We start from the raw sequence: 55,754 nt of genomic DNA on the forward strand, positions 1-55,754 counted from the left end.
TATTCTTCCTTCCCTTATATATCAATGACTGGAGTAATAACCATTTTGTACTTCTTAGAAACAAATAATATAAATTCGGAAGTAATACATATATAATAAGATATATATTATGATATATAATACAAGTAGAGAAGTTTAAGCAACGAATAATCACATCATATTTCTACTTGTTCGAGTCAGTTTAATGAATATATAATTCTACCGTAGTGAGTTTTAGCTCTGCCAATGTTTAATCTTGGGAGTAGGTATATTCATTTATCCGAACCAGTCCAGAAATGAATTACATGAATATAGTATAATTTACTGCAATTCCTAAAATCTGCCAGTGATCGCAGGTTTTAGAATATGGTACATATCCACCACTGCTACGAAGGTTAGGTGTGCAGCTGTAGTCGTGTTCCAATTCTTCCAGTGCTAATTGCAAGATATCCCCGCACCGAATTTTCAATCACCTCGACTTACGATCGAAGTTGGGGACATAGGCCTCCCGCTCCTCCTGTTCATACTACTAACACATAGTCAGTACACGATTTCAAAATTACTGTGAAGATCAAAGGACGTTTGATGTCACTGAACTCCGAGTTGAAAACATTTGCGATATAAACATTTAGCTTAATTATTGACAAGTGCAGTAAATCTACATAAATACAAGGACCTTAAATATTACTTGTGAGTAATGTTCAACACACTAGAAGAAAATGTAACGTGTTTCATTTTTCATCACCTTTTCTTTTTGTGATACGTGGTATTTTTCATCTGAAGATTTTACTTCCATTTGATATTGACAAAATAATAATTACCTATTATCTGATGATACATTTATAACGATAAAAAATTTGATTTTGAAGTCCAACAGAGGGCAGAACTTCCAATACTCTAGTGTGTGGGACCACCTCACTAAGTACAATAATATTTTGTTTACAGTTAATATTACATGTACCTATATCAGTATATAAATTAAAGAAATTTCAAGTGGTTGCCCCCAGGATGACCAGCTCACCCATTTTTGGTTGTCCTGCAGTGGAAAGTAAACTGATTCGAGAACTCCCTAAATCCTGTGACCTTCTTGTTCATTTCTTATTGGGAGCGACAATTTCTTGTGAATACAGACAATTACTGTGAAGTACGAAAAGTGCACGCATATGTCATCCACTAACCAAAATATACATTGACCTTCAGTTGATGGAAAATTCCTGTATGATGTGTAGTATACATGTGTCAACTGTCAATCTTATAATGCATTATACGATCTAGGTTTGGAACAACCAAACATAATAAAACAGCTACAACTTGAATTTATTGCTTAAAACATTACTTTTAAAATTGTTCAACATAAAAGACAATATTGTTATACTTTTTCTATCTCTCAGAAATGGATCCGACAAATAGTGCACACTGAAACAGTGAATCCACAACACAAGTTTCTCAAAAGCAAACAGAGGAACTCCAGGAATGCATAACCGACCATCTGCAGGAGGAAACGCCTGATGGGAATCTTTCTTTTGAAAAATAATTACCCAGTTAAGTCTGCAGTGTCGATAATCTAGTCGGGTGTACTACACAGGTTTCCAATCAACATCATGAGTTTAAACACGACCAATATCTAGAAGAGAACAGCCCTAGGCTGCATTCCTCCTGGGACATACACTCTCCAACTGTTGATGACGCAGTTTCACGACTGAGTATGATGGTGATAAATACACCTGAATCCAGTGTGGTAGAGTTTCCAAAAGATCGTGCCCTCTCCCTTTGCATCCAGGCAGCAGATCAGAATGTTCAACTCCATGTACAGCTAACTGATAATATATATCAGTTAAAACATCAACAATATTGAGAACCAGAGTATAGTCAGTTTAGTAAAAAGCTTCAATTTGGACAATGACATACCGTTACCATTTACAGGAACTGTTTGATTGATAAGACTGTCATTCTCGTGATGGACACTATTGACACAGTGCAGGACTTAAGAAATACGATCCAAACAAATGCACACATTCCTAGAGGGGAGCAAAGTCTTCTGTTCAATGATGAGTGCTTACGAGAAGACAAATTACTTTCAGAATACAATATCACAAATGATAGCAACTTACAGTGTGTGCTAGTAAAGACGGATGGTGTGCAAATTTTTGTCGACACACTGATGGGTAAGATTGTTGTTCTTAATATTCAACCAAACGAAACCAGAGAGATTGCTCAGATTAAAACGTCAAGGTATATTAGGAACTTTTCGAGACAAATGCCTTTTTCTACCAGAACAGCCAACTAGAGAATTATAAACTTTAACAGACTGCAACTTTGTCAAAAAACTGCCATTATGGCATATAGTTTGCAGCTCATTGTGAGCAAAAGTTCTGGTGCAATAATTTCTCTTTATGCTGAACCTTCAGATACTATAAGAAGTGTGAAATCTAGAATTCGAAAAAAATATGGAATTCCCATTGAGGGACAGAAGCTTGAGTTTGAAGGTGTGGAGTTACATGATAAAAGAACAATTTCTCACTACCATGTGCTGACACGGATGGTAAATGTATCCTAGATCTATATTAACGCAAGTCTAAAGAAATATCTGTTCAGGTAATTGGTATGCATGGGATACGTGACAAGGTTATTGTAGATATCTTTAGTACAATTGAGCAACTGAAGAAACATCTTTACTGGGGAAAGGAAAGGTTTTGATGTTTAATGGCAGAAATCTGGACTATTCCGCTACCTTTTCAAATTACAACATAGATGACAAGTCGGTACTTTATGCACTTGAAATACCAGAGAATCACATGAATATCAAAATTCGAATATCCACAAAGGATGTTGCTTCTGTATTAATTCATAAGTCTTGACAGAAACGATTAAAACCTTAAAATTGCTGATTAGACAACAAACAGACATCCACGTCGATCAGCAGGAACTTACGTTCTGCTTGAAGACAACAAAACATTGTTAGAATATTTCCAAGAGGACGGTCAAATATTGACACTCTCACTAATCCATCACATACGAACACACTAACTGTTTGTATCAATATGTTCAAAAGTAGTGACTACGTGGTTCAATCAGTGAACCTTCTAGGATCTGATACAATCGAAATGTTAACACAGATCATTTGCCAAAGGGTATTTATTCTCCCAAAACAACAACAGTTGAAGAAAAATGGTCAGATACTTGAACATAGCAAGACCTTGTCAAAGTCTAACTTAAAAAACGGAGATATTATTTTCGTAGACATCCTACCACTTTGTAAGATCACAATTAACACAGGTAAAGGACATAAGCCAGTCACAGTTGAGGTTCTGCCAAACGATACTATCAGTGAAGTGAAGGATCACTTACAAAAGGAGAGTGGGCTTTCAATGTATAATCGATGTCTTATACATGAAGGAGCTGTTCTGGAGGAACACAAGTCTGTCGACGATTACAACATTAAAGACGGTTCAATTCTGTTCCTTTTCCAGAGACCACCAGAACTTGTTGCATTAACTTTCCAAAGGACTTCAGGGGAAGTAAGTGAACTGAAATTTAATCCTCGTGATCCTGACTCAGTTCAGTCTACGATACAAAATATCATCAAAGATGAAAATGAGTCAGCTTCTAAAAGCCACGTGTATGAGTGTAAACAGTTTTAACCCATAACATGACAAACATCGCGCTACATATTTACCTCACAGATGTTGTCACAAACAGATCTTTCAAATGAATAATTCTCTACTTAATATAAGGTGAATGGAATTACTGCAAGTAAATGTGTGAATATTTCTATAAAGTTGGCTTTTTGTGACATCAGTGATTTTAATAAAGAGCAAATGTTTTTTCGTTTATCAAACTATTCTATGTCATCATTAAATTAATCAGATTCAATACAATGTGCGGCTTTAAGTCAATAAAATAATTTAAGTGCATTTCATGAATCAACATGAAAGTAACGTGAACCTTGAGTTAATATGTTACCTTTTCTTAAACTTCAAAGTTCTTGTTGGTGTTTCGTGGGAAGTATTTTAGGGTATATATAATTTTCCGTACATTGTCATTTTAGTAACAGCTTTTTCATACAACGTTGTGTACTATTACAAGGAACATGTAACATTTTCATGTCCAATAGAGACCTACAATGGATGTTGCTGATGCATTGTCATTTTTTGTCAATTAATATTGTATATTTGTTATAATTTCGTGGGAAGTATTGTAGTGTATAATATTCTGTACATTGTCATTTTAGTGACAGCTTTTTTATACAACATTGTGTACTATTTCAAGGTACATGTAACCTGTTGATGTCCAGTAGAGACCTACAATGGATGTTGCTGATGCATTGTCATTTTTAGTCAATTAATATTGTATATTTGTAAGAATTTCGTGAGAAGTATTTTAGTGTATAATTTTCTGTACATTGTCATTTTAGTGACAGCTTTTTTATACAATGTTGTGTTTTTAGTGACAGCTTTTTTCATACAACGTTGTGTACTATTAACAGGTATATGTAACCTGTTGATGTCCAGTAGAGACCTACAATGGATGTTGCTGATGCATTGTAATATTTAGTCAATTAATATTGTATATTTTTAATAATGTCGTGGGAAGTATTTTAGTGTACAATTTTTTGTTGATGGTCATTTTGGTGACAGCTTTTTCATACAACGTTGTGTACTTTTACAAGGTACATGTAACCTGTTGATTTTTAGTAGAGACCTACCATGAAAGTTGTTGGTGCATTTTCTTAGTTAGTCAATTAACATTGTATATTTGTAATAATTTCGTGGAAAGTATTTTAGGGTAAAATATAATTTTCTGTTCATTGTCATGTTAGTGACAGCTTTTTTCATACAAAGTTGTGTATTATTACAAGGCACGTGTTACATGTAGATGCCCAGTAGAGACCTAAAGTGGATGTTGCTGATACATTTTCATTTTTATTCAGAAAACGTTGAATATTTGTAATCATTTCGTGGAAAGTATTTTAGGGTAAAATACAATTGTCTGTAAATTGTCATTTTAGTGACAGCTTTTTTCATACAACGGTGTGTACTATTACAAGGTACAGGTGTAGTGACCGCACTGCAAGCGAGCCTATATAGTATTCCCTCTCGCAAAGTGGAACAGCCTACGTATTTTGTTTACAAACATTCTGTTGCCCAACTTTCTTGCTTATCTCCACTCCCATTTATAGTAAGCTTGAACAAAGAGGACCAGTGTCCAACGAGAGAAAGTTTTGGGGTTATAAGTTCAAGTGTACAGCGACATCTTTTATCAGTCACTTCGTTCAGTGAATTGGTCAGCGAAGGTTGTTTTCTAAGCCGTAATATTACTTTAGCACTACCATATATACCATCGCCTACGCCACAGCGATAGCTGGCTAAAAAGGCCGATACTTCGTATATTCTTCGGGAATCCACCGGACATTTTATGTGTGGGATGTAGCAATGCAACGCACCAATTACTAGCGGATTCAGTTATTCAATTATTCAATATTAAGGATTATTTTATATATACGGATCTATCCTGGAACTGACAGTTCAAGCTCTCTGGACTGACGACAAGGAGGGTTAAACTCGACAGAACTATTATTAGAGGTTGGTAGTATTTATTATTATTAACAAGACCTCTAAACAGGTAACCTGTTGATACCCATGGATGTTGCTGGTGTGTTTTCAGTTTTAGTCAATTAACATTGTATATTTGTAATAATTTAGTGGGAAGTATTTTTGGGTAAAATATAATTTTCTGTACATCTCTGTGATTGAATCTTTAGAGCAAAGTAAAAATAAAGAATTATATTTGTAGGGGTAAGTGTTCGGTCTAGGCCAGCAGGAATGAAGGTGGTGATTACTTCGAAATATATTTTCTGTGTGATTAAATGTTTGGATCAAGGTGTTGCTTGATTGTTATATTTTTAGGTTATGTGTGTATTTTAAACCATTCAAGAGGCCGACTCATTATCTATCACAGTAATCTACCTTGATTGTTTACAGTTAGTTTCTAATCCACAGAGATTTTGTTCAGATCTAAATTTGTTCTCGAAATTAAAGATCTCATAAAAATCATATTTTTATCTACAACGGGTTATATAATTTCACTTAAAATTTTAAATTATTATTCAACACTTATTTGAGTGGGGTGACCGTTTATTTTGTAAGGTCGTGTCATAGGTTTACCGGGTTATTCTAGACACAATTGAGCAACAGAGCTTTATTTTTACCGAGACAGGCAAGTGTAGGCAAAGAAATGCAGTAAATATAATTCCTCTTTACCCTCCATCATGCAACACCATGGAACACAAGTTAAAGGGGTAAAATTCATAACCACACCTAAGTCTTTGTTTTTTTTTTTTATTTCACAGAGGAAATTAGATTATTACTATTTCGACAGAAGAGTTGCATTTAGATCATTCTTATTTCAGAAAATGTTAAAATCTAAGCATACATTCCAAATTGTTCAAAGTAACATACATTAATTATAATCTCGCTAAATCAATGAAATATTAAGATGAGGTTTTCAGCTAACCGTGTTTAATATTTTTTCTTTAAATGAAGTGTTACATTGTCTGTCACAGGAATTTCGCTGTTAGACAAAAATCCTAGGAAGCTACAACCTTCTTATTACACTATAGACCAGTCATAGTTCGGTACAAAGTTATCTTTCTTATAAGTAGTTGGAGAATTGACTCACAGAACATAAGCTTACCATACTAATCCTGATCAAACCTATAAATATAATATGAAGAGCACATGTCCTCTTTTATAGGCACTAGAAATGGTTTGATGGATGGTTGTAGTGATTCTAGGCTGCATGTAAATTCTCTACACTGAATACAGCGCAATTTGCAGAAAAATAGCCAATCATGTAGTGCAAGCGACAATGCCCCCAGTGTCGTTTTGCACAACATATTTGTCTTATTATATGTTTTCAACACGATGACTTAAATTGACTATATATACAAACAATCAGTTTGTAGAAATTTGTTAATTGCAATTAACATTTAGTTATTTGTCTCGAAAACCCAATCAATCGCTAATCTGTCGATATGATTAGATAATCGATGCTTGGAAATAAATAAACATTTGTAACATTTCTTGTTGGCCCATGTCTTGATATTTCTGGTCTCTATGCGACGAGTGCCGAATTGTAAAATGTGAACTAATAATTGTTGACATGAACGTTGACACGAAAATAAAAGCGGTGGAATGATATTTCAATTATATGCTACTTAAGTTACACCAAAACGGAAAAGAATTAATATTCCTCCGCTAAATTTGATAACACTTTTGTTTACAAATGTTGCATGTGATAGCACAAATAAGTTACCGGTCCAAGTTTTGTAAGGTAACACCGATTGTTGACTGGCATGGGTGTTATTTGGAACGTCAAATTTGATTTCAGGAGGATAAGGAGTGTTCGTGAATTCTGCTGATTTGCACTACATGCTTTTCATAACCGTCACTTTATTGAAACCATCGCCAAAATAATGTTTTAATAGTGTCTACTCGTTACTTGCTTGCAATTGGTATGATAATATCAAAACAAGTAGGCAATCCATGCAGTTGTAGATCTCATCCAATCATGCTGGTTTATAGACAAAAATAAAAATTTATTTTAAACAATGCTGTCACTACAGTACTTTCTCATGGGTACAACAAGTTCAGCTCTTAGATCGTACTCCGTTCATATAGAAAAAAAAGAGTTCATTTTACTAAGTAAATGATCTAGCAATGTTGTTAAGCGATCAACATCTTGACTGGAAATAGGTTAATCTGTGCAATGTTTTTCATAATGATACATGCATAATTTCTTTGGGGTCACCAGGGGTCAAATTTTGAAAACCTTGTAAAACGATATCTCAAGAAAGAGACGTGTACCAATTTCATATTTCGTATGTAGCTGTGACACGTTTAGTACAAGGAGCCTATTTTGGGGGTCAAACGTTTAAAGCTTTGTTTTATAATCTACCGTATCTCCCACTGACCAGCCTATTAGATAACATGTGGGTTACGCCTCATAACAATAGGAGAGGCTGTTGGCAATTGGAAATTAAAAATGAAAACTTCAGGTTTGGACGTAGAAACGTTGGGGAAATGACCAGGCGCCCTTTATGAAAATTAACTGTCGCCTGGTAAGATATTTTAGTGTGCAAACTATACGCAAAATCTTGAAGCTGAGGGTAAAAATCGCCGGCGCCTGATTAATGTACGGCTTCTAGATGTACTACATTGAATAGAATAAGTCTGTTGTCTTTGGTAGAGATCAATCGGTAGGCTGAATACAAGTAAAGTTTCCATCTCGGTCATCATCTGCTAATGTGGATATTGTTTGTCATATCTCAATGCTCTTTGCTGTACTACTTGGATTGAATCATGTTGTTCATCCCGGCTATACTCTATACACCCTGGTGTGTCACATCTATATACAATTACTCATATAACATTAGAAAAACCACGCTGCAGTTTTGCTATCTTTTATTACCCACTTTCCTAATAACATTGATATGGACTGGTGTGGTGTGGTGAAACAATACTTTAAGACATGTTGAACTGGAATCGGTCAGGAAGTTGATTCTTCTGGGATTTATATGAAACTATGATAACAAATACCTATAATTGAATGAGAAAATATATTCACTTTAAGACCAATATTATATATCCCATCCAACAAGAACTACACAAGTTCCTTAAATATCATATGACTAACCTCTTTGGAATGTGATTTGATCATTTAGGGCAAACTTTATTCGAAACAAACAAGACAAGACTTTACGTTTTACGTAATTGTTCTTAGTTGCTGTTGATTCGTCTTTAAAACTTTAATGCACAACCCTGAGCTTGAAATGTAGCTTCATCTTGGGATCCAAGCCTATATTAGTTTCATACTGTTGTGCTGTAATATATAGATGTCCCCTGCCAAAAATATCATAAAGTTAACAGAAAGGACTCCTTGATATCCACAGCAACGGTTATGAACCTTAAAGTTTGCCAAGTGAGACAGCTAACAAGAAAAAATGAGATAAGAAGCACCAGCAACACAAGGTTTATGACTCTGAAACGTAATGTGACTATAAGCTATTCTTGAAAACTATGAACCGCAAACAGCTTTATGAAAGCATACATAACACACATACATGTTCTGCAAGCGCTTCAAAAGCCAACTGCACTTAATTCTGTTCAGTGTGGCAACGTCTTAGTATTCTATGTACTAGATTAGATACAGAACTTTTGTCGAGGTGTCGAATTGTTGGAGTTATGGACTACCGACCTTGCGGAGGGGTTTAATAGGAAGGGATAACCCCTCCTCTGAAATTGTGTACAAGTAAGGGTGCAAAAATACGATATCGTCCCACCCTTTGCCAAACTTACACAGATGTTTTCAAGTAATTTATATATGTTCAATCTACAAACATTTTCTTAATCTTATTAAAATTAATTAAGTTGTCAGATATCAATTCTGTACATTCAATTATTTACATAACAAACATACTACCATGTACAACAAAGTGGGGTGCAATTTGTCTTGTTTAAAATGTTTTGATGATGATGGACCAAGTTTAAACTTCCCCGACTGATTTAAGCAAGGGATCAACTCTTATTTAAGGGCATGCGGCGAATGAAGGGATGTTATAAAGAAGGAGGTTTCCCTATGGTCATTTGAGCCGACTGCTTGTTTGTGATCTTGTGGTCCTCCCCGGATTTATTGAGATATCAAATGATGCATTCTGACGCATAGTTAAATTACTTTCAGTTCAAATGTTCTCGGAGTCTGTCGTTCGTTATATTTGACTTATTACATATAACATGGACCAATAACCCAACGGTGTGTGACAGGACTTAATTGTAAGGTATGATCCAATTAAATTTCATTGAAAAATCAAAATGATATTAATTTGGATTTCCTGTTTTGTGCTCCTAAATGTATCGGTGAAAACCAATAAGCACCAAGTAAATGTTGATTATTTTCCATGTATGGCTTCAATCATTTTGCAATGTTTCTTGAACCAGACTCGATCAATTTCAAATGTTTATTTATCAGCAACGGAACAAGCTACGTATATGGCAAGCCACATGTGCAATAATTCGTTCATCGCCGTTAAACTCTGTTTTTCGATCGATAAACTGAGTATATCGACAGGATAACCGTGTTTTTCGCGATCAACTCAGTTTATCGAGCGATAATCTGAGTTAACGGCGATAAACTCGGTTCATCGTATTATTGCACATGTGGCCTGTCATATCCAATTCGATAAACTCAGATTATCGAACGATAATCTGAGTTTATCGATAAACTCAGTTCATTGATCGAAAAAAGAGTTAACGGCGATAAACTCGGTTTATCGAATTATTGCACATGTGGCGTGTCATATCCAATTCGATAAACTCGGTTTATCGAGATATAAACTGAGCTACCGATAACTTCAGTTTATCGATAAACTCGGTTTATCGATAAACTTAGTTCCCATTTGATAAACTCGGTTTATCGCCGATAATCTTAGTTTATCGAGGTAACCCTGCTTTTCGCTCGATTAACTGAGTTTATCGCGAAAAACACGGTCATCCATCCGATACACTGAGCTTATCGATCGAAAAACAGAGTTTAACGACGATAAACTCCCTTTATCGAATTATTGCACATATGGCTTGCCATATACGTACAGTTTACGTCGAGGTCAAGTTGCACAAGCGGGGGATCCCCGCCGTAAGCCACGTTTCATCAGTATTGCAACATCGTTGGTCATATGCAAATACATCATCACGTGATGTAAGTTGGTAACAATGCAAGACCAATCCAGTTAGCCTTGTTAAGTAGCACTTATTCCGGTCTACTTGCAGGTTGACATGTAACTGCCTACTTGGGAATCACATACATCGTAAAGACTTACGGTCAGCCTTAATTGGAGCTTGAGCGGTTGAGCCTGACTCAACGGATTACATCGGGTATCAGACTAAAAAATGAAGGTAAGCCTATCGTTGTTGTTTTTCTATAGCACAACCAAACATGTGTACAATCACTGGCGCTCCCAACGAGGCATACGTTTCCTTACGTGCATTTATATGTTTAATGCTGTTATGGTGTATAATGGGCACAGCAAGCTTATAAGTGTAGCATAATATTTGTCTTTGGCACGTAGGACTGCCATATTTTCATTTTATAGTGATAAACTTCGACCTGAAACTGCTTCTTAGAATGTTGGTGTAACAACAACAACCATCCCTATTGTTCATTTCATTTCATTTCATTTATTTGTTTCCACATTCAAAATATATAACACAATTATAGAAGAAAATGCATGTGGCAAGTGGAGGAGGTCTGAGAGAGCCGAGGCTCTTACGAGGCAGACACCCGTACAAAGACAATAAGAAAAGGGAAAAAAATGAACAATGCATGCAATAAAACAAAAGTTGCACACACAAATAAACCATGTAACTGTACTTACATTACATATGATAACATTACACAATTGAAAGAATTATCATATATGTAATGACAAAAAGAAAAAAAGGAAAACGAAAAAACGAAAAAAATATGTAGTACCTTAGCCAACTTAAACTTTTCAGTATTTGGATAATAGTAAATTCTTCAGATTTTTAGAAAAGATTGCAAGTGATGGGACATTTTTAACCGTGTTATCAAGATAATTCCATAACTGGGTACCTGAGAAACTGAAAGATTTTTTTTGAATGTTAGAGCGGATACTATACAATTGTAAATTACTCGAGTGTCTTGTAAAATGGTCATGTATGTCTGAGTTTAAGCTAAAGTGTCTGCATAGCAGGGAGGGCAGAAGGTTATTGTTAACTTTATACATGAAAATACCTAGTTGAAAACTATGAATGTCAGACAAGGTGAGAATTTTTAAATCTTTAAAGAGGTGCGAAGTGTGAGCTCTATAGTCTGACAGTGTGATTATACGAATAGCTTTTTTCTGAAGAATAAACAAGCGATTAAGGTAAGTGGGATGAGTATTACCCCATGCAATATTACAGTAAGATAGGTGCGAGTAGATAAGAGAATGGTAAAGCGTAATGAGAACATTCTTTGGTACAAAATGACTTATTTTATAAAGGACTCCTATAATTTTTGCCGTTTTGTTGCATACTTAATTAATATGAAGTTTCCAGTTAAGTTGAGGGTCAAGATTGAGTCCAAGGAATTTGACAGAATGAGTCTGTGCAACAAAGGTGTCATCAATGCATATTTTAAGATTTTTAAACTTGTTGTGAAGTTGATAAAATAACATGAAGTTTGTCTTTTTAACATTAAGGGACAATTTGTTTGATTTAAACCAGTCAGAAAAGTGCGTGAGTTCATGATTGATTAAGGAGATAGAGGAATGTGGTTTACTTGTCTTGTAAAGAATACTGGTGTCATCGGCAAAGAGAGAAAAAGATAATTTCTTAGAACATAATGGAAGATCGTTTATATATAAAATAAATAACAAGGGTCCAAGTATAGAGCCCTGGGGCACACCACAAGAAATATCTCTATGTAAAGATGAGCAATCGTTAAAAATAACAAGTTGTTTACGGTTGGATAAATAATCAAGAAACCAATCATGGGCAACACCTCGTATACCATAGTGAAAAAGCTTACTTAAGAGTATGTTATGATCGACAGTATCAAATGCTTTGGATAAATCTAAGAAAATGCCAAAGGTATATTCATTGTTATCAAAACCTTTTGAAATAAAATTGGAGATATCTAACGCTGCGCGCCATATATGTTGAATACTTTTGACGAAATCCGAACTGACGATCGCTAATGATATTATGCTTATTGAGAAAAGTAATAGTTCTATTGTAAATAATCCTTTCAAAAATTTAAGCGTCTATAATCCGCGCACTAGTCTGCCTGTTGTTTACGACCCTCCACACACGCTATTTCAACTGCTGTTGGTGAACTACAGAGATACCGTTCATGCACTTTTTCTTCGAGAGTATCAAACTTTGCAGGGCGAGTTAAGTCCAAAGGTAATTATTCGTATATTGAAGACAATGTGCAATGTTTGCCAAGTAATTTGTATGTATTACGTATTAAAAACAAGCCCACAGTTCGATAATAGCTTCAATGCTCACACTGGCGTTTTGTCAAGTTTCGCTCGCTTAGCGTAGGCTGGTCTATTTAACACTGTGCGCGCTGTGTATGGGCTGCTGGTCGATTACCGTTAACGTTAAGTGTATGTAGGAATCGTAGCCTTTACATCGCTTAAGTGGGTGTAGGAACGTGGCTTTTACATCAAATTAAGCGGCTTGAAGTCTGTTATTTGTCATGCTCATTCCTGTTGTAACAATTAAGAGTGTATATATATTGTGTTCGCATGATTCTCATGTGAGTACACGTGTGGAAGTTTAGACTGACACGTTGGGGAAGTACTTAGAATTGCGCCCTCCTTAGTAAGATGGCGGTAGTTAAAATGGCCGCCCCCATGTACCGTTAGTGTTTACGAAGGCATATATAGCTGTATTTAAAGGTGGCCACGTCCACTAACCGTTAAAGTGCATATGTCTGTATGTATATTGGTATCTAGTTATGTCTTGTTTAATGAACAAACGACATTTTTTGGTTGTATGCATTTAGGAAACCCAGTTTACTTGAGTATAATACTTATTTTACAACAGTTTTACTACAATGTTCACCCATGTGAGTTACACTAGGTTAAGCCGGTACCACATGGCTGTGTCGTTGTTATTCCTACCGTGGGGTTGACTTGCTGAAGTCTCGTTGTTTAATGAATGAAATCTACACAGGATATGAGTAGGCAGACGTGTCCCATTACAGTCGTAAAGATCCTCTGTTAATGTATTCAAATTAAGTAGATGGTCTGCGTTGATAGTAATTCTTATTCTCAGTCATCGTTGCTATGTTGTTGTGGAATATTTAGGCAACTGTTGGAAGCTGTATACATACAACTGGTTAACCTTTTGTTATGACTGACCCAATTTACACATATTTTTAATGCTTTTCTGGTTATGTTTCATTATAGATGCACTTGTAGCTCTGAAAGCCCTTAGTGTGGTCCACCGTTCTCTTTTTCTTTTCTGCAAATTGTCTCTAAAATATTTTAAGTCGCTGGCTCCAATACCCAGCGATACTTGTGAGACACTGGAATAAAATGATGGAAGTAAAAGTTGTTGTTCTTGAGTTTTAATGTTCATGTTTGTTGCCATTACATCTTTCTTGCCATTACATATTGCCATTACATATGTGCCGGGTAGTCTATCGTTAATATGAACTAAATTCTTCCATGATTAAAAGTAAAAAAATCCCCCGACTGAAAATGGAGGTTACCCATCCTCCTCCTTCCCCTCCCCTTTCGCATGTCATTGCCTACAGCCCAATTAAACTTACAAGTTGGAATGATAGAAACTGCAAAAACTGAAAAATGGATGTAAAATGGTGCATTGTGTAGACCTATTTCGAATATGAATTAGATGTCTATAAGTAGCTCTATACGCAAGGTTTTGGTAATAAATACTTGTGTTAGAATATAAAAGCGGGGTGTACAGCTGTAGTCGTGTTCCAATTCTTCCCCTGATGAATGCAAGATACCCTTGTACTGAACTATTCACGTCGACTGACCAACGAAGGTAGAGGACATAGACCTTACGCACCACTGACACATAGTCAGTACAAGATTCTACAAATTTCTGTGAAGATCGATGGACGTTTGAGGTCAACAGAACTCCGAGTTGAAAACGTGTGCAATATAAACGTTTAGTTAATAATTGGCATTTACATTAGGTCTACATAAGTGCAAGGACCTCAAAGATTATTTATAAGTTATGTTCAACTAATAAGGGGAAAAGTTGTAAGGAGTGTGATTTTCTCATCTTTGTCATAATTTGTTTGCGTGAAACGTCGTATTTTTTATCAGAAGGTTTTACAAAATAATGATTTACCTATTATCTGATCATACATTCATAACGATGAGAAATATGTTTTTGGAGGCCAACAAAGGGCAGAACTCCTAATACTCTAGTGTGTGGCACCACCTTACTAAGTACAAGAATACTGTGTTTACAGTCACCCGATACACATAGAGAATACATTAACTACTGTAAATTTCTAAATTTTGTACCACTGTAAGAGCTGGTTCGTGCTCGTTATTCCGTAGTAAGTGCTATGAGGTACACAGTAGCAACTGCAATCCTCGTATCACGGCGTCCACATACTAGAGTTCCTTTATAGAAAATGTAATGCTATGAGCCTGTAAATTAAGTCTAAGCTCAGACAGGACGGTCAGGTCCCAGAGAGTAGTGGCATCATGTTGAAAAAATTTTGGTCATTACTTGCAAAAACGTGCAAACCTGGGGAGGGTGTAGAAAGCTTTAACAAACCACAATTTGATCAGCAAATACCTTCAACCTCATGAATTATGTAACTCTGCTTCCCTGCAAAAATATTCGGCTGCCTGCCGTAACGTTGTTCCGGTAAAATCTAGTACTAACTACTATTTGAAGGTGCGTCAATTGTGAAGCCTTTACTTACTTGTAGTCAGGCATCCTAACGTAGCCCTAGATCCACCATTCGATCAGTTTCTCAAGTAGCTTAGTACTACATTGCTAACTAGCCTAAAGAAGTAAGCCGCTAACACTAGGGCACATTTGAATTTGTATCGTTAGGCTGCCATAACTGTAAGTTGTAAAGTTAGTGCAAGCCCAACGTTTGTCTTTGGGCCCAGGCCTAGTCTAGAAATAATTATTGAGGCCCTACAGTACACCATGTCTAGGCTACCTCAAGTACACTAGGCCTCTCCTGTAACTAAAGTAAAATCATTACTAGCACAGTATTAGTAGCACTGTCTTCTTTAAGCCTCTGGTAAAGACTAGACCTCCAATTACAATTGTTTAGGCTGCCACAGACTGACACTGTAGTATCACTAATACAAAACTTTACAACTTCTAGTACTAATAAAAATGGAAGCTGGTCACTTCGCCCAACAACCATTTCGCCCAACTGCCATTTCGACCAACCTTACCATTTCGCCCAACCTTGTTGGTCATTTCGCCCAACCAGCATGGTCATTTCGCCCAACCTTGCTGTTTCGACCAACATTGATTAAATATTATACTTCAATATAACGGACGGGGATACTTCTATGGGTTTGGACAATTAAATAAGGAAACGTTCGGGAATTGTTAACGTTAAGGGATACGAACCGAATATTAAGGAAACTTGAAGTCCTGGTTACAGTTGGTAGGATGGATCAGTGTTTAAGGGGTTAGGTTTCATAGGTTTTATGGAGACCGATTCCCCTTTGTTTGTATAACATTAGATTAACACTATGTAGAACTAGAGGAACACCTAACTGCTGTGAACAATACTCTTGATTAACGCCTGGCGGAATTGATAACCGCTTGACCGAAGTCATCAAGCAGAACAAAATAAATCAAATTGAAATAGTGAAATAGATGAAGGGATATTATTCTGACTGAATATGAGTAAAAAAATGATTGGTCGAAATGACCAACAAGGTTGGGCGAAATGACCATGATGGTTGAGCAAAATGACCATGCTTTTTGGGCGAAATGGCAGTTGGGCGAAATGGTTGTTGGGCGAAGTGACCAGAAAGCAATAAAAATTAGCCTTGGCCTAAAGAGTGACTGTTGAGTAACTGTCAGTCATATAGACAATGCTAAGTCTAGAAAGACTCAGGGGGAGAGGGGGGAAAAGAACCTGGAGCAGGGGATAAGGACCCCTGTTAATCTAACATAATGCCTTCAAGTCGATTTTATTACTGGCTAGGTCAGGGATCTGAATCAAAGCTTTGTTGAGTCAGGGCTGTTACCTTTGGACAAACGCTACCCTTCCTGAAAATTCAGCAATTTGATATGATATATGAGAGCGAAATTGACACTTGAAAGCCACCGTCACACTGGAGGAGCGCATTCCATAATTTCTGGCACCCCCTTTTTTGTTGCCCATACCCAATATTGCCTACTTTTATTGTGTGCAGAAAATAAATGGTTTTGCAACAACCATAAAACCTTCAAAATGACAACCTAAAAAGATGCTTTTGGAAAACTCAAGGATGAACCAATTTACTCAAGGCGCAAAGCATACATGTACGCTTCTATCTATTAAAGTTCTGCATCGATCAGAATACAAAATTATGGATTTCTTACAGATTCTTTGTCTGCAATGTGCATCCAGTCATCAGCAACTTTGGAAGGGAGCTTTTGAAATATAGCCCTTCATAGTTTTGATGATTTTTGAAGGACACAAACTTAGATGCCCTCACATAATACTTACAGTATATTTACACTCTCTGCACTCTCTCTCTCTCTTTGGCTGGAAGGCAGTTGTATTTTGTACAAAATGTGACAGGTTTGTAGCCAACAATCCCATGGAAACGTTACATAATTTGATTGCTTTAGCTTAGGGCGTTGCAAAGTTAAAATCTAATTCATGGTTGAGTGAGGGGGTGAAACCGGGCAGAAACCCAAGCCATCGATCGAGTTTGAGCTAACGACCATCTGGCATAGGGTCAAGGGCTCAGCCTTAGGGCCCCTGTGGAGTTTAGGGGAAAAGACCCTGGTGGGGGACCAGAGGGCGAAGCCCCCTAGAAAGTGATTTTAGCCATTTTGAAGCAGTCAAAACTCTTGAAATTTCACGCTATATCTCCGAGCTATGTCTCACAAAAATTAAAATATTTGGCAATAACCTTTATTTTATTCTATATTTATATTGATGTTATAAAAAAATCCATGTTTCTTTTTGCACTTTTCAACATGTATTTTTGGCTCCTTGCTTTAGCAAAAGATACCTATGTAGTCAGGTTTGTGTGGGTGTGTGTGTGTCTGTGTCTGCATCTGTGACACTTGCTTGGGTACGCTTTATCTCAATAAGGGAAAATTGGATTGAGGCCAAACTTGGACTATAGATCCGCCATATGGAGAAGGTGTACCCTATTGTTTTTGGTGCCCACAAAGGTCACCAAAGGTCAGTTATGGTCCAAAAAACGAAAATATTAAAACTGCAATAACTCCCAGTGCCAATGTGTGACAAGGTTGATATTTTGGGACAAGTTGTGAACTGGTTAGGGGAACATTTTTAAATTTAATATTCATGTGATTCGAGGTCACCAAAGGTCAATTAATGATAAAAAAAACTAATATTTTTGCAATAACTTGAGAACGAATTGTCTGTTAGGGTTGGGAGTTGCTTCAATATAATCCAATTGTCGACCCGCATCTTGGTGACCCTTGACCTCAATTTGACCTCTGGTGACCTTTAAGTGTTTGGGGGATTTTTACAGTTTCGATGCTATTTTCAGATGTCAAAGGTACCTTCTGATCATAAATGTCAATAGGTTGACCCCGTGTGACCTTCATGTGCGAAGTTATATGGGGTCAAAGTTTTTCGGTCGGAGTAAGGATGGCTGTACAGACTTGTCGTGTTGTTTTTTGGAATCAGGAGATCAAACTACATCTGAAACCAAGGTCAAAAGGTCAAAGGTCACATTAGAAAAATGTGCTTATTTTGGGAGGAAACGGGCGAAAAGGAAAATGTTTGGTTTTCATGCTAGATTTGGATATCAAAGGTACCTTCCGATCATAATGTCAATGGGTTGATACCCGGGTGAGCTTTGTGTGTGAAGTTATACGAGGTCAAAGTTAATTTTCAGACATTTAATGCAATAACTCCCAGTGCCAAGGTGTGACACAGTTGATATTTTTGGACAAGTTGCAAGTGGTATAAGGAAATATTTTCAAACTTAATGGTCATGTGATCCGAGGTCACCAAAGGTATATTAATGTTAATAAACTAGAATTTTGGGGGGAGAAAATGGGCAAAGAAAAAATTTGAATTTTTATAGTTTTGATGCTATATTCACGTCTCACCGATCAAAAATGTCAATGGGTTGACCCAAGGTGACCTTTGTGTGTGAAGTTATATGAGGTCAAAGTTAATTTTCAGACATTTAGTAAAATAACTCCCAGTGCCAAAGTGTGACACGGTTGATATTTTAGGACAAGTTGCAAATGGTATAGGGGTATATTTTCAAACTTAACGGTCATGTGATCCGAGGTCACCAAAGGTCAATTAATGATAAAACACTAGTATTTTTGCGATAACATGAGAACGAATTGTCAGTTAGGGTTGGGAGTTGCTTCAGTGCAATCCAATTGTCGACCCGAATCTGGGTAACCCTTGACCTCAATTTGACCTCTGGTGACCTTTAAGTGTTTTGGGGATTTTTTACAGTTTCAATGCTATTTTCAGATGTTAAAGGTACCTTCTGATCATGAATGTCAATGGGTTGACCCCTGTGTGACCTTCGTGTGCGAAGTTATACAAGGTCAAAGTTAATTTTCAGACATTTATTGCAATAACTCCCAGTGCCAAGGTGTGACACGGTTGATATTTTGGGACAAGTTGTAAATGGCATAGGGGTATATTTTCAAACTTAACGGTCATGTGGTCCGAGGTCACCAAAGGTAAATTAATGTTAGAGAAACTAGTATTTTAGGGGGAGAAAATGGGCAAAGAAAAAATGTTTGAATTTTTATAGTTTTGATGGTATATTCACGTCTCACCGATCAAAAATATCAATGGGTTGACCCCAGGTGACCTTTGTGTGTGAAGTTATATGAGGTCAAAGTTAATTTTCAGACATTTTAGTGCAATAACTCCCAGTGCCAAAGTGTGACACGGTTGATATTTTGGGACAAGTTGCAAATGATAAAGAGGAATATTTTCAAACTTTATGGTCATGTGATCCGAGGTCACCAAAGGTCAATTAACGTTAAAAAAACTAGTATTTTGGGGGAGAAAATGGGCAAATAAAAAAGTTTGAATTTTTACAGTTTTGATGCTCTAGTTGGGTCTAACCGATCAAAAATGTCAATGGGTTGACCACCGGGTGACCTTTGTGTGTGAAGTTATGTATGTATACTAATTCAAAGTTAATTTTTAGACATATAATGCAATTAACTCCCAATGCCAAGGTGTGACATGGTTGATATTTCGGGACAAGTTGTGAATGGGGTGGTGGAACATTTTTCAAACTTAACGGTCATGTGATTTGAGGTCACCAATGTTATCATATCTGTTGACCCGCTTGTAGGTGACCTTATATTTCTTACATTTTCGACGCCATATTCAGCTCTCAAAAGTGCCTTCCGATCACAATTTGTGATCACAAAAGTGTTGGCTATAGTGTTGGTTACTTTATGGGTACATGTAGGACCACAATTACTTGGACTATTTGAGCCCAATCTTGCTTGATAATAGTATGTGTATTGTCATATACTCCTATGCAAAGAACCACAGTGCCCTTGGGCTCTTGTTCTCTTCCGTTTTCTTCTTTATTATCTTTGGTTCCGTTTTGAGTGTACATCCGTCCTCAAGACATCATAGTTTTGTTTGCGTTTATCCTTACGTGAGTCATATATATATAAAACCTGAATCTGGTAGGTCAATAAAACTTCGATATGCACCACAAGATACATTCGGGACATTCAAGAAAAAAGTGCAGGAAATACTATTTTTACCACTTAACTATCAATATTTAACATTTAACAACAAGCAATTGGAAGAAGGGAATACATTCTCCGACTACCAGATTCAAGGCGGATCAACTCTCTATCTTTACCATCAAGGGGCAATTCCAGTGATTGTAGCTCACCCAGGAAACGACACTCTAATTGTACATTGTCGAAGTCGTGACACTGTGCAAATCTTGAAAACGGAAACTACTTTCCCAGCAGTATTGTCTCAGTCTTTCCGGTATCGAGCTTGAAAACGATAAATCAATATCTTCCTACAACATTAAGGCCAATACTATTCTTCGGCTGGAGGAGGGAACTAACTTAAACAACAATGCTAATCTTGCCGTTACCTTAGGTCAATACAAAGGAACAACAGTAAGTCGTGGCACCAAACGGGCTTTTCATAAATGTGCGAATGTTGGTGCGAGCCAAACCCTTAATGAAGCTCGATACAACAATTCCAATAGAAACGATGGATACATAGTTGAAGTAAATTTTGGCATTAGAAATAAAATCTTTAAATTTCCACTAACCGACGTTGAAAACTTAATTTGAAAGAGAAGGTCTATGCAATGGAAGGAGATGTGCACCCTGACCAACAACGGATATACGGACGGGGTACTGAATTGATGGATGCAGAAGAGCTTGTATCATCACATGTCCATGATGGTAAATGTATCCTAGATCTATATTTACGCAAGTCTAAAGAAATTTCTGTTCAGGTAATTGGTATGCATGGAATACGACAAATTGTAGATAACTTTAGTACAATTGAGCAACTGAAGAAACATCTTTACTGGGAGAAAAAGTACTGTTTGGAAGGAAAGGTTTTGATGTTAAATGGCAGAAATCTGGACTATTCCGCTACCTTTTCAAATTACAACATAGATGACAAGTCGGTACTTCATGCACTTGAAATACCAGAGAATCACATGAATATCAAAATTCGAATATCCACAAAGGATGTTGCTTCTGTGTTAATTCATAAGTCTTGGCAGAAACGATTAAAACCTTAAAATTGCTGATTAGACAACAAACAGACATCCCCGTCGATCAGCAGGAACTAACGTTACATGGCACAGTGCTTGAAGACAACAAAACATTGTTAGAATATTTCCAAGAGGACGGTCAAATATTGACACTCTCACTAATCCACCACATACGCATATCACTAACTGTTTGTATTAATATGTTCAAAAGTAGTGACTACGTTGTTCAATCAGTGAACCTTCTAGGATCTGATACAATCGAAGTGTTAACACATATCATTTGCCAAAGGGTATTTATCCTACCAAAGCAACAACAGTTGAAGAAAAATGGTCAGATACTTGAACATAGCAAGACCTTGTCAAAGTCTAACTTAACAAACGGAGATATTATTCGTGGTCATCTTACCACTTTGTTAGATCACAATTAACACAGGTAAAGGACATAGGCCAGTCACAGTTGAGGTTCTGCCGAACGATACTATCAGTGAAGTGAAGGATCACTTACAAAAGGAGAGTGGGCTTTCAATGTATAATCGATCGATTACGAGATTAAAGACGGTTCAATTCTGTTCCTTTCCCAGAGACCACCACAACTTGTTACATAAATTTTCAAAGAACTTCAGGTTAAGTAAGTGAACTGAAATTTAATCCTCGTGATTCTGACTCAGTTCAGTCTACAATACAAAATATCATCAAAGGTGAAAATGAGTCAGCTTCTAAAAACCACGTGTATGAGTGTAAACAGTTTTAACCCATAACATAGATGTTGTCACATACACATGTTTTAAATGAATAATTCTCTACTTAATATAAGGTTAATGGAATTACTGCAAGAAAATGTGTGAATATTTCTATAAAGTTTTCCTCACATTATGTGACATCAGTGATTTTAATAAATGTCATCATTAAACTAATCAGATTCAAAACAATGTGCGGCTTTAAGTCAATGAAATAATTTAATTCATTTCATGAATCAACATGAAAGTAACGTCAACCTTGAGTTAAGATGTTGCCTTTTATTAAATTCAAAGTTCTTGATGGTGTTTCGTGGGAAGTATTTAGGGTATAACATCATTTTCTGTACATTGCAATTTTAGTGACAGCTTTTTCATACAACGTTATGTACTATTACAAGGTACTTGTAACCTGTTGATGTCCAATAGAGACCTACAATGATTGTTGCTGGTGCATTGATATATTTAGTCAATTAATATTGTATATTTGTTATCATTTCGTGGGAAGTACTTTAGTGTATAAGATAATTTTCTGTACCTTGTCATTTTAGTGACAGCTTTTTCATACAACGTTGTGTACTATTACAAGGAACATGTAACCTGTTGATGTCTAGTAGAGACCTACAATGGATGTTGCTGATGCATTGTAATATTAGTCAATTAATATTGTATATTTGTAATAATTTCATGGGAAGTATTTTAGGGTAAAATATAATGTTCTGTACATATTTGTAATTGAATCTTTAGAGCAAAGTGTTGATAAAGAATTATATTTGTGGGGGTAAGTGTTCGGTCTAGGCCAGCAGGAATGAAGGTGGTGATTACTTCGAAATGTCTTTCCTGTGTGATTCAATGTTTGGATCAAGGAGTTGATTGATTGTTATATTTTTAGGGGTATGTGTATTTTAAACCATCCAATAGGCCGAATCATATTCTATCACAGTAATCTACCTTGATTGTTCACAGTTAGTTTCTAATCCACAAAATTGTGTTCAGATCTAGAGTTTGGCTCGAATGGTGCGATCTCATAACTTTTTTATCTACAATGGGTTGTATAATTTCACTTAAAGTTTAAATCGTTATTCAACACTAAGTTGAGAGGGTGGTAGAATGAGACGGTGTGTGTGGCCAGGGGTGACCGTTCATTTTGTGAGGTCAGGTGTCATAGGTTTACCAGGTCATTCTAGACACAATTTAGCAACAGAGCTTAAGTTGTACAGAGACAGGCAAGTGGAGGCGAAGAAAACGGTATATAGACCTCCTCTTTACCCTCCATCATGCACAACCATGTAACACAAGTTAAAGGGGTGTTCCTCTGTCAGAAATTGTAAACTGATCTTGAAGAAAAGAATGTTTCACACTGCTGGATAAAAACCCATATCGGTATCTTGTCACTTACTTCAGACATGGTTGATTGAATTAAACCAATTTTGACTGAGGTAATATTCCCTCACTCTAGGAAAAGGATCACAGAAGGTGGGCACTGATGTCATCTGGGAAGATTTTCTTCCAAGGATTTACTTGGAAATAGTCTTTTCTTATTAATTGATCACCAGAATATTCCTTTAAGGTATCTCAATGTAACAGCAACCTCATGACAAATGTAGATCAAAGACCAGCAACGGTTCTTATCATTTAAGAGCTATCATATTTCATATCGTTTCGTTACATTTTAGTACATCATTATACAGTACGTACACATTTGTTTAAAAGTAGTTGATACAATGCTTTAGTTATTTACATTTGATGCACAGTATAGTAAAATCAGTCCATGTATGTACTGAGACAACAACATTTCTAAATGCAATTGTTTGAATTGCTTCTGCATTGATAGTTTATTGACAGCAATGTATTTCATTTACTTGCTAAGTTATGCATTATCTCAAATAATGAAGGACCAGTTAAAAAAATCACTTCAAATTACTTTTTTGCGGGTGATTAATGTAGACATAAATAATAAAAAAGATTGTACTAGCAAACATTTATTCTAGCATTTAGCTTAGAGAGAAAAGGGTTTATGTTATGTATTCTATGTAACATAATTGTTACAGTCTGGGCTGGAAGCTCTTAACACTACCAGAAATCTTCCATCAACTTTATAATTTGGGTACACTTTTGACTAATATCTTGGTTAATGAAAACAATGACAGGTGCTGGTAGTTGTCAGATTCGGCTGGAATACTCTTAAGTTTGAAAGATATATTGGGTAGATTTAATTATTTTCCAACTCTCTTATTCATAATGATAATGTAAATGATAGCATGCTGTGTACATTTATCTCAAAATAGTAGAGCTGAACAAACCAACTGACAATCTTCATGTTATCAAACAGACAGTTTACAATACGTTCATCAAAATGGTTGGAAAAACTATATCGCAGAAACTTGTTTTGGAGCTTTAGTAGCTGCTTCTGCATCCGGAAGCAATTGTGAATCAATCTTCTTATTAATAAACGATGAATAGTTGCAATGATTTCAATGTCTATAAATAATTGTCGGACAAAATAAAAAACTTGTTATATTTGGTTATATTTGCAACTCCACACAATAAGTGGTTAGAAATTATGGTCAATAGAGGCCAAATTAGACAAATTACGTACATTTAAACGATCCGGGCACGTAGAATCACAACTAAATTATACATTGAATGCAAGGAGTATCACCTCTAATGACACAAGATCAATTAAAAGTGCTTCAAGCATGTTTTTTTATGCGCTTTGCCAGTGTTAATGAAAGTGATATCGCCCATTTAACTGCAACAGCAGACCGGGTCTTTATCCAAAGATGTGTTCGTAGGAATTGTGCATGATAATGAAGTATACAATCCACTGTCTAGCGAATCAGATATATAAGGGAATATTAACGGGCTTACGTTCCTTCGCTTGGATCTCGTATCTATCCCGTTAAATCGTAAAAGCAATCACAGATAAATTGCCCCAAAGTTTGACATGTATGTTGGTCAAAAATGTGCTAAGACGATGCAATTTCTATGTGTTTCTCTTCCTACCAAGGCTCTCACACGCATCTGCATCGCATCGTTATAACAGCCAATGACTGTGCAGTTCGAAACAAATTGCAAATTACCTAATATGTGTCTTTGCTTAGTGCAATTGATAAAATTAACAAGAGATGATGACATGATTACATATATAATTTCATTCGACATTTTTAATTCTTAAGCTAGTTGTTTACATGTTACAAAGGAGAGCAGCGTGGACGAAGAGGACAAAACGCTGCACAAAATATAAAGAAAAGATGTCTCTACCAATAGAGAAAGAGGTCAATGGTGATGGTATTACGAGTTTTTAATTCATAAACTTATCTGGCATTCCAGTAGCCTTTACAAAGACCAGATAGACAAGTAAAGACAAAGACAATGTTTCAAAGGAATATGCTGCATTGGAAAACACTATCGATTTGAAACTGTCTCAAAAAGATAAACATGATAAATACATATAAACAAAGACAACCATGGTATTGCTGCGGATTGTAATACTGTGCTGAAGAGTTATTCTCAGTGACAGAGGTACCGATGACTATGTGGTTGAATGAATTCAATCACAGACATTATGTATCAATTAAAGTTTTGACAAAATCGTCTCTAAATACCAATCTTAACGACGCTTGCTAGAGAGTTTCAAAGATACTATCGTGCTGTTTAGGGAAAGATTTTTGTACATTGAACAAATATTTTCAATTAAAAGTTTTGTTGTCAAGTGCGATCGCCTAATTTGACATAAGTATTAACTTACACTACTTCTTTGAAAACTAAACGTAGGGTAGTGGGTTTAATCTATCTTAGTTGAAGTTATATAACCTTTCATTTTGTCGATGTTTTTAGTTATTCTTTGGATTTTCTGTAGTGGTTTTTGAACGCTCGACTCCTATAGTAATTGTTTGATGTTTTTGTTCATATTTGCGTCTTTAATACATCTCTATTAGCCTACAGCAGGATTTCCAACAAAAACATTTGATCGTTAAAGTCCTAATAAAAAAAGGAGGCGATTTGATCCTTAGAATGTTGGCCAATGACAAGTTAAGCCATGTATCATTTCTAGAATGGTATTATAAGAAGAACAAAGAATGGACAGTATGATTTACTAAACTTGGGCTATTCTGCCAAATTGTTAACTTGTAATATAATAATGCTGATTATTCAAGCTGTTAGAATGTGTTTTTGACTATGCGCTCCAAATAATGGTAGAAGATTTCAAATTGTAGCATTTTATCAACAATTTAACTTTTAATACGTTAATCATGATAAAAGGAAGATATACTTTACAACCTCTATAGTAAAGACCAACAATAGAATATTAGGTAACATGCTATCAGAAAAAAAAATACCTGGTAGGCCTATCATCTCAGGCAATGGGTCTCCCACCGAGAAAATATCATTTATTGTGGACCAATTCACCAAACCTCTTGTTCCTCAAATAAACTCTTACATCCATGACACTCCAGATTTTTCAGGAAAGTTGAAGATATCCCGAACCAAATCCCCAGCACAGTCATCATCGGTACTTTCGACTTCACTTCTCTTTACCCTAACATTCCCCATGTTGAAAATATCGCAGCAACATGTTCAGCACTGTCCACGAAGGTCCACCCTTGTCCACCCAGCTCTGACATCGAAGTTCTCATGCAACAGGTTCTCGCCGAAGCAACTCCAAGTTCATGGACAAGCATTACCTCCAAAGACATGGAAATGCCATGGGTACCTTTGCTTGTCTGTTTATGCCTTGAAGAACGGATGCTCCGTGCAGCTCCCTGCCGTCCTCTTATCTGGTGGCGCTACATTGATGACAACTTCTTCGTTTGGACCAGTGATGTAAATAACCTGCTCACCTTCAATCTCATCAATTTCTTCCACAGCACCATTCAATTCACCTCTGCTTACTCTCACCAACAGGTTAACATATCGATGTGACTATTTGCAAGGAACATGGTTCTCTTATACACCAAACCCACAGAAACACACCAGTATTTCCATTCTTCTAGCTGCTATTCCAGCTACTGCTAATCGGAAATGCCCTACAGTCTAGCACGTCCTCTTCGTTGCATTTGCTCTAACAATTCCTTTATCATATGTCGTACAGATGTTTTAGAATAACACCTAACTGCCAGGAGCCATAGTGTCAGAAGGGTGTGTGAACCCATTCGGAGAGTCAGCTCCCTATGAGATCATCTACATTGTCAGTGAAGGTCAGGCAAATCTTTCTCCTGTACAGCAAATCAACACTAACCACCACAAATTTCTCCCCACTTCAGATACACTTCAACGAGCCGTCCCTGAAAACCCCGCCATCGCCTACAGTCGTCCACGCAACCTACGGGACCTTCTTGTGCGTGTTGCCGCTCCACCTCTAAGTACTAATTGTACACCCATTTAGCATGGCATTTCAAATGTGATCGTACTTCGAGATGCATCATCTGCAGCCACCACATTATTGAATCCTAATCCATCACCAGCCACTGTACCCAACTCACACACAAGACTAAGGGTCACATCTCTTGCACAACCTCTAATGTTATCTATCTGATCTCTTGTAGAGTCTGCAGCATCCAGTATGTTGGTGAAACCGAAACCACCCTCAAGAAGCGTTTGTATGGTCACAGATCTACAGTCAACACCATGAAGACTGAGACTCGGTTGGAAAACATTGTAACCTTCCCCAACGTTACCATTAATGATTAGTCCCTACAGGGGATTGAATCCTTGGGTAGCCGTCCTGACCTAGTACGAATCAGCAAAGAGAGATTGTGGATGCAACACCTTCCCAAATTCAACATTATGGGCTCCAAATTCAGGAATGACATGAGTGACCTTTAATCTGCCCCCCCCCCTCTATCTCCCATTGTTTACTTCTCTTGTTTATCCCTATCCTCTTCCCTTAATCATCTCGTTGTCCCTGTACAGTTTATCTCCTACCTCTCTTCTCACGCTTTTGGGTTCTTTCCTCTCTCCATCCCTTGTCCACTAATTCTCTTACATCTATCTCTATTGTGTTCACCCTGCTCATTAACCTGTCTGTATTCTGTGCGTGTTTCTGTCCCTTCTGCTACTGTACGTTATTGTCATTCAGCCGCTGAAGAATATCCTGCTAGGATCGAGACGTCAAGCCAACTTACTTTTACACATTCTTTTACACGGGCTCTTTAATTTATAAGCAGTTTGCCAACAGTTCTCTTTATTTTGAAAAACAATTATGTTAAATAACACTAGTTCGTTACATTTTGGTGGATAAGGTTTAAGTGTTTTCATTCACTTTCCCATACTTTAACTCTGGAATTATCTTTTCGAGATCTCAGAGGCTCAACATTTTTTGCAAGACTTATAAAAAGGAGGATAATGAAGACCCTTCTGAAAAAAGCGATAATCAAATGGTGAAGATAGAATCTACGATGTTAAAAGCATTCCTATGTAAATCCCGTCGAGCCAGGTTTACTGATGTTGTTCTTTTCTTATTATGTTTTGAAAATATACAAGTTTCGTCTTTGCTCAAACCTTGTATTACTATACTAACGACATACTTTACTTGTTAATCATCTACACTAGGTTTCGGTCAGCTTTTTAGAGGTCATGTAGCTAATCTCAACCATAAATAAATCTGATAAGTGAAAATCATAAAAACGCTTATCTTAATAGAACGTTAAGAAATGACAAAATTGTATACGCGTTTCGCTGCTTGATAAGATAAGAAATTGATCACAAAAGTTAACCATGTAGACACTACTGTTTTGTGTTTACAGTTTCAAAGTTCACCTATAGTAAATAAAACACAACGTACAGCTTATCAAGATTTTAGCTTACAGTGTTGCAGTGAACGCACCAAAGGTACATATAGCTAACAGTTTAGCTTTTTGACAATGATATACATAGAGCTACAAGACTATGCAGTTCACAGAACAGACATATGTTACCAGTTTACTACAAACGGACAACCCATAACTAAACCGAAACATGTAAAAAGAACTTTTAGAGTGTAAACTTCGACTTTGCCAGAAGTTCAACTTTTGGTCTCAAATGTCGACCATTTGGTATTAAAGTTTCAACTAATATTTCAGTTTTATGCAGATTTATTCTTCTCTAAACTTTTAGTCAATATGAGTTTCCAGTTAGTAGATATAAGTCTGCACTTTCGACTATTTTCGCGAAATTTGAACTATTATAAAGACAACATTATAAAAAAGGTATCCTCTTAATTTCCACTAGTTATCTACTTCGTGATTTTATTTGACTTTCATTAACGTTTCGGCTTCCTTGCTTCAAATTCTGTCGACCGAGACTTTGACGATGTTTTGTCTCGCAACTTACACATTTTGTCGTGATATTTCAAAGAAAATGTTGGATTTATGTTGAATTATGATCGAATAGAAGACATACCCCAAAACAGGGGGTTGGAGTTTACTAGGGCAGGGTGATATACCAGTGAAATGGCAACTTGAACAAATTACTTAAATTTAAACGATCAGAGCACATGGAATCATAACTAAATTAGAATTTTAAAGCAAGGAGTATCACCTCAAATAGTGTTGTCAAGAAGTCAAATTATCGTATCGTGCCGATTTATTGTCTGTGCCGTACCTGATCATAGTAATATATAATAAAATCTACTCGTTCTTTATTCGTGTATCTATGTGTTATATTATTTGCATGTAATCCCAAGATTCGAGGCTCGTCGTTACTAACACACAACCTTTACAGCCGCATTTGTTTCCATACCACCACCAGTCTTCAGAGGGGAATATTAAACTGAGTTAGCGTTACAATACAAAGATAGTTTAAGATTCGTTGAAATGATATCTGCTCCAAACATCGGTGTCCAACTTTCAACAGATACAAGTAAAACGTTCCGGTACCTTCAATGGTTGTTCCCTCTTAAATTGTATCAATACATTGGAAAACTATTCTTGCAATATCTAAACATATATTTCGAATGCTTCTTCTGTTGTTGTCAGTTTCTACTCCCTATCCTTATTATTACTTGTAAAAAAAAAACTATGCCTTGATGTTAACATTCGCCTATAAATTGTACGTTGTAGTAACAACTAACCCACCGCCCTCTTCCTGTGGACTGAAAACGCGACAGTTCTTTATTTCTGTTTCTGTTACTGTGCAGACCGAAACGAGAGTATTTTACATACATTAATTGTAGTCTCAGTTACCGAGTAAACCATCGTTCGAAGCAGTGGCGTAGCCAATAGGGGCGTGGGGCGACAGCGCCCCCCCCCCCCCCGTCATGAAAGCTTGTTGCCCCCAGTCGCACTCCCACTGCACTGGAACTTTAGGTGTCGAGAAAAATACATGTGCGAAAAATATATCATTGGTCTGAATGGTCTCGGATCTCCACGATGACCACTCACGAACGACCTTTCGACCGCGGACCGGCAGTATACTATAGCTGCTGAAAACCGGACGTGACATAGCGCATAGGCCGGGTTTCACTTCTGGAACGTATCCTGATGATCTTAAAACCCATAAAATACCCATTTTTTTTTTAAGAAAGGAGACAATACTATCGGTGAGATCAGTGTGCCCATTTTGAAGTAAATTTTCCACAGATTGTAAGTTGTCATGTTGTCAACTTGCACTGGGTTCTAATGTTCATGTCAATTGGAATCACTAATAACAGAAATAATCCACCAAAGATTAAGGCCTCACGAGCTTTATTGCAGATTTCCTGAGTGACTAAATTGTAATTTTCTCCCGAAATCAATCCATCCATTTCTTTCCAGGTCTTGTAATAATACCCTGTCGCGTTAATCAGTATATTTGTGATAGACAACGAACTGTTACAGCGATGGCCCTTCAATAACTTATATTTAACTTACATTCCAAAGGTTCCTAAATAATCTGATATAATAACAATGTTTGTATTACTGTTAGAACATTCCATATTTGGTCTTAATTACAAAGACTGAATATTCATATACGAATTTGAATAAATGTTAATGCTAGGTATTGTTCGTGACTGATTGCACACTATTAACCTTTATATTCCATTTTGTTCTTTTTTTGCAAAGATACTTACTACCACTGGATATTCATCTTTTAGGATACTTAACGTTGTATAGTAAACATATAGGTGGATATGGAATATAATTCATTACTGAGTTTGGGAGCAGCAGGCTAACAACAAATTATCATAAAGGAATTTCCAAGGGGCAAAGGCAACTACTGGTTTGTTAATTTCTATTTTCTCTTAACAAAACAGTTTTTTCGATACATTATGTTCATATTTCCTTGTCATCGTTCTTTGATTTCTATTTTTGCTTTGGTTCTGTTCATTGGATTCATTGAATAACCTTAACGATGGAATGATGTTTAACGTTATGAACTTACGTTTTCTTAGTGTCATTTCATCAACCATCAACATATAAACAATGGTACATAGATATACTACGTATTGAGTACTTAAACTATGTATGTGTCGTTTGAACGTATTTGTATTTGTTTTCTTCGGTATGGAGTGACAGAGAAAGAACGTTTGTGTGTGTGGGGGGGGGGAGGGGTAGAGCTGCATGCGTGCCTCATGTTTACTGCGACAAAATATGAATATATTATGTGTTACAGAATTTGATGTATTAATTACACTGTCAGAATATGAACGACGGATCATTAATTTCAAGCTTACAAAGCAGTACTGCATACAAAATCAAACTGCAATCTGAAAAATTGTTGTCATTTTTTTTTCTTTTTTTGAGCCGTTTAGTTGTCGTTAAATGTATCTTAGACTATGGATAGCACTAAACGTGAATAATAATTAACGTTATTAGTGTACTCTGAAGTAGATCATTTAGGCAGGGTTTTAAAGACATTTACCATCTATTCTTTCAATTCAAAAGTACGTTCGTGTTTTATGTTTCGTTTCTATATTCTCAATCGCCTTAAATTTGTTTCAATACCACTTGTACCTAAGTTGCCCTAATGACCTACACGCGTAGCTTTTCCTACTACGTTGAATTCAGTGTGGGTCATTTAACAAGGTTTGTTGGTGTAACCTAAAACTATGACACTACACATTTAATGGAGAAATATGCTTTAATTCTAATGATTCCTAAGCGCTCTTTGGAAATGATCCTCTATGATTTACAGGATACCAAAATTTTAGGAGACATTCAAACACTTACATGTTTGGCGAGACACACGTTGGAAGGGCACATACTTAATCAGATTTGGCTGAAATGTGTACATGGATCTGTCCCCGGCAAAGTATTTGTTGTTATAATCTCCAAATGTTTGGTAGTATCGAGGGATGGAGCGAGGGTGGCCCAACAGACTGAAATTGAGCTAAAAACTTGTGATTGGAATCTGTGCTATTGTACTAAAGTAGATTGGGCTTTCCTGGTGTATGCGTACTGTATATAAGTAGTGTGTCATTGAGGCCGATTTCTGTATAAAACTTGGAAAGCAATCGTAATTGATCATCTCTGTTTGGAGATTTGTGGTACGATTTTCAAATGTAATTTTCTCATTTCATATATATCAAATATGGTAAAGTGTTGTTTTGTATTTTCCGGGTAATCCATCATGAATATGAACGAAATGAACTAACCTGTTCCATGGATAAAAGTAAAAATTCCCCGACTGAAAAACACTATTCCCAGGCGAGGCAGGAAACCCAGTGTGCAAGCAAAGAACCTCAAAATGCAAAACTTGAATCTCCTTCATACTTTAGATATATATATCCCTCATAGCAGTAGTGTGTACATGATGTCAAGTTCAAAATTTCCCAGGCTGAATTAAGTAGGGGGCAGAATGTTTATGAAAATGCCAGAGGCTAATCGAATATTTAATAAAGAATGGGAAGTACCCCTGGGTCATTAAAGCTAACTCACTTATATTTTCTGGGTTTTATTACGGAATGGCAACTGGAAAAGCATGCAAATAACTTACTTAACCCAGTTAGACAATAAATGGAAAAAACGTCGCTGAAAGTATCGATCAAATATAACTCTCGTTCAACCACTTTCTTTCACCAATTCTAATTGTTAAAGTAAAAACTACTTTGACACTTAACTTAAGCTTAGATACAGGATTCGTTATATAATTTAAAGCACCTTATTAAGTACCATGGTAGGGAGTGGTCTGTATATCGTCTGGTAGCGACTTGGGAAGGCTTGAGATCCTTGCGAGACGAATTTCGACGAATTTAAGCTTATTTTCAAATTGATGCTGGCGAACCACACTCACTGTGTTCAACTAGTTTGATTTATATGAATATGCGTAATGTCTATTAACACTGGAAAGCAGTAGAAATGAGACTTGATCTGAACAATTACAATGTAGGCTAGGTCGCAGTACAATATTTTTACAACGGGGCAAATAGGCTATCTATTCGGGACTTCTGAGAACAGGAAAATCATCGAGGTGTTAATACAATAGATGACTACATAACCAGCATTCCGCAAGCCTCTAGTGTGACCGTATTCTTGGTCAAATTAGTGTTACTGCGGAGACCTAACTTTAGCTAGCCTATAGTTTCAAAATGTACAACAATAACAACAGTTGCGCAATCGAAGTTTTCGAACACAGTGGTAAAAACGTAACTCATATTCTTCCTTCCCTTATATATCAATGACGGGAGTAATAACCATTTTGTACTTAGAAACAAATAAAATAAATTCGGAAGTAATATATATAATAATATATATATTATGATATATGATGATATATAAAACAAGTAGAGAAGTTTAAGCAACGAATAATCACATCATATTTCTACTTGTTCTAGTCAGTTTAATGAAAATGTAATTCTACCGTAGTGAGTTTTAGCTCTGCCAATGTTTAATCTTGGGAGTAGGTACATTCATTTATCCGAACCAGTCGAGAAATGAATTACATGAATATAGTATACTTTACTGCAATTCCTAAAATCTGCCAGTGATCGCAGGTGTTAGAATATGGTACATATCCACCACTGCTACGAAGGTTAGGTGTGCAGCTGTAGTCGTGTTCCAATTCTTCCCCTGCTAATTGCAAGATATCCCCGCACCGAATTTTCATTCACCTCGACTTACGATCGAAGTTTGGGGACATAGGCCTCCCGCTCCCCCTGTGCATACTACTAACACATAGTTAGTAAACGATTTTAAAATTACTGTGAAGATCAAAGGACGTTTGATGTCACTGAACTCCGAGTTGAAAACATTTGCAATGTAAACCTTTAGCTTAATTATTGACAAGTACAGTAAATCTACATAAATACAAGGACCTCAAATATTACTTGTGAGTAATGTTCAACACACTAGAAGAAAATGTAACGTGTTTCATTTTTTCATCACCTTTTCATTTTGTGATACGTGGTATTTTTCATCTGAAGTTTTTACTTCCATTTGATATTGACACAATAATAATTTACCTATTATTTGATGATACATTTATAACGATAAGAAATTTGACTTTGAAGTCCAACAGAGGGCAGAACTTCCAATACTCTAGTGTGTGGCACCACCTCACTAAGTACAATAATATTTTGTTTACAGTTAATATTACATGTACCTATATTAGTATATAAATTTAAGAAATTTCAAGTGGTTGCCCCAAGATGACCAGCTCACCCATTTTTCGTTGTCCTGCAATGGAAAGTAAACTGATTCGAGAACTCACTAAATCCTGTGACCTTCTTGTTCATTTCTTATTGGGAGCGACAATTTCTTTTGAGGACAGACAATTACTGTGAAGTACGAAAAGTGCACGCATATGTCATCCACTCACCAAAATATACATTGACCTTCAGTTGATGGAAAATTCCTGTATGATGTGTAGTATACATGTGTCAACTGTCAATCTTATAATGCATTATACGATCTAGGTTTGGAACAACTAAACATAATAAAACAGCTACAACTTGAATTTATTGCTTAAAACATTACTTTTAAAATTGTTCAACATAAAAGACAATATTGTTATACTTTTTCTATCTATCAGAAATGGATCCGACAAATAGTGCACACTGAAACAGTGAATCCACAACACAAGTTCTCAAAAGCAAACAGAGGAACTCCAGGAATGCATAACCGACCATCTGCAGGAGGAAACGCCTGATGGGAATCTTTCTTATGAATAATAACTACCGAGTTAAGTCTGCAGTGTCGATAACCTAGTCGGGTGTACTACACAGGTTTCCAATCAACATCATGAGTTTAAACACGACCAATATCTAGAAGAGAACAGCCCTAGGCTGCATTCCTCCTGGGACAAACACTCGCCAACTGTTGATGACGCAGCTTCAAGACTGAGTATGATGGCGATAAATACACCTGAATCCAGTTGGGTAGAGTTTTCTGAAGATCGTACATCTCACTTTGCATCCAGGCAGCAGATCAGAATGTTCAACTCCATGTACAGCTCACTGATACTATTGATCAGTTAAAACATTAACAATATTGAGAACCAGAGTATAGTCAGTGTAGTAAAAAGCTTCAATTTGGACAATGACATACCGTTACCATTTACAGGAACTGTTTGATTGATAAGACTGTCATTCTCGTGATGGACACTATTGACACAGTGCAGGACTTAAGAAACACGATCCAAACAAATGCACACATACCTAGAGGGGAGCAGTCTTCTGTTCAATGATGAGTGCTTACGAGAAGACAAATTACTTTCAGAATACGATATCCCAAATGATAGCAACTAACAGTGTGTGCTAGTAAAGACGGATGGTGTGCAAATTTTTGTCGACACATTGATGGATAAGATTGTTGTTCTTAATATTCAACCAAACGAAACCATAGAGATGCTCAGATTAAAACTTCAAGGTATATTGGGAACTTCTCCGAAGCCATGCTTTTTTTCTACCAGAACAGCCAACTAGAGAATGATGAACTTTAGCAGACTGTAACATTGTCAACAAGTCGGTCATTGTTGCTTACAGTTTGCAGCTCATTGTGAGCAAAAGTTCTGGTGCAGTAATTTCTCTTTATGCTGAACCTTCAGATACTATTAGAAGTGTGAAATGGAGAATTAAAAAAAAAAGGAAATTCCCATTGAGGGACAGAGGCTTGATTTTGAAGGTGTGGAGTTACATGATGTAAGAACACTTTCTCACTACCATGTGCTGACACGGATCACGATGCATCTTAGTTTACGGTGTTGTGAAATGGAAATTTTTGTGAAAACATTGGTTGATAGAACAATAAAGCTCAAAGTTGAGCCTTCAGATACTATTGAAAATGTAAAATCTAAGATTCAAGACAAAGAAGGGATTCCTCCTGATCAACAGCGGCTTATCTTTGCAGGTAAACAGTTAGAAGATGACAAAACACTTTCTAATTACAAGTTTTGGAATAAGAGCATTTTTCATCTGGTGTTACGGCATAGAAAGGGCATGCAAATTGTAGTCAAAACACTTACTGGTAAAACAATATCTCTGGAAGTTGAACCGTCAGATACCATTGAAAACGTAAAATCTAAGATTCAAGACAAAGAAGGAATTCCTCCTGATCAACAGCGGCTGATCTTTGCAGGTAAACAGTTAGAAGATGACAGAACACTTTCTGATTACAATATTTGTAAAGAGAACACTGTTCATTTAGTGTTACGGCTCAAAGGAGGTATGCAAATTTTAGTGAAAACACTTACTGGTAAAAAAATATATCTGGAAGTTGAACGGTCAGATACTATTGAAAACGTAAAATCTAAGATCCAAGAAAATAAAGGAATTCCTCTTGATCAACAGCTGCTTACAGTTGCAGGTAAACAGTTAGAAGATAGAAGAACACTTTCTGATTACAATATTTCGAATAAAAGCACTATTCATTTGGATTTACGGCTCAGACGATCTATGCAAATTTTAGTGAAAACACTTACTGGTCAAACAATATCTCTGGAAGTTGAACCGTCAGATACCATTGAAAACGTAAAATCTAAGATTCAAGACAAAAAAGGAATTCCTCCTGATCAACAGCGGCTGATCTTTGCAGGTAAACAGTTAGAAGATGACAGAACACTTTCTGATTACAATATTTGTAAAGAGAGCACTGTTCATTTAGTGTTACGGCTCAAAGGAGGTATGCAAATTTTAGTGAAAACACTTACTGGTAAAAAAATATATCTGGAAGTTGAACCGTCAGACACCATTGAAAACGTAAAATCTAAGATCCAAGAAAAAGAAGGAATTCCTCCTGATCAACAGCTGCTTACAGTTGCAGGTAAACAGTTAGAACATGGAATGACACTTTCTGATTACAATATTTCGAATAAAAGCACTATTCATTTAGATTTACGGCTCAGACGATCTATGCAAATTTTAGTGAAAACACTTACTGGTCAAACAATATCTCTGGAAGTTGAACCGTCAGATACCATTGAAAACGTAAAATCTAAGATTCAAGACAAAAAAGGAATTCCTCCTGATCAACAGCGGCTGATCTTTGCAGGTAAACAGTTAGAAGATGACAGAACACTTTCTGATTACAATATTTGTAAAGAGAGCACTGTTCATTTAGTGTTACGGCTCAAAGGAGGTATGCAAATTTTAGTGAAAACACTTACTGGTAAATACATATATCTGGAAGTTGAACGGTCAGACACCATTGAAAACGTAAAATCTAAGATCCAAGAAAAAGAAGGAATTCCTCCTGATCAACAGCTGCTTACAGTTGCAGGTAAACAGTTAGAAGATGACAGGACACTTTCTAATTACAATATTTCGAATAAGAGCACTGTTCATTTGGTGTTACAGCCCAGAGGATCTATGCAAATTTTAGTGAAAACACTTACTGGTAAAACAATATCTCTGGAAGTTGAACCGTCAGATACTATTGAAAACGTTAAATCTAAGATTCAAGACAAAGAAGGAATTCCTCCTGATCAACAGCGACTTTTCTTTGCAGGTAAACAATTACAAGATGCAAAAACACTTTCAAATTACAAGGTTTGGAATAAGAGCCTTTTTCATCTGGTGTTACGGCATAGAAGGGGAATGCAAATTGAAGTCAAAACACTTACTGGTAAAACAATATCTCTGGAAGTTGAACCGTCAGATACCATTGAAAACGTAAAATCTAAGATTCAAGACAAAGAAGGAATTCCTACGGATCAACAGCGGCTTATCTTTGCAGGTAAACAGTTAGAAGATGACAGAACACTTTCTGATTACAATATTTGTAAGGAGAGCACTGTTCATTTAGTGTTACGGCTCAAAGGAGGTATGCAAATTTTAGTGAAAACACTTAATGGTAAAAAAAAATATCTGGAAGTTGAAACGTCAGATACCATTGAAAACGTAAAATCTACGATCCAAGACAAAGAAGGAATTCCTCCTGATCAACAGCTGCTTACAGTTGCAGGTAAACAGTTAGAAGATGGAATGACACTTTCTGATTACAATATTTCGAATAAAAGCACTATTCATTTGGATTTACGGCCCAGACGATCTATGCAAATTTTAGTGAAAAGACTTACTGGTCAAACGATATCTCTGGAAGTTGAACCATCAGATACCATTGAAAACGTAAAATCTAAGATTCAAGACAAAGAAGGAATTCCCCCTAATCAACAGCTTCTTAAATTTGCAGGTAAACAGTTAGAACATGGAAGAACACTTTCTGATTACAATATTTCGAATAAGAGCACTGTTCATTTGGTGTTACAGCCCAGAGGATCTATGCAATTTTTTGTGAAAACGCTTACTGGTCAAACAATATCTCTGGAAGTTGAACCGTCAGATACCATTGAGAACGTAAAATCTAAGATTCAAGACGAAGAAGGAATTCCTACGGATCAACAGCGGCTTATCTTTGCAGGTAAACAGTTAGAAGATGAAAGAGAACTTTCGAATTACAAGGTTTGGAATAAGAGCATTGTTCATCTGGTGTTACGGCATAGAAGGGGAATGCAAATTGAAGTCAAAACACTTACTGGTAAAACAATATCTCTGGAAGTTGAACCATCAGATACCATTGAAAACGTAAAATCTAAGATTCAAGACAAAGAAGGAATTCATCCTGATCAACAGCGGCTTATCTTTGCAGGTAGACAGTTAGAAGATGACAGGACACTTTCTAATTACAATATTTGTAAGGAGAGCACTGTTCATCTGGTGTTACGGCTCAGAGGATCTATGCAAATTTTAGTGAAAATATCTACTGGTAAAACAATATCTCTGGAAGTTGAACATTCAGATACCATTGAAAACGTAAAATCTAAGATTCAAGACAAAGAAGGAATTTCTCCTGATCAACAGCGGCTTATCTTTGCAGGTAAACAGTTAGAAGATGACAGAACACTTTCTAATTACAATATTTTGAATAAGAGCACTGTTAATTTGGTGTTATGGCTCAGTGGATCTATGCAAATTTTAATGAAAACACTTACTGGTAAAACAATATCTCTGGAAGTTGAACCTTCAGATACCATTGAAAACGTAAAATCTAAGATTCAAAACAAAGAAGGAATTCCTACGGATCAACAGCGGCTTATCTTTGCAGGTAAACAGTTAGAAGATGAAAGAACACTTTCTAATTACAATATTTTTGAGGAGAGTACTGTTCAGCTGATGTTACAGCTCAAAAGATCTATGCACAATTCAGTCAAAAGACGTACTGGTAAAACAATATCTCTGGAAGTTGAATTGCCAAATACCATCGAATACGTAAAAGCTATGACTCAAAACAAAGAAAGAAATCCTCCCGATCAACAGCGGCTTATCTTTGCAGGTAGACAGTTAGAATATGGCAGAACACTTTCTAATTACAATATTTGTAAGGAGAGCACTGCTCAGTTGGTGTTACGGTTCAGAGGATCTATGCAAATTTTAGTGAAAACACTTACTGGTAAAACACTGTCTCTGGAAGTTGAACCGCCATATACCATTGAAAACGTAAAAGCTAGAATTCAAGACAAAGAAGGAATTTCTCCTGATCAACAGCGGCTTATCTTTGCAGGTAAACAGTTAGAAGATGAAAGAACACTTTCTAATTACAATATTTGTAAGAAGAGCACTGTTAATTTGGTGTTACGTCTCAAGGGAGGTATGCAAATTTTTGCGAAAACATCTACTGGTAGAGCAATCACTCTAGAAGTTGAACCATCGCATACCATTAAAAACGTAAAATCTAAGATTCATGACAAGGAAGGAATTCTTCCCGATCAACAACGGCTTATCTTTAAAGGTCGTCAGCTGTTCGAAGATGGAACAACACTTTCTGACTATAATGTTCAGAAGGAAAGCACTCTGCATCTTGTCTTACGACTACCTGGTATTGAGAAGTTGTGCATATTTGTACATATTATGTCGAGTAGAACAGTGAAACTAAGAGTTAATGCTCATGAAACCATTAGCAAAGTAAAATCTAAACTTCAAGACCAAGTCGGTATTACCCCAGATTTTAGTCAGCTTACATTTGCAGGCAAGACACTGTGTGATGAACAGACCCTTCTGTATTATGCAATAGAAGATCAAGTAACCCTGCTGTTGGTGCCATGTTCTTGTGACGTGACTCATATATATGTAAAACCTGAATCTGGTAGGTCAATAAAACTTCGATATGCACCACAAGATACAATTGGGACATTCAAGAAAAAAGTGCAGGAAATACTATTTTTACCACTTAACCATCATTATATAACATTTAATAACAAGCAATTAGAAGAAGGGAATACATTCTCCGACTACCAGATTCAAGGCGGATCAACTCTCTATCTTTACCATCAAGGGACAATTCCAGTGATTGTAGCTCACCCAGGAAACGACACTCTAATTGTACATTGTCGAAGTCGTGACACTGTAGAAATCTTCAAACGGAAACTACTTTCCCAGCAGTATTGTCTAAATCTTTCCGGTATCGAGCTTCAAAACGATAAATCAATATCTTTCTACAACATTCAGGCTAATACTATTCTTCGGCTAGAGGATACAACTAACTTAAACAACAATGCTACTCATGCCGTCACTTTAGGTCAATACGAAGAAACAACAGTATGTCGTGGCACCAAGCGGGATTTTTCTGAATGTGCGAATGTTAGTACGATCCAAACCCTTAATGAGGCTAAATACTACAATTCCAATAGAAACGATGGATACATCGTTGAAGTAAATTTTGGCATTAGAAATAAAATCTTTAAATTTCCACTAACCGACGTTGAAAACTTAAGAAAGTTGAAAGAGAAGGTCTATGCAGTGGAAGGAGATGTGCATCCTGACCAACAACGGATATACGGAAGAGGTACTGAATTGATGGATGCAGAAGAGCTTGTATCATCACATGTCCATGATGGTAAATGTATCCTAGATCTATATTTACGCAAGTCTAAAGAAATTTCAGTTCTGGTAATTGGTATGCATGGCATACGACACGAGGTTATTGTAGATATCTTTAGTACAATTGAACAACTAAAGAAACATCTTTACTGGAAGAGATATTACTGTTTGGAAGGAAAGGTGTTGATGTTTAATGACAGACATCTCGACGATGCCGCTACCTTTTCAAATTACAACATAGACGACAAGTCTGTACTTTATGCACTTGAAATACCAGAGAATCACATGAATATCAAAATTCGAATATCCACAAGGGATGTTACTTCTGTATTTCTAAGCAAGTCAGAAACGATTAAAACCTTAAAATTGCTGATTAGACAACAAACATTCATCCCCGTCGATCAGCAGGAACTTACGTTACATGGCACAGTGCTTGAAGACAACAAAACATTGTTAGAATATTTCCAAGAGGACGGTCAAATATTGACACTCTCACTAATCCATCACATACGCATATCACTAACTGTTTGTATTAATATGCTCAAAAGTAGTGACTACGTGGTTCAATCAGTAAACCTTCTAGGATCTGATACAATCGAAATGTTAACACAGATCATTTGCCAAAGGGTATTTATTCTACCAAAACAACAACAGTTGAAGAAAAATGGTCAGATACTTGAACATAGCAAGACCTTGTCAAAGTCTAACTTAACAAACGGAGATATTATTTTCGTAGACATCTTACCACTCTTTAAGATCACAATTAACCCAGGTGTGGGACATAAGCCAGTCACAGTTGAGGTTCTGCCGAGCGATACTATCAGTGAAGTGAAGGATCAGTTACAAAAAGAGAGTAGGCTTTCAATGTCTAATCGATGCCTACTACATGAAGGAGCTGTTCTGGAGGAACACAAGTCAGTCGACGATTACGACATTAAAGACGGTTCAATTCTGTTCCTTTCCCAGAGACCACCAGAACTTGTTACATTAACTTTCCAGAGGACTTCAGGGGAAGTAAGTGAACTGAAATTTAATCCTCGTGATCCTGACTCAGTTCATTCTACAATACAAAATATCATCAAAGGTGAAAATGAGTCAGCTTCTAAAAGCCAAGTGTATGAGTGTAAACAGTTTTAGCCCATAATATGACAGATATCGCGCTACATATTTAACTCACAGATGTTGTCACAAACAGATGTTTTAAATGAATAATTCTCTACTTAATATAAGGTGAAAGGAATTACTGCAAGTAAATGTGTGAATATTTCTATAAAGTTGGCCCCACATTATGTGACATCAGTGATTTTAATAAAGAGCAGATTTTTTTACTTTATCAAACTATTCTATGTCATCATTAAATTAATCAGATCCAAAACAATGTGCGGCTTTAAGTCAATGGAATAATTTAAGTGCATTTCAGGAAAGTAACGTCAACCTTGAGTTAAGATGTTACCTTTTATTAACTTATTAAGTTCTTGTTGGTGTTTCGTGGGAAGTATTTAGGGTATAAAATCATTTTCAGTACATTGCAATTTTAGTGACAGCTTTTTCATACAGTGTTGTGCACTATTTCAAATTACATGTAACCTGCAGATGTCCAGTGAAGACCTACAATAGATGTTGCTGATGCATTGTAATATTCAGACAATTATCAATGTATATTTGTTATCATTTCTTGGGAAGTATTTTAGTGTATAACATCATTTTCTGTACATTGTCATTTTAGTGACAGCTTTTTCATACAACGTTGTGTACTAATACAAGGTACCTATAACCTGGTGATGTCCAGTAGGGACCTAGAGTGGATGTTGCTGGTGCATTGTAATATTTAGTCAACTAATATTGTATATTTGTAATGATTTCGTGGAAAGTATTTTAGTGTATAATTTTCTGTACATTGTCATTTTTAGTGAAAGCTTTTCATACAATGTTGTTTTTTTTTAGTGACACCTTTTTTCATACAACGTTATGTACAATTACAAGGTACATGTAACATTTTGATGTCCAGTAGAGACTTACAATGGATGTTGCTAATGCATTGTCATTTTTAGTCGATTACTATTGTATATTTGTTATAATTTCGTGGGAAATATTTTAGTGTATAATTTCCTGTACATTGTCATTTTAGTGACAGCTTTTTCATACAAAGTTGTGTACTATTACAATGAACAGGTAGCATTTTGATGTCCAGTAGAGACCTTCAATGAATGTTGCTAATGCATTGTCATTTTTAGTCAATTGATATTGTATATTTGTTATCATTTCGTGGGCAGTATTTTAGTGTATATCATAATTGTCTGTGCACTGTCATTTTAGTGACAGCTTTTTCATACAACGTTGTGTACTATTACAAGGTACATGTAACCTATTGATGTCCAGTAGAGACCTACAATGGAATTTGCTGATGCATTGTTATATTTAGTCAATTAATATTGTATATTTGTAATCATTTCGTGGAAAGTATTTTAGTGTACAATTTTCTGTCGATTGTCATTTTGGTGACAGCTTTTTCATCCAGTGTTGTGTACTTTTACAAGGTACATATTACCTGTTGATTTTTAGTCGAGACCTACAATGAAAGTTGTTGATGCATTTTCTTAGTTAGTCAATTAACATTGTATATTTGTAATAGTTTCGTGGAAAGTATTTTAGGGTATAATATAATTTTCTGTTCATTGTCATAATAGTAACATGTACATATAGATGCCCAGTAGAGACCTAAAGTGGATGTTGATGATACATTTTCATTTTTAGTCAATAAACATTGTAAATTTGTAATAGTTTCGTGGAAAGTATTTTAGGGTATAATATAATTTTCTGTACATTGTCATATTAGTGACATGTACACGTTGATGCCCAGTAGACACCTAAAGTGGATATTGCTGATTAATTTTCATTTTTAGTCAATAAACATTGTATTTTTCATTTCAGTATTTCAGTGTATATCATAATTGTCTGTGCATTATCATTTTAGTGACAGCTTTTTTTATACAACGTTATGTACCATTACAAGGTACATGTAACCTGTTGATGTCCAGTAGAGACCTAGAATGGATTTGCTGATGAATTGTCATTTTCAATTTATATTGTATATTTGTAATAATTTCGTGGGAAGTATTTTAGTGTATAATTTCCTGTACATTGTCATTTTAGTGACAGCTTTTTCATACAATGTTGTGTTTTTTAGCGACAGCTTTTTTCATACAACGTTCTGTACTATGACAATGAACATGTAACATGTTGATGTCCAGTTGAGAACTTCAATGGATGTTGCTAATGCATTGTCATTTTTAGTCAATTGATATTGTGTATTTGTTATCATTTTCAGTAGAGACCTAGAATGGATTTTGATGATGAATTGTCATTTTTATTCAATTTATATTGTATATTTGTAATAATTTCGTGGGAAGTATTTTAGTGTATAATTTCCTGTACATTGTCATTTTAGTGACAGCTTTTTCATACAATGTTGTGTTTTTTAGCGACAGCTTTTTTCATACAACGTTGTGTACTATGACAATGAACATGTAACATGTTGATGTCCAGTTGAGAACTTCAATGGATGTTGCTTATGCATTGTCATTTTTAGTCAATTGATATTGTATATTTGTTATCATTTTCAGTACAGACCTAGAATGGATTTTGATGATGAATTGTCATTTTTATTCAATTTATATTGTATATTTGTAATAATTTCGTGGGAAGTATTTTAGTGTATAATTTCCTGTACATTGTCATTTTAGTGACAGCTTTTTCATACAATGTTGTGTTTTTTAGTGACAGCTTTTTTCATAAAACGTTCTGTACTATGACAATGAACATGTAACATGTTGATGTCCAGTTGAGAACTTCAATGAATGTTGCTAATGCATTGTCATTTTTACTCAATTGATATTGTATATTTGTTATCATTTCGTGGGCAGTATTTTAGTGTATATCATAATTGTCTGTGCATTGTCATTTTAGTGACAGCTTTTTTCATACAACGTTGTGTACTATTACAAGGTACATGTAACCTATTGATGTCCAGTAGAGACCTACAATGGAATTTGCTGATGCATTGTTATATTTAGTCAATTAACATCGTATATTTGTAATAATTTCGTGGAAAGTACTTTAGTGTACAATTTTCTGTCGATTGTCATTTTGGTGACAGCTTTTTCATCCAACGTTGTGTACTTTAACAAGGTACCTGTAACCTGTTGACTTTTAGTAGAGACCTACAATCAAAGTTGTTGATGCATTTTCTTAGTTAGTCAATTAACATTGTATATTTGTATAAATTTCGTGGAAAGTATTTTAAGGTATCATATATTTTTCTGTTCATTGTCTTATTAGTGACAGCTTTTTCATATAAAGTTGTGTATTATTACAAGGCACATGTTACATGTTGATGCCCAGTATAGACCTAAAATGGATGTTGCTGATACATTTTCATTTTTAGTCAATAAACATTGTATATTTGTTATCATTTCGTGGGAAGTATTTTAGTGTATATCATAATTGTCTGTACATTATCATTTTAGTGACAGCTTTTTCATACAGCTTAATATTCTATTAAAAGGTACATGTAACCTGTTGATGTCCAGTAGAGACCTACAATGGATTTTGCTGATGCATTATAATATTTACTCAATTAAAATTGAATATTTGTAATAATTTTGTGGGAAGTATTTTAGTGTACAATTTTCTGTCGATTGTCATTTTGGTGACAGCTTTTTCATCCAACGTTGTGTACTTTTACAAGTTACATGTAACATGTTGATGTTTAGTAGAGACCTACAATGAAAGTTGTTGATGCATTTCTTAGTTAGTCAATTAACATTGTATATTTGTAATAATTTCGTGGCAAGTATTTTGGGGTATAATGTAATTTTCTATTCATTGTCATTTGTGACAGCTTTTTTATACAAAGTTGTGTATTATTACAAGACACGTGTTACATGTAGATGCCCAGTAGAGACCTAAAATAGATGTTGCTGATACATTTTCATTTTAGTTTATTAACATTGTATATTTGTAATCATTTCGTGGAAAGTATTTCAGTGTAAAATATAATTGTCTGTACATTGTCATTTAAGTGTTTTAGTGACAGCCTTTTCATACAACGGTGTGTACTATTACAAGGAACAGGTAACCTGTTGATACTCAGTAGACACCTACAATGAATGTTGCTAGTGTGTTTTCAGTTTTAGTCAATTAACAATGTCTATTTGTAATAATTTCGTGGGAAGTATTTTAGGGTAAAATATAATTTTCTGTACATATTTGTGATTGAATCTTTAGAGCAAAGTGTTAATAAAGAATTATATTTGTAGGGGTAAGTTCTCGGTCTAGGCTAGTAGGAATGAAGGTGGTGATTACTTCGAAATATCTTTTCTGTGTGATGGAATGTTTGGATCAAGGTGTTGATTGATTTTTATATTTATAGGGGTATGTGTATTTTAAACCATTCAATAGGCCGAATCATATTCTATCACAGTAATCTACCTTGATTGTTCACATTTAGTTTCTACTCCACAGAGATTGTGTTCAGATCTAGATTTGTTCTCGAATGTAAAGATGTCATAATTATGTTTTATCTACAATGAGTTGTATAATTTCACTTAAATTTTAAATCAATATTCAACACTAATTTCAGAGGGTGGTATGTATAATGAGAAAGTGCGTGTAGCCAGGGGTGACCTGTCATTATGTGAGGTCAGGTGTCATAGGTTTACCAGGTCATTCTAGACACAATTTAGCATCACAGCTTTAGTTTTACCGAGACAGGCAAGTGGAGGCGAAGAAAAACAGTAAATAGACTTCTTCTTTACCCTCCATCATGCACAACCAATGAACACAAGTTAAAGGGGTGTTCCTCTGTCAGAAATTGTAAACTGATCTTGAAGAAAAGAAATGTTTCACACTGCTGGAAGAAAACCCATCTCAGTATCTTGCCACTTACTCCAGACATGGTTGATTGAATTAAACCAATTCTGACTGAGGCAATATTCCCTCACTCTAGGAAAAGGATCACAGAAGGTGGGTACTGATGTCATCTGGAAAGATTTTCTTCAAAGGATTTACTTGGATATAGTCTTTTCTTTTTAATTGACCACCAGAATATGCCTATAAAGAATCCAAGTGTAACAGCAACCTTATGACAAATGTAGTTAATAAACCAGCAACATTTCTAATCATTTACAAGCTAATATATTTCATATCGTTACATTACATTTTATAACATCCTTATACTGTACGTACATATTTGTTAATTTGTTGACATAATTCTTTTGTTATTTACATTCCATACATAGTTGTAGAATTAGTCCACATATGTTCCAAGACAACAACATATCCGAAAGCAACTTTTTGCATTGCTCTCAGCTTTGATAGATTATTGAGAGTTAAAAGTTTCAAAGTTATGCATCATCTCAACTAATGAAAAAACATTAAAAAATCATATCTTACTTGCTTTATGTATGTGATTAAATAATTATAAACATTAAAGATTGTTCAGTCAGCCTTTTTTGTAGCATTTAGCTGTGAGAGAAGAAATTTAGGTTTTGTATTCGATGTTGCATCCCAAGCTGTCCTCTAGAGAGGGAGTTCATTGCACTACATAAAATCTTCCATTAACAACCATAACTTTATCATTTGTGTACACTTTCGATTAATATCTTGATTACTGAAACCAATGACAGGTGCCGTTGATCAACAGATTGCAAATCCACAGAGATGAAACAGTATATCTATTTCAAGAGATGATTATATTTATTGATTTAATCAATATTGCACTATATTGAACTTCGAATAGAAAGCTCTGAAGTTTAAGGGGTATTTTGGATTGTGTTTATAAAGATTCAAGCCCTCTCATTCTGCACCAAATAACATAGTGAAGACAAACAATACAAATTTTTGTCCCGCTGTAACGTTAGCATAACTTGTGAACCTGACAAATGTCATATGTTAGACATCTTATCAATTCGAATCTTTTCAACTTCACAAATATCATATTTTTGGCTTGTTCATCAAGTTACGCCCAAATGCGTGACTCAATAATTTAGAATCTCTTAATAAACTTAACAAAACTCATAATATTGACATGCTGTAAAGTCTATGTGCAACCTAGCAACTTGACAATTTGATACTTTTCATAAAGATTCAACCTTAATCAAACCTCTCCAATTGACAAAATTTGTTGCATTGTCATGTTATATTGAACAAGCTTAGTCTGGGTCAAGCTCAGTCTACAACATGCCTGTCCATTTCAGAACCACCCTGGATTTGGGAGCTTATTTGGTAAAAAAAAATAATTGAAATGGAAATCGTATAAATATAGTCACTGTAATTACCTTCTGAAAGTATCAAAATAAAATTCGTTTTTCTTTCTTTTTCTTTTCTTTTTTGCCTTAAAGTCATACTGTTCTTTATAAAAAAAATCTTTGTCATGATACTCTATAATAATAAATGAGTTGAATACTGCAGATATTTTGATTTCTTTTTAACTCTCTCTTTTCTATATTGTGCCTGGCTTATTAAACACTAAAAAGTCCCAGAGGTCGTTCCAAACGTTGGAGTCCCGATAGAGATAGGTCATTGAATTCTGGAGGGATGGTTGTAATACTTCCTTGTGGTTATAAAACTGCCACATGACGATACCCCAGACAATCGAAGCAAAGATTGGAAATGGATCTGTCTTTGGTTCCTGGATGATTCCCTTTTTCACCAACAAACGAGCTGCTCCAAAGAGGATTCTCGAGAGGAGGTACATATTGATCTGTGTGTGGAATATGATGACAAATACACGAATCAATTAAAGAAAAAAAACTTCACATGGTACCATACAAAGTCTGCTCACAGTCTAACACGCCTCTATTTGGTGTTGCATGTTAGTAAATACCATACCACATGGCCTAGTCACAATCTAAATACAAACAGACTACTGACAGTAACAGATTATGTTCTCAACGCTCATGACTTTCTTTAGAAGATGATAAAATAAGAAACCTCAAAGTTCTCTTTAAAGGTTGTAAAAAAGAATTTATTTCCTGTAAAAGATTTAAAGCCAGGCACGTAGCCAGGAATTTGCCAAGGGGAGGGGCAAAATTGTAGATTCGGCATTGCAAACATAGCGCCTTCATGGTTGGCTCGAAGCGTACAAGAAAATTTTGGCTAAAAATGCCTCCCACATCGCTGGAAATGGCACTTCCCAGGCCTTGTAAGCTGCATCTTAGCATTTTCTCTTTTGCAAATACTAGCGATATCATAAAAACATTTAAAAAAAATTTAAAATATGCTCAAGGGGGGGGGCAGCTGCCCCCTTCGCCCGACCCCCTCCCTTGGCTACGCGTCTGGTCGGTCAAAATATATTACAATATGTTTACTGTACATCATATTTTATAAGGGTTTATGGGAATGAAATTAACCCAGGATGGCATAATTATTGAGCAGACAGAATTGCATCAAGTTCTTTGTATCAAGAAGTATCAAATAAATCAATCCAAGATTTTTGCACCAAAAGAAGATTGATGTCAATTTTCTACATTTAGCCAGCCAGAGACTTTCAGAAGTGTATCATGACAAAAAAAATTGAAATTAAACTGGAAATTTTTTCAAAAACTGACAATTTCAACTCTTATTTCTTTACTTGAAATAAAACTTGACCAGAGACAAAGCAGTAGTAATAAAAAAAAATATTCACAACCATCTCAAACACCTGTTTTATGTTATAATTGTTAGAGGACTAGCTGGACTTTCATTGGTATACCATTAGCTCACCAAGATGTACAACAAACAGCAAATTCTTACTTATATTTTGTTCACCAAGAATTTTGCAACAAAGTTCAAAAGGCACCATTAATCCAATAGGCTACACCATTAATAATTATCATTTGAAGTATTGTACCATACATATTTGAATAAAGGAGGAGGGAGAGGTAAGAGGGAGCTTATTCAACCTGAGCAGATAATCAACACTTCACCACTGAGTGTTTCTACTGTATAAACAGACTGTACTTTTTTACTAACACATTGGTTATAATATTACATTTCACAGGTCTTTTATACTGGAATGTCTCCATATGACAATTTTAGATGGCAAAGAGTTGGCCTGAGGGGTGAACCTACTTGGCTATTAATTTTGTTGTTCTCTCCAAAGACAAGGTAGCCACCAATAACACCAGCGATGAACGAATGGAAATGTTGTTCCTTTCCTTCCATTCTTTGAAGCATTACCATCATCGACTTGTACAAGAAAACAAACTTGGCAAGGTTTTTGCTATGCATATAGGTAGCTTTCAGAATTCCTCTGAACTTTTCCAGTGTACTGAAAACACAAAAAAAGGAATATTTAGGGTATGCCAAGGCTTCATAAAAGAAATGTTAGAAACATAATATAGATGATCAACATTATCAATTGAGTTCATATTGATTGATTGGTATACTAACAATAAAGTTGCACACAAGTTCTCCCTTGGAAGTTGTATGTTGAAAGTTTCTCAAACCTTCACTTCAAACAACCTCAAACTACCTTTGACCCACACAAAAAGTGTCTTTGAACTCACTAAAATGGCTCCTCACAATTAGAATGAAGTTAATCGAGTCTGCACTGCCATGGATGCACAACCTTGTATGACATTTGACCTCCACTTTTCAAATGATAGGGTTGTGCTTCTTACTATGGTAGATCTTCAGAATGTAACACACATGGTTTTCATGCAAGCACACAAACACACGCATCACCACTGAATAGCTTCCTATTGCCTTCTACAAAGTATCAAGAAGAGGGGAACATTTTTCATCCTAGAAAATGGTTGCAAAAGTGTTTAAAAACATTGACTCAGAAAAGATGTTGTCCCGTTAATAACCAACTCACGTGGAAAGTTTTAAAAAAGTACTTACGTTCCCCTCCCAAAAAGAAAGGTCATGACCAAGGCATGAGGAAATCTAACTTTGACTCCATATCTGAAAAGAAAGTGATAAAAGGAAATCAATCAATACAGTCAGAGCATGGAATGGCTTGAATTTAATTACAGCTGTTCCGAAGATAGAACAAAATTAGGTGTGCACCAAAAAAAGGGGTTTTAATTCTATTTGATTCCTACTGTAGATGAAAATTCCATGCTAGACAAAATTTAATCTAGGCTTGGCACACAAAAGAGAAGGAAGGTCATTGCCTGGTTGTGACCAGTGGCACAAGACCTAGAGTGTCAAAAAGGTTTCCAGTTCACTGTAGGCCTGATAGGGCGCCAGCATGCTGAAGTTATAAGGAGACGGGTAAGCAGGGATACAAAGTAAATTGGAAGGCCATCAATGGAATGATACTGGTAATTGGAAAGAACAAGAAGACTGGCAATATGCCAGTTTATTTATTTCACCTGCACTCATACACTAAACAATGTCCTGTAAGTTACTTGTACGTAACAGCATTACATGCAAGATTGAACATAGACAAGGCCAAGATCGGAATGACCATCAACTTCCCCCCCCTGCCTCACTGCCCCCCCCCACCCCTTTAATTGCAAAACAGTCAGCTTACATCCTAGAGAAGTTCAGGTACATTATATTAAAAGTTGAACACATTCCAGCCAATCAACTTTTCTCGGAAATAAATTTATTTTTTTAAACCACTGAACAAAGAGCCAACTTCAACAAAATGAAATCACTTGTATAGTACTACCTTTGTAAGGGACACTTGTACTTTGAACAATAGATTACAAATGTTTTGTTTTTCTGTAGGCCTTGATAAGTTTGATGTAAAAAAAAAAAATCTGGAAAAATTCATCTTTCATGCTTGGTGGAAAGCATCAGAAAATTTCTTGCTTATTTACTGAGATTTTGAGAAATTGATGGCACAGATTCATCATGGTCTTGTGTGACCTATCCTGCCTACTGACTGTAGTGTAGCCTTTGCCTAGGCTAGGCAGTATGCTACAGTATTTTTATCTTTCTAACTACATCAAGACATTCTTTATATAACAAAGTGGCTATTCTTACGTCTAGTCGTAACAACAATTCCTTTTTGGCTTTTGCGCATGCGCAGGTGCTATTTTTACGACCAGGGGTAACAATAATTTTCGGTTAGGGTTAGGTTTAGGGTTAGGGTTGGATTGAGGGTTAGAGTTAGCGTTACCCCTACTACATGCACAGTTGCTTTATTTACTTTGAATTTGCATGAATTCGCCCCGATGTCGTAAGAATAGTTTATAAATAATTGTTACGACTAGTCGTAAGAATAGCCACGGCCTTTATATAGACCGGGAAGGACAAACTTCGAGAAAACAACACTGAATAACATATTCCGAGTCCAACCTTTTTGTTTTCCTTTGACGATGCCTAACTTGGAATGTTATTTTCGCTCTGTACACATCCCACTAGCCTAGCCTATGCTAGGCCTTACTTACTGTGGGCTGCGCCAGTGCCGAGCCCAGCCTGAGTTTCATGGTCATTCTAACCTATTACTCAGTGTGCCCTTCGCTCAATCTAGCGATTACTTCACACCAAGCTATTCTTCTACAACTCACACTGCTCCATTTCGTAGACCTTTTAGTACCGATAGTACATCAAAATACTCTGCCGACGCCAGAATACCATTCGCAGCTTGAATCATAATGGAGGCAGCCATCTTGTTTTCACATACCTAACAGTACTTATACGGAGGCGGACAATGGTCATAATTATTATGGACAGCCTACCTGTAAGGTAACGCAATAAATCTCAAGATTTAGTAATCTCTTCCAGTAAAAAAAATCATAACGGCAAAAACCTTCTACAGCAGTTTCCTTGGTATTAATTTACCTAGGTCTAGCTAAAGTGGTGTTTGTCATTACTATAACATAAGGAAGCAGTACAAAAAGTACGGAAGCGTAGAACAGACTTCATCCGCGATGCAGATTACCCGACTAACAAAAGACAAGCCGACTTACAGTGACATTATTGACTGACAGTGTAGCCTATAACATGTAAGATTCACATATATATTCATGGGACTGATAAGTTAAAGCAACAAAGATAGGCGAATGAAACATTGTTGTATTTTAGTTAAATGGGAGCTATTTTTAAAACCCGAAACTTCCAAAGTAGCGTCCAATAACTTACTTGAGTAGAATAAAAAGAGTGGAAAATATAGTAAAGAAACCGAAAATAAGTGTAGACTGTCAACAATAAAAATGATATTGAATCACAGTTTCAAACACCTATGATATACTTGTTCCTATAGTAGGTCAGATGAAAGGACAGTAATAAGTAACTTGAATATCGTATAATAATTGTCCTTTCTGTCTGTGGGGTGTGGAAAGAAAACATGTCGATGATCGTTTTCTAAACACCCACCTTAAAGTGAAAGATCCCCCTCTTTAATTTTAAAAGAAAATAAAACTGTTAGCAAACTGCTTATCCACTAGAGAGCCTGTGTAATAGAATGTGTAAAAGTAAGTTGGCCTGACGTTTCGATCCTAGTAGGATCTTCTTCAGAGGCTAAATGACAAGTTACAGTAACAGAGGAGACAAAAACACGCACAGAAAACAGACAGGTTTATGAGCACACTAACATTTTCTATCGTAAGAGCACTCGTTGAATCCATCGAAATACCTCTGTGCCGTCAAAAGCTTGGCGCATTTAGTCCCTACCCCCCCCCCCCTCCCCGATAACGCATAATCCAGTTTTCTATACGAATGTGAGCCTCGTCCGTTTCTCCAGCATTGTAACAATGGACCACCATTTCGAGAAGTCTTGAATCGGTAGCAGGTGTTTTTGCACTCACTTAGGTGGATAGTCCAATTATAAACTTCATTTGAATAGAATTATTAAGGGGGTAATGACATTGTTATGTTCTTGCACATAATAATAGAGATCCACATACCAGGTATGAAGTTACGAACTATGTGTTTGCTTGTTTCTTTCCACCTGTTTTCGTTTTTGCAGTGCCGCTTCATATCATCTACACAACATACATCATGGGTTGCACTACAGTTTATCATCTCTGGTCCAACTTTATCAATTTAAATGTTTTGATTTACTAAACGTGCATTTTATTTCAAGATGTTCTCTAATAGATGTGGTTGATTATATGTTTTAAGTATATTTTCCTCTTAATATCGACCTATTGATATGTCGAGTAACAGGTTGTAATTGTATGCATGCAGAAAATATTGCTCACAGTGGCGTAGGAAGGAAATTTTGAGTGGGGGGGGGGGGGGGGCTGAAGATTGATGGCCGGCCTGGGGGAGGGGTCTAAGGGGAGGGGCTGACCCCCTCCCCTTTGAAATTTTTTGCATTTCCAGGTGGCCTCAGATGCAATTTGGTGCTCCAAATGAGATTTTTTTCTCATTTGGAAATGAAAAAGGGGTTTCTTGACTTGCGGAGCGGGGGGCGGAATGATACTTCCGCCCCCCCCCCATATTTTTCACCGGGGGGCTGGCGCCCCCCAAGCCCCCCCCCCCTCCGGTTCCTACGCCCTTGATTGCTCATATACATAATGCAATCCATCATTATACGCGGTGATCACAATAAATTTGCATACAAAAAGTTATTGTGTCTGGGCTCAATTTAAACGACACTACAATATGTAATGTTTTATTTCTTGGCTTTTCAAGTGCTTTTATTTTTAACAGTTTTACCGAAAAACTAAATCAATGACTGATTCAGTTTTATTGACGAAAGTTGGCTTATGGTTTGGTTGCTAGACTTAAGCTTCCTACAAGGCTAATCAAGGCAAATAACAATTACAGAAAGGGTTTTCCTCTACACCTTAGATTAAATGTGGTGTATCACAAACAGCTCCCCTCTGTCAGCCCTGTCATTCATAAATTAACTTACTGACGAAATACGTTCACAATGCAGTTCTCTGTTGTTATAAATAATATGCTGATAACAGGCACTGTCTTATCTTGTAATATCTCTAAATGTATACACATCGCAATACGTAAGTTGTTAATACGTGAAACTAGAAGAATTTACTAAGTCCTAATCCAAAGGAAATCCAAATAAATGATATATGAAAATATTAAACATAAAGTTTTAAAGGCATTGTAGACTCCGCGCCCAAACCGCGTGCGGCCATCTGAAAAAGTTAACTTTCTGTTGCTTGCAAGTGACGTGTTGTGCGTGTCGCTACAAAATGCAGACAGTAGTGAAACGTGATACCTTGTTATCTTTTAGCTGTACCTGAGATGTCCATCGCTGTATCGTTTGTATACTGTGCACGCTGTGGGTATTACCCGCAGCTGTATGTACTGGCTACATGTACACTAGTGTCTAATTACCGACGGTAGCAAGCTGTTTGTGTATTTTCTGGGATCGATGGTGGTGTTTACCCCTTTTTTGTTACACCTCATTAAAAACTAGGTCAGATTACCGGCATTATAAGTTTCT

At 36.0% G+C, this 55,754-nt stretch overlaps 3 protein-coding genes across 5 annotated transcripts; 2 read left to right on the forward strand and 1 right to left on the reverse strand.

The window, feature by feature from the left end:
• Positions 1-3,020: 3,020 nt before the first annotated feature.
• On the forward strand, positions 3,021-3,620 carry LOC139982044 (uncharacterized). The gene has a single exon (XM_071994543.1). The coding sequence runs from the start codon at positions 3,021-3,023 to the stop codon at positions 3,618-3,620; it is 600 nt and encodes a 199-aa protein (XP_071850644.1).
• A 7,134-nt stretch (positions 3,621-10,754) lies between these two features.
• Positions 10,755-48,696, forward strand: LOC139982807 (uncharacterized). Of its 2 annotated transcripts, XM_071995907.1 has the most exons (3): positions 10,755-10,928; positions 31,212-31,368; positions 35,119-48,696. In XM_071995907.1, the coding sequence occupies exon 3, from the start codon at positions 36,269-36,271 to the stop codon at positions 42,533-42,535; it is 6,267 nt and encodes a 2,088-aa protein (XP_071852008.1). In that variant the 5' UTR covers positions 10,755-10,928; positions 31,212-31,368; positions 35,119-36,268; the 3' UTR covers positions 42,536-48,696. The 2 variants fall into 2 exon arrangements, with proteins under 2 accessions (XP_071852008.1, XP_071852009.1); XM_071995908.1 differs by lacking the exon at positions 31,212-31,368.
• A 62-nt stretch (positions 48,697-48,758) lies between these two features.
• On the reverse strand, positions 48,759-53,055 carry LOC139982808 (peroxisomal membrane protein 4-like). Of its 2 annotated transcripts, none has more exons than XM_071995909.1 (4): positions 52,906-53,055; positions 51,284-51,346; positions 50,510-50,708; positions 48,759-49,160 (listed from the first exon to the last, which is right to left on the reverse strand). In XM_071995909.1, the coding sequence occupies exons 1-4, from the start codon at positions 53,004-53,006 to the stop codon at positions 48,900-48,902; spliced, it is 624 nt and encodes a 207-aa protein (XP_071852010.1). In that variant the 5' UTR covers positions 53,007-53,055; the 3' UTR covers positions 48,759-48,899. The 2 variants fall into 2 exon arrangements, with proteins under 2 accessions (XP_071852010.1, XP_071852011.1); XM_071995910.1 differs by lacking the exon at positions 52,906-53,055 and adding an exon at positions 52,786-52,804.
• Positions 53,056-55,754: the final 2,699 nt, after the last annotated feature.

The sequence above is a fragment of the Apostichopus japonicus genome, chromosome 16 (assembly GCF_037975245.1).
Source record: "Apostichopus japonicus isolate 1M-3 chromosome 16, ASM3797524v1, whole genome shotgun sequence".
Classification (NCBI taxonomy): domain Eukaryota; kingdom Metazoa; phylum Echinodermata; class Holothuroidea; order Aspidochirotida; family Stichopodidae; genus Apostichopus; species Apostichopus japonicus.

Excerpts from the sequence above, each read along its gene's own strand:
- LOC139982808 (XM_071995909.1), bottom strand. The coding sequence starts at position 53,006 with ATGGCTGCCTCCATTATGATTCAAGCTGCGAATGGTATTCTGGCGTCG. Across the intron at positions 50,709-51,283 it reads TTTCTTTTTGGGAGGGGAAC|TACACTGGAAAAGTTCAGAG; the intron begins GTAAGTACTTTT and ends TTGTGTTTTCAG. Across the intron at positions 49,161-50,509 it reads ACAACAAAATTAATAGCCAA|ATCAATATGTACCTCCTCTC; the intron begins GTAGGTTCACCC and ends TTCCACACACAG.
- LOC139982807 (XM_071995907.1), top strand. The coding sequence starts at position 36,269 with ATGCATCTTAGTTTACGGTGTTGTGAAATGGAAATTTTTGTGAAAACA.
- LOC139982044 (XM_071994543.1), top strand. The coding sequence starts at position 3,021 with ATGTTCAAAAGTAGTGACTACGTGGTTCAATCAGTGAACCTTCTAGGA.